Source organism: Nannobrachium achirus (assembly GCF_963921795.1).
Source record: "Nannobrachium achirus genome assembly, chromosome: 22".
NCBI classification, from domain to species: Eukaryota; Metazoa; Chordata; class Actinopteri; order Myctophiformes; family Myctophidae; genus Nannobrachium; species Nannobrachium achirus.
Window position 1 is genome coordinate 13,801,897 of NC_137829.1, and position 72,089 is coordinate 13,873,985.

Genomic DNA, 72,089 nt, shown 5'->3' on the forward strand with positions numbered 1-72,089 from the left:
ATTACGTTTATAATGGTTGCAATATGTTAAAAAGAAAACTATAACTATAATCGAAATGAAATAAATATTATTTTTTATTTTGATTTTTATTATTATTATTATTACCCTTATTATTATTATTTTTAAGACTTTTCGTGTAGTGTTTGGTTGGGGTGCATATCTGCACACACAACGGGCAGAACAGCGGGGGGTGGCGCAGTTCAGGCCAAAGGTGGTACTGCAGCTGGAAATGTTCTGAGAGCCATTCAAAAATGAGAGAGGCTCTCTATTCAGGAGTGGTAATTTAGCCTCAAACCTTTTGAAAAACGTTTTTGGGACATAAACAATATGACATAAATACTTTTTAAATGCATGGTATATCACCTTTAAGATACATACAGTACATTAACTACAAAAAGTAGTTAATGTGTCTCTGCCAGGTCAGGTATGTTATTGTGGTGGGAATGTGCAAGATTTCACAAAAATGTGGAAGCTAATCTTAGCCAATCAGGATGGAATATATAATCTTTTCTATCTTGATTACATAACTATAGAGATACTGTGTACCGATTTGCATGATGTTTGGACAAAATGGGGACCGCTCTCCATTTCAACATGCTGCCATTCGGACATTGACTTCTAATTGTCTGAATGGCGACACTTCCATAGAAGCACTTCGCAGGCACGCATGGACACGGACACGGACAGACAGGGTGCAAAACATAGTCTCGGCCTGTTGGAGGCAATAATTATAATTATTTTCCACCACTGTGTGTAATCTGCAGGCACCCACAAATTCTGTCCAAAACAATAATCACTTTAGTTTAAAATGTATATCTTTTTGGGCCCTGGGTGCAGCATGTTGGAGTTGAAATGACTGCAATTGAAATCAAGTGTCCAAAGTCCCTTTTATGTAGCCTGGCGGGGCCCGACGTTATATCTGTGTTCATTCCTTCCACAGTATAACTGGAAGAATGAACACAGATATAATGTCGGGCCCCGCCAGGCTACCTTTTATGGCCATGAAGCTACTGTCAACAAACGGTGAAAGAAGAAAATGCTGTTTGTCCAAATGATTATGCATATGAGGGAGACAGGGAGTAAGGGTAATTATCAGGAGGGGGGAAAGAAATATGTGTTGTGTACATACTGTATATAAACAGAATTTGTGCTTTTGACGTACTGTATATGCAGTGATGGAAGACGTACTAACTTTGTACGCACACTAGTAAAAAACACCCCCAAAAACACTCTCACGCTAACAATTGGTGCAAAATGCAGCCGCCAGGCTTTTAACAAACACCAGAAAGCATGATCATATCACCCCTGTCTTGATGTCACTTCACTGACTCCCGGTTGTTTTTAGAATAGATTTTAAAATTATTTTAATTTCATTTAAGGCCCAAAGAGGTCTTGCCCCGGGCTACATCACTGAGCTCTTGCCCCCGTATGACCCTCCTCGTGACCTTAGGTCCGCAGGCAAGGGGCTCCTTAAAGTTCGTAAAGCGAATCTCGTTACAAAGGGTGATCGGCCTTTGCTGTCCGAGCTCCTAAACTGTGGAATGCTTTACCCGAGAACATTCGCCTTGCAGATTCCCTTGGGCTATTTAAATCACTTTTAAAAACCTATTTGTTCCAAAAAGCATTCCTGTAAACAACCTTTTGTTCTTTTTAGCTTTTTGCTTATGTTTATTTTTATTTTATTTGCCTGTATATGGTTACTTCTTGTTGTAATTATGTTAGATCATCTTATGTCTTTTTGCTTCTCTTTTGAATTTGTTTTTATTATCATGTTTTATTATCTTGCTTGTGCAGCACTTTGTGGCTCATGTCTAGAAAGGTGCTATGTAAATAAAGTTATAAGTGGCCAAGGCCACGAAGTGGCAAATGGCCACTCATTGATATTGGACTTCATCATCATTACTATTATTAGTGGCCAAGGCCACGAAGTGGCAAATGGCCACTTATTGATATTGGACTTCAGCACTATTATTATTAGTATTATTCTTCCGCCACTTTTGCTCTAGCGGCTAGACCGTGCAGTAGCTTTTTACGAAACTCGGCAGTATGGCAGAGGACTATGCCAAACGGCTAAAACACGAAGCTCGCAACAATCGGCCAAAGGGTGGTGCTGTAGGAAGCCTTTGAAAAATGCCAACTTTGAACAGGTGTAGCTCATGCCCCGTTTAAGGTACTCATGCCGAACAACTTTTACGCTCTGACTTTTGACCTCTGACCTTTACTTCTCCCACAATTTTGAATTATATGAAAAACAGTAAAAATGTATCTCCTCCTGGGATTTTCGCGTAACGTGCGCGAAACTTTTTGGACATGAACTTTGGACCAATACGGTCTGAAAAGTTAGGCGGATTTTCTTTAAAGTGAAACATTATTTTTTAATAATTCACTGTATATTGCAGTTTCATGCAAATTATTCTTCTGCCTCTAAATCATACATGCAAAGTGACACGTTCATGGCATCTGGCAAATACGTAGAGGGTTAGTCCAAATATCACTGAAAGCAATCTTACTCCAATTGGCCAAAGGGGGGCGCTATACGAAGCGTTTAAAAACTCAAACTTTAAAGGGGCATAAGTCATGCCTCGTTTCGTTTAAAGACATGCAACTTGGTTACACGCGTGCCTTGACTCAAGCGGAAGCCATCCGTGTCTTTGTTAAGTAAGCTCCGTCCTTAGATTTTCCGCCATTTTGAGCAGTTTGTAAAACACTTAAACCCGCTTTTATTCCGGAACTTTCGCGTCACGTGCACGGAACTTTTTTTACATGAACTTTGGACCAACATCTAAAGATCTGTCAGATCGGATTTTTTAAAAATTGAAACATGCATTTTTAATAATTCAATCAATATTGCAAGTTGTATGCAAATTATTCTTCTGCCTCTAAAACATACATGCAAAGTAAAATTTTCATGATGAACTACTGTAGAGGGTTAGTCCAAACATCGCTGAAACCAATCTTACCCCAATTGGCCAAAGGGGGGCACTATATCATTTTGAAAGAAGGCGTCAAGTACATTACATGAAACTTTTTATTTTTTCTTTTATTTTTAAAAAAAATGACAGGTCCATTATGTGTGACTGCTGTAGTGTAGTGGTCAGTGCCTGTGCCTGGTATACGGATGGTTGTCAGTTCAAATCCCACCTCGGGTTGAGTTGATGTTAACACCCTGGATGCCCATGGCATGTGCATATGTCAAACTCTTTAATGTTGACACGTCTGATCTAACTCCAGATCACGTTCATGTTTAAAATGAGCCCTTCTCTACCGGCTGTTTTTTCTGTTTTGAGTAAAAGAAAATATGATCACTCGAAAATGTCAGAAATACTCAGATTACATTTACTCAGATTGATTTCACCCCAAGCCTCCAAAATATAAAAAATAAATCAATAAAATCAAGGCACTCAGCCTACATAGAACTTTTTTTTTAAACAAACATGGTTAACAGATCCTGTGGCTGCCTAGTGTAGTGGTCAGGGCATATGCCTTTCATGCTGAAGGTCGTTGGATCGAATCCCGCTTGGGGTTTATATAAGCATAATACCATGACATTTGGTAGACTTTACAGTTTGGTTCCTTGAACAATGTCTGATATGGAGCCTTCCTATAAATGTCCCCCAACCCCCCTTGATGCGTATTTTAATATCCGCCATTACTAAATAATGTATTTTGCATCATAAATCCTGAAACAAGCATTATAATACAAGCTGTCATGTCTACACCTATGTTGTGATTTTCAAGGATTGCAATGATATCATGTACCAGCTCCAGTGGCCTAGTGGTTTGAGTGTCTGCCCCTGAGACTAGGAGATCGCGTCATACCAAAGATTCTAAAAAATGGGACCCAGTGCCTCCCTGCTTGAAACTCAGCATCAAGGGTTGGATTGGGGGTAACTCCCTGCGACATACTAGCGTCATGTCCAGGGAGTGTACTTGTACATCAAGCTGCCTTACGCTACAGAAACAGGAGATATGCTCCTGCCCTATGAGATTCATAGCCTGGCCCATTCATATGGTCTTCATAGCTCAGCAAGGCTTACTATGTACATCATCAAACTGTCCAGGTGCATAGTATCACAGTTTTTTTTATGTCTGTTGCATATAGGCCTACAGTCTTTTGCATACATGTTGTGTAGAGGCCAATTTGTGCTTTTACCTATAACCACCGATTAGTGTAAAACTTTGTATGCACACTTCCCAGAGGCCAAGGAAAAACCTGTGCCCTGCATTTTTCACATCTGCCATTTATAGCGCCACCAGAAGGCCGACTTACAGTATGTAAAACACATTCTTCGATATTACTCCTTCAGATTTTATCCGAAAATCACACAAATCAGTACACAGTATCTCTACAGTGATGTAATCATGACAGATTTGTCAGATATCATATTCTATCTAATTGGCTAACATTGAATTCCAAGGTTTGCAGGATTGCTCCTTTTTGAACAAAATGTCTCAAATCATGAACGTAGCCTGCTATGTGTGTGAGATTTTGCACACACATTCCCACTAGGCCAAGGAACAGATGCCACCCTTCTCACATTGGCCTGTTATAGCTCCACCAGCGGGTCAACTTTAGCAAAACACATTTTTGGAACAAAATGCCTCAAATCCCGCATGCAGCGTCCGATTGCCGTGAAAGGCCCAAGAACGCGTGGCACCCTTTTCACTTTGGCCTATTATAGAGTCACCACTAGGCCAAAAAAAAAACTGCCTGACCTGCCGGAGTCCTGTTCGGAAGAACACTGCTTCTAGTTTTTCTTTGATGTCTTCTTTGCTTTCCCTTGATGCCTTTTTGCTTTCCTGCTTTTTATGCCTTGGCCACTTTATCGCTGCTTGCAGCTATATTTATTATTATTATTACTAGAAGCTGTCGGGCGGCGCAGCGTCTAGTCGGCGACCTGGCCAACTCGGGAACGATGTAAATAGGGAATGAATGCCCCGCCCTTTAATGCAAACCCCATTATACCTGTTGTCATAGGACCCGTTTTGACCATCTGTTTGCCTGTGTCCATTTATGCCCATATATGGAGATATCTGTTATCTGTCTGTCTGTCTGTCAGCATCCATTTTATGCCCATATATGGAGATCACTGCAGATATAGTTCTGGGTCCATTTTATGCCCATATATGCCCATATATGGAGATATCTGTCTATTTGCGTCCATTTCATGCCCATATATGGAGATCTCTGTATCTGTCTGTCTGTGCATCTGTTTGCCTGTGTCCATTTATGCCCATATATAGAGATATCTGTTATCTGTCTGTCTGTCTGTCAGCGTCCATTTTATGTCCATATATGGAGATCACTGCAGATATAGTTCTGGGTCCATTTTATGCCCATATATGCCCATATATGTAGATATCTGTCTATTTGCGTCTATTTCATGCCCATATATGGAGATCTCTGTATCTGTCTGTCTGTGTCCCTTTATGCCCGTGTCCCTTTATGCCCGTATATGGAGATCTTTGTGATTCTGCGTCTATTTTATGCCCATATATGCTATATATGGAGATATTCAGAGATTTTTTGTTGACTCATGTGGCGTACGTGATGTCAGAGCCTTTTATAAGTGATGTCACAATGAGTCAGCGCTTGCGCCGATTTCCTCCGGAACAGCCTGATGTCAACAATCAGCTCCGCATAAGGATATTCCGAACGTTTCGGGCCGGTTTCGGAAAACCGCGCGTCGGGTCTGTGCCGCGACGGGGAACGCGCGTGCCGAATCTGAAGCCGGTGGGACGAACGGTTCTCGAGATACGCGGATTACAGACAGACAGACAGACACACACGCAGAGACTTCTCGCATTTATAGATAGATTACCCTTAGTAAAAGTATACCACAATGTAGAAATATGCCAGTAAGGCAATCTTTTCATAATATACTGTAGTCAGTTACATACAGTAATGCTGTGCCATTATACAATAGTTACTGCCCAACACTGGCTAAATATTACAGGTATTATTTCAAGTAACTTTTAGTTATTGAATTACAATGATGTGATTTGTTTTTTATCTGAGATAGACAACATTAAGCCTATACATTATTCTCTATGTAGGATGCTGTCACATGTGAAAAAGAACAGATCTATAAAGCTACCAACTACAGTACAGTGCAATGTGACAATCTGTTCTTTTTTAGCACTCACCCATTGTGAAACGGTGACGTGATGTAAAGGTATAGTGATATACAGTACGCAACATGTAACATAACTACTTACCCTTGAAGTAATAATAAGTAATGCAATTTTAATACGTTTTAGGAGTATTAAGTGTCTAGTACCTTATAACTTATGGAGTAAATTGCACAACACCGGGTGGTTCTCTTTAAGATGCTATGAAGAGAGACTTGGGTGTGGCAGATTTAATATTTGTTTAACAGCAGAATAATAGCCTACTGGTCTCTCATAGAAAAAAAGGAGGGGCGTGGGACAGGATGTCACAAGTCATAACCTATTCATCCTTTTAAACATACAAATATATAGTCATAGTAAACAAATACTACAAGTCACAACTCCTCAGGTGTATTCTGACTGTATTGTAACAGCAGCATCAAGAATAAGGTAACTGTTTCTGGGTAATCTTGACATTCACAGCTAAACATGTCTGTCTTCCAAATCCATGTCGGTCTGGTCACAACCTTATGACTAAAAAATGTTCCTTATGACTTCCCATTCTTTAGCAGCAAATATAATGATTATAAAAGGGAATGAAAAAAAGAAAAGCAAAAAAATAGTTTTATCCTAATATTATAATAACAGTCATATAGTGTACTGTATATGGGCTGCATATTATTGCGACCGTAAGTCGCAGTTTACTATACCGTCAAACTTGTCATGGGCATATCTAACAGGACTTCATATGGGAATGCCCATACATGGAGGAAGACAGCCCATATCTGTGTGGCTGGTTCAGACAGGGATCTCCATGTATGAGCATAAAAGTATGATGTCAGATGTCATAGACATCATAGGACTTTCACATAACGAATAACTGAGTAAGCATGTTTGGATATACATCACTGAGCCAGAGGCAACAACCGGGGGGCGAACCCAAGCTGCTACTATAACAGGGCGCGTACGTTACCAGTCAGCAAAAGAGCCAGGCTCGTTGGCGAGCAGCAACGCAACACCCTAGGAGCCTACAGGTTCAGGTTCGGTTTATTAGTCAAATGCGTATCCATACAAGTACAGACAAACAATGAAATGCTTGTGCCAAGAGCACTCTCAGCATTTATCAGTAGCTGCCACAGTACCTTATATCGGTGGTTTTCAAAGTGGGATCCATGAGGAGTTTGTGGGGGGTCCCCAGCAAAATGTATTGATATCAAAAAACACTTTAACACTATTTTCCCTACTAATTTATATACATGGGCTATTTGAAAATGAACTACCGGTATCTACAAGCTCACAACGTTGCAAATAAAAATCTGCTATTTACTGTATATCTTAAAGAAAAAATAATAATAATGTGGAATATATAACACATCTTGCATGGGGGTCTGCCAGGGGCAAGATGAAGAACCGAAAGGCACGGCCGAGACTATTTGCACCCTGTCTGTCCGTCCGTCCGTCCGTCTGTGTGTCTGTCCTTGTGTTCGTCTGTGGCCAGCTAATCTCAGCAAAATAAATTGTTTTTGTAGATATAGATTATTATTAAGATAACAAATTAACTAGAAAAAGGTCTCCGCCTGGTCAGGTAGGTTATTGTGGCCTCCTGGTGGCGCTATAACAGGCCAATGTGAAAAGGGTAGCTTTTCCTCGGATTAGTGGGAATGTGCATGCCAAGTTTCACGGAAATTGCATGCTCCGTTCATGATTTATTTGAGGCATGATTTTGCCCAATTCTGCAAACTTTGGAACTTAATCTTAGCCAAACAGGATGGAATATGAAAAATCTGACAGATCCACCTTGATTACATGACTATAGAGACACTATGGCATCCAGGAAGTGTGTCTGCACAGTGCAACAGTGCCGGAGATTAGCTGTGCAAGCACCCACAAAAGTTGTAATTTAAGTTTAAAGATGAGTCAGCAGTGTTAGGAGAGTAGAGTTAGGGACCTATAAATATAGTTAGCAGGTAACATTAATCTTTTGCTCATGACCGCCTAAGTCACCTACAGTAGATGACTTAGTTACATTTTTATTTTGTATTTCTTCTTTCCTGAAAACCTTAAACATGTGACCTCGTCTTCGGCAATTATGCTATGAGGCTTATGATATGCTTTATTGGCATGACAACTGTAATATAGAGCCAAAAAGAATAGCTGTTGCTAGGTGTGGCAACAGCTTCCTTATACCGGTATGTATCGGTTATTGCTAGGTGTGGACTTTCAGCTTCCTCATATGTATCCTTATCGGACAAGAGAGCAGGACAGTGTAGTTGCCATACTGTAGGCTACAAACACTACTCATTAATCAAACTGAATGTTGTTGTTTTTTTTCCATTATACTTTAGTCAGTTACATACTGCTGTACTTAAGTAACTTTGAGTTACTGAGTTAGAATGAATGTGATTTGTTTTTGTCTGAGATAGACAACATTAAGCCTATACTTTATTCTCCATGTAAGATGTTGTCACATGTGAAAAAGAATAGATCTACAGTAAATGCTATCACTACATTTGTATGGGACACATTTGGATATCTGTTATTTTTAGCACTCATGCATTGCAAAATGATGACGTAATGTGTACATGTAAAAGTAATATATGTAACATATAATGTAACCAGTTACCCTTGATAACAAGTATAATAAGTAATGCAATATATGAATAATGAGTATCTAGTTATTACTGTTCTGGAGTAGATTGCACAATACTGGGTGTCTCCTTAAAATATGAACAGAGATTTTGGGTGTGACAGATTTAATTGCGACCGAAGGTCGCAATTAAGTATAATAAACCGCCACATCCTGTCAGTAGGTCCGTCAGCGATTCCGTAACACCTCAATGTCTATAGCTGACCTCAATGCCTATGGCTGACCTGCCCATACTGTATGAGATACCTGTGTCATTCTGCCCATATATGGAGGCTGACCTGCATATATGGAGGCTGACCTGCCCAGACTATGTCAACCTGCCCATACTGTATGGAGGCTGACCTGCCCATATATGGAGATCCATTTATGGAGCTGACCAACACTGACATCATCAACTCTACATCACCCAGATCTCCATATATGGCTATGGCTGACTCATTCTGACATCACCAGGATGACTCCCATATCTGGTCCGATATAATATATATTAATGATCAAATAAAATAAAAGTCCATATATGGGTATTCCCAGATGATGCCCTGTTAGGGGAACCACACTAACAGAATCCATATATGGCCAAGACAGATGGCCAGACAGGTGGTGCTCTTTTCGCCCTTAGGTGTCTTACTGGTAGTGTTAAGCAACATAACAATACTTACTGTTCTTGTTCTGATGTTAGTCTCATAGAAAAAGAAAAATCACACCCGTGTGAACTGAGCGGTGGTTCTCCCCCCCCCCCCCCCCCCCCCCCCGTGTGTGCCCCCCCCCCCCCGTGTGTGTGTGTGTGTGTGTGTGTGTGTGTGTGTGTGTGTGTGTGTGTGTGTGTGTGTGTGGCCTGGACAACAGCGCCCCTCCCTTAACATGTGTGGTCAGGTCAGAAAAGGTACTACACAGGCTTGAGGCTACATACAGACCCACCCACATACAAACAAACTAACACACAAACATACATACCTACACACACGGCCACGCTATGGAGACGGTGTGACCACCGCTCAAAAAGGAGGGGCGGGGACTGGATTTCACAAGTCATAACCTATTCATCCTTTGAAACATTTTTGCAAAAATATGGTCATAGCAATACTACAAGTCACAGGTGTATTCCGACTCTATTGTAACAACAGCATTAAGTGGTAAATTAAACTTACAGTTTCTTGGTATAATCTTGACATTCACAGTTAAACACGTCTGTCTTCCAAATCCACGTCACACCTGCCAGTCTGGTCACAGCCTTATGACTATATTCCTTGGCTTGGGACTTCCCATTCTCTCTCTCTCTCTCTCTCTCTCTCTCTCTCTCGGTGGGTAGGGCATGTAAATAAGGTCATCCTACGGCATGCAATAATACCGGTCCATACACTCCTTCTCTCTCTCTCTCTCTCTCTCTCTCTCTGTTCTACTGGTATATGAACAACAGTCCAAAAGTCACCATGAAAACCCCATAAAATTGACTCGATTGTAATACTATAGGACTCTGTAATCACCTGTGTGTGTTTAGGTTCTTCACACAGTGTAGCAGCAAATATAATAATAATAAAAATAAATAACTTTGTATGCACAGTGCATAATATATGCTGCATATTACACCATCAGCATTTATCAGAAGCTACCCCACTGTAGGCCTACCTTATATCAGCTATTTGAAACAATCTACAAGCTTACAATGTCACAAATAAAAATCTGCTATATTCACAAAATCCTGGTTTCTTTTCTAATATTTTACCTTGTGTTTTTTCTTAAAATAATATTATAGCCAAAAAGAATAGCTGTTGCAATAGGTGTGGCAACAGCTTCCTTATATGTATCCTTATCGGTTATTGCTAGGTGTGGACTTTCAGCTTCCTCATATGTATCCTTATCGGACAAGAGAGCAGGACAGTGTAGTTGCCATACTGCTACAAACAGTAGGCCTACTCATTAATCAAACTGAATGTTGTACTACCTTGTTGTATGAATATATTGTTCTTCGTTTTATAATATGCCATGGGGTATTTTCCATTATACTTTAGTCAGTTACATATGCTGTACTTAAGTAACTTTGAGTTACTGAGTTAGTGATTGATTGATTGATTGAAGGCTTTATTAGAAGTTTGCATAGGAAAATGTACAGATTCATGACGGTACAGTTCACTGGTACAAGGTCTACTAAAAGGAGATCCATGAAAAGACTAAGCTTATTTCAACAGGAAACCATTAAAGTATCTCATATAACATTGAATGACAGACAAATAGAACACAGTACTATGCAGTAGATATGTAAAGAAAAAAAAGAAAACAGTAGGTCTATACAATCAGTAAGTACAGTATATACAATATATACAGGGAAGGGGCAGGTAACAGTAAGTCTAAACAATCAGTATGTACAGTATATACAAGGAAGGGGCAGGGAGGGTAGGGTGATTTGTTTTTGTCTGAGATAGACAACATTAAGCCTATACTTTATTCTCCATGTAAGATGTTGTCACATGTGAAAAAGAATAGATCTAAAAGCTATCACTACATTTGTATGGGACACATTTGTATATCTGTTATTTTTAGCACTCATGCATTGCAAAATGATGACATAATGTGTACATGTAAAAGTAAAGTGATATAGGCCTATATGTAACATATAATGTAACCAGTTACTCTTGATAAGAAGTATAATAAGTAATGCAATATAGGAATAATAAGTATCTAGTTATTACTGTTCTGGAGTAGATTGCACAATTTATTTGCAAATAAACAATCTACAAGCTTACAATGTCACAAATAAAAATCTGCTATATTCACAAAATCCTGAACATTTTTTATTATTTTTTGTTTTTTGTTAATATTTTACCTTATCTTTTTTTTGGAGCTGTGTGAAGCACAGGCTCCCTATACGTGGCTGTGTGGGTCTGTGTGTCTGTCTGTCTGTGTGTCTGTGTGTCTGTGTGTATGTAGCCTGAACTTCGGCACGCTACTAGTCCCACAGTTTTGCCACCACACACTCGCGCCATATGTCAAATCGACCGGCTTACTCGGGAATCGTGGGCTAGTAACTTGCTAAGAGAAAGGTTCAATAGTTTAATTGATATTAATTTATTAGTGAATTAATTTTCCCCATTGACTTATAATGGGAATCGCAAAAACTCACATTCAATTATTTGTCTCTCGCAAACCATAGGGGCTAGAGTTTCAAGACTTGGAGAGGAGGTTCATAATGATTTCAAGGATTAAATAAAAAATAATTGTGTCATTTGGCCGCATGGTGGCGCCATAACACCCCACTTTACGTTTTGGCCTGTAACTCTTGAACCGTAGGTCGGAAAATTAAAAATATTTTTTCCCTGGATTCCTTGGGTCATGACACATCTCCCCATATAGGCCACGCCCATTTGCGCCATGATAGATTTTCCGCCATCTTGAATTTTCTCCAAAACACACTTTTTGCTCCTTTTCCTACATATTTTCTTCAAATGTCACAAAAATCGGTACACATGATCCACACACACACACACACACACACACACACACACACACACACACACACACACACACACACACACACACACAGCTCCACTTCACACGGGTGTGATTTTTTATTTTATTTTTTATATATATAATATTATTTTAAAGGAGCTATAGTCAACTTTTTCATTGTAGGGCCGACACTTTGTTTACATCCTAGTCTATAGACTAGAATGTAAACAAAGTGTCGGTCTGACAATGGCCAAAATTATTATTTTATCATTATTTTACGCTTTTTGGAGCTGTGTGAAGCACAGGCTCCCTATACGTGGCCGTGTGGGTCTGTCTGTCTGTCTGTCTGTGTGTGTGTATGTAGCCTGAACTTCCTAAACTTCGGCACGCTACTAGTCCCACAGTTTTGCCACCACACACTCGCGCCATATGTCAAATCGACCGGCTTACTCGGGAATAGTGGGCTAGTAACTTGCTAAGAGAAAGGTTCAATAGTTTAATTGATATTAATTTATTAGTGAATTAATTTTCCCCATTGACTTATAATGGGAATTGCAAAAACTCACATTCAATTATTTGTCTCTCGCAAACCATAGGGGCTAGAGTTTCAAGACTTGGAGAGGAGGTTCATAATGATTTCAAGGATTAAATAAAAAATAATTGTGTCATTTGGCCGCATGGTGGCGCCATAACACCCCACTTTACGTTTTGGCCTGTAACTCTTGAACCGTAGGTCGGAAAATTAAAAATATTTTTTCCCTGGATTCCTTGGGTCATGACGCATCTCCCCATATAGGCCACGCCCATTTGCGCCATGATAGATTTTCCGCCATCTTGAATTTTCTCCAAAACACACTTTTTGCTCCTTTTCCTACATATTTTCTTCAAATGTCACAAAGATCGGTACACATGATCCACACACACACACACACACACACACACACACACACACACACACACACACACACACACAGCTCCACTTCACACAGGTGTGATTTTTGTGGTTATTTTTGAATAGAAACACATGTATGAAGCTTATTTTTTTATAAAATATTTTCGAAACATTATTTTTATTTTAGCATCAATTTTTCAAGAAAAAGTTGACTTATAGCTCCTTTAAAACACCACATCTTGCATGGGGGTCTGCCCGGGGATACCTGATGAAGACTGCAGTCTTTTGTAAACTATAGATAGATAGATAGATAGATAGATAGATAGATAGATAGATAGATAGATAGATACCTTTATTATCCTGTTGTGGAAATTGAACATTTCCTCGGTGAGAGAATGAAGAGTTAGACACTGATATGTCTATAACATATTTATTCAATAAAACAGATGACAATAATATCACAATGATTGATTCCTATGTAATATAATAATGAGAAGAGTAAAGGATAGAAAGAAGAGAGGAGAAAGGAAAAAGAGATGAAAGAAGGATAGGTGGACAGGGTCCAGTTGTCTCGAAAGGCAACGGGAGTCTGACACCGATCTGGATGTTGAGGCAGCTTAAATACAGATACTGCAAGGATACATACACATTGTTAAGATAATTCTGAGGACTGACATTCCTTCTGTCTGACCAAAAGATTTGTTCTCTCAACACTTGAGTATGGAAGGTCACTTCTGCCGGTAACACTTTACTATAAAATGTGCTGCTCAATGCTCAGCATCTAAGAGTGGCGACACTACCCTGACCAACTACTGCATGCAACATGTGTTTCATTCTTATCGACTGAGAATGGAAGGCCCACTGCTATAAGCAGAGGCCGTAGTCACTGCCCTAGCCAGAATACTGACGCCTGATATAAGAAACATTCTCCTTGCGTTCATAACACCTTAACTTGTCGTCTTGCTGTCTGGGTCTGCCGCTTGCCTACAGGGGAATACTGTAGCTAGTGTACTTGACCTTACTGTATGAGCCTGCTGCTGCATAACTATGTGTAGACAGTACACTGAGGCCTAAACTCATAAGACATATTATCATACTCATTTACTTCCCTTGCTTACATATTACATTCATAACATCAGCAAACAGCCATATATTAACATCATGAATATATATCATATATTAATTATAACCGAAGTAAGATGAATATTAAATATATAATCTATATCAATAATCGATAACTCAATAATCGATAGATCAATAGCCTGAAAGGGAATATAAATTGTATTTCCATAACATATCCCAAGGGGGAAATTCAGTTGTCCAGTTGTAGCATAGCAGTATACAGTATTTACAAAGTTACAGAGAAGTAAGACAAAAGATAGATAAGAGTAAAAGAAAAAAAAAATCACACCCGTGTGAACTGAGCGGTGGTTTACCCCCCCCCCCTCCCCCTGTGTGTGTGCGTGTGTGTGTGTGCCTGGCCTGGCCTGGCCTGAGAACAGCGCCCCTCCCTTAACATGTGTGGTCATAAAAGGTACTACACCACAGGCTTGAGGCTACATACAGACCCACCCACATACATACATACAAACAAACAAACATACATACCTACACACACGGCCACGCTATGGAGACGGTGTGACCACCGCTCAAAAAGAGCAGTACAGTAGGCCTACCAATAAAGAAAAGGTGCATCTGATGTGATGTCATGCCCACTCACTCTTTTGTTACGGGCTGGCTATCATAGATATATATAAAGGCTAGATAGCTCACGCCCGCTGTTGGCCAATGGGGACTGACGACGCTACAGGTCGGCCATCTTGGGACAGGACCGATCGCCCAGTTTAACATTCATTTCTATAGTGCATGAACTATTTAAATGACCAGAGCTTGCTCAATTTTCAACCTATTTTGAAACGGATTGGTTTGTTATAAACCTAAGAAACGTAGCTACGTTACTGTATACTTAGAATAATTATAACCATGGATTTCCATATGAAATAACATTAAGTATATAGGTAAAGTAAAGCAATTAGCTATACACACTGTATTTATATTGTAAATATAACATGTAATAGTTCCATTATTAGTAATATTTATATTATTTAATACATTATGTATTAAATGTATCAATGTATTTATTTAATATAAAAAACTGTCCCATTTGGCTTATATTTATTTCATATAAAATAGTCTCATGTTGCCATTCTGTAAAATATGAGATTAGAGATGGGGCTTCAAGGTTATTTTATTAAGGACATAACAAAACCAAATAAACCTCTTTTTTAACTAAAATAATACATTTTATTTCAGCACTGCAACTGCAAGTCATTTCCCAATCAGTAACATGACCAATCCTCCCCTCCCTCTGAAATCAGACCACTAACAGCTAGACGAGTACATACATAATATATACCAACTATAGTCATAACAGCAATAATCATGATATATAATAATCTTTTTTTTTTTGTGTTAAACCCCATGCTGCACAGGTAGCTTTTGGTGGCCCTTGATATTGAAGTAGGCTACATGCAGTACACCTGTTTGAAGGTTCAATGGACCAATATTGTATTGAACAGCTCAACAATGATCAATGAGGTTGGGGGTTAGACTGGAACTGTTGGGGGCTGTTGAGAGGGCGGTGGTGTGGCAGTGTAGAGAGACAGACAGGATTTACCATCATCAAGTATACCTGTAGCATTAACTGAATAGCAAAATCACAGTGGGTTCCTTTTCTCAGATGGCATTCAGTGCACTACTCATGGGCTCATACGTTCTTGCTTGGAGTCAACTTTAAATGTAAAGCCTAAAAAGGAGGTAAACCAGACTCAAATACATTCATTGGGGGAAAAATGACCCATTATTTAACATCTGCATTACTTACAAGAAGACTACACAATTATAGAATGTAGAAGAATGTTTTATTTGATCATTGTTTGCCTGTTATCTCTCCTATGGTACCAGATCAATACAGCATGGAATTGTGGATGAAATGTTTCCATACATATATATATATATATATATATATATATATATATATATATATATATATATATATATATATATATATATATATATACACACACACACACACACACACACACATATATATATATATATATATATATATATATATATATATATATATATATATACAGTATAAACCACTGAGGAACATTGGCTCGAAGCCAAAATTAGGCTTCCGTATGTGCACACAGAGTTTGAGCGAATGGCCTTTAAAAAGGACTGTTTTGGGTAGTCATTTTAGCAATATGGTGCAGCCTCAGCTTAAAAAACAGGGACATAACTAACTTCATCAGTGTATGGTGGTGACTGTCAATGCCTGAGCAAAAACACATCCTCTGAACCTATCCTCCTATCCTATGGGCTGTTTTCATCTGGATTCTGCAGATGCCTGGCGAACGACCCACTCTGCTGCCTTCACCATGCCTTCAGAACAGATGGTATCACCAGACCTCCGTTGCTTTTCAGGGTCAGCAGGTGGTAGCTCTTGTCCTTACAGGCAGATTCAGCATCGGTCACAAGGCTGGCCCGGCAGACATCACAGTACAGCTTCTTCAAAGAGCGTCGCACAACAAATCCTGAAATTAGCAGTAGACAGATTATTATAATATTATTAATATTATTATTACCCCAATAAATGTACCCCCATTGATTCCGGAAGGGGACCCAAATGCATTCGTCCCCATCCGGAATCAATGGAGGTAAATTTACTATAATAATTTTTTTGTGAAGAATGTGACAAACACAAAAAGAAATTATTGAACTCAAGTCTCCATGGTGTGAATAATCTATATAAAAAAAGTCGTTTTGGGGGTGAACTACTCCTTTAAGGATTTATGTAGGATGTATGTAGGCCTATGTACACTATGTATGTATGCATGTATGCATTAGCCTATGCAAACTTTGAGAATAAGACAACCACAATAAAAGAGTTAAAAAGTGTGTAAACAGGTGGTAGAAATATTTCTAAAAGCCAGGATCAACAACACTCTTGCAATGTTATTATCTCACAGCCCTGTTGTTCCTGTGAAGCAGAACATGTATTGTACATAATGATTATCCTAATTATAATATAATATTGTCATATTTGTGGCAGGTGATCCCACAGGTTCCATTTGGATAGGCCTACTCCTTTCATTGGAGCAGCCATATAGGCATTAGGCAGCAAAACAATCAGGCATCTTCACAACAGACTTAAGTTCACATACAGTAGCCTAGGCCTATTTCTGTAAACAAAAAGCCAGCAATTCCCTGTATCAATGTATCTAAATGTAAGATATTTTTAACAAACCAAACCGCTTGGAAATCATGTAATTCTGCCTCTCCCACCATTGTAACTTTGCTGTCAACTTTGTAATAAGATATAGGTCTAGCTCACACTCACAGCCTCTTTCTTGTCTCTTAGCCTGCAGCTAAAAAATACAACAATATCCACACAAAGAAATGTAATTTAGACAAAAGATTAGTTGTCATGAAATCGTTATTGGTCTCAGGAAAACCTGATATTTGAAAATCTCGATTGTTGTTGTCTTGATGAACTTGTGCAAGCAGCCATGTCACTTAACTATGCTGCATGCTCTTTTTTCGAAATGAAAAGCTTCAATTTCAACATGTCAACCAGCCTGAGCTCATAGCCACGCTAATAATGTTTGTAATAATCCAAACCGTTAGTAAATCGGTCAAGATTTCAGAGAGTAAAGAGTATTTAAGTGTGCAGATCACTCACCTTACAGGCACAATACAACGGCAGGACGCGGGGGATGGTCCTGTCCTAAGATGGCCGCCAGTGAACGACGCCGCCGACTCCGCCTTGCGCCATCTAGCCTTCTTATATATATCTATGCTGGCTATGCCCCTAGACTCTGGTGCATATAGCCCAACTTTGAAACCATTTGAGAAAAGGTATCAAAGTTCAATGATGTTTCACAGTATTTACAATAATAAATATTAATGACATCCGGCGCCATAGGAAGGACCGAGAAAGCCTGCCCTGGTGACGCGAGGTTAGGAAGGAACGCTTCACTGTTGACAGTGGTCTTTGTTTCTACACGGACTTTTCTTCCTACCGTACCGTACGCACGTCGATGGAGGAGGAGGAGGAAGGGAGGGAACCGAGGGAATAGTAAACACAGAAGTGTTGTTAGTTAAATGCTCTTCATATTTGTTATGAGATGTTGCTTCGTTAAATGTTGTTTATATTCGGTTTAACATGTCGGGACTGACAGAAACAGAGCGTTGCGGGTGTGAGAAACTCCTGAAAGGATTGTCAACATGTGACTTAATGTCCCTGAGCGACACAGTCACCAATAAAATGATCACAGTGGAGAATACCAAAGGTGGTTTCTATCTATCTATCTATCTATCTATCTGTCTGTCTGTCTGTCTGCCTGCCTGCCTGCCTGTCTGTCTGTCTGTCTGTCTGTCTGTCTGTCTGTCTGTCTGTCTGTCTGTCTGTCTCTGTCTGTCTGTCTGTCTGTCTGTCTGTCTGTCTGTCTCTGTCTGTCTGTCTGTCTGTCTGTCTGTCTGTCTGTATGTCTGTCTGGTAAGTAGCCGCGAATTGCAACACTAGATTCTGTTGGTGAATGAAATTAAAAGTCCTTAACAGTCATTATTTAACTGAGATATGCTTGTGGTCCAGAGCTCAAAAACGATTTAGAACCACTGATCTATGGTTGCCCTTATTCTGTTCTTTTAACCGTCCATATTAAAGTCATGTGTTAACTGATTAATTGCAACTTACTGTATGTGAGTGAGCAGACACATGCCATTGATAATATGGGCACCTTTCACTAATAATGTGAGTGGTGACTCAGCCAGGCAATCCGTTTCACTTTCCTTTCCTCACTCCCATTTGGGTTTCGACTTCTGGGTTTCAACTTCTCAGTAACTGACAACATTGAGTCATCATACGTCAACAGGTGATTATTATATATATATATATATATATATATATATATATATATATATATATATATATATATATATATATAGGGACTGGTCTGATGTGGCAGATTTAATACAGTTCTGCAGATTTAAACAGCAGAAAAACAGTGGTCCTGTTCTGATGATACTCTCATAGAAACAAAAAAAAAGGAAGGGGTCAGGCAGGATTTCACAAGTCATAACCTATTCATTATTTAAAACATTTTTACAAAAATATGGTCATAGTAATTCGAATACTACAAGTCACGCTCCTCAGGTGTATTCCAACTGCCTGTTGTGTCACTGGATATCTTCTGTATGCGTAATGTTTCCCCTGCAGAGGCCATGACAGCCATCCTGTCGTACACCAACACTGCTGAGGAGCTGCTGAAGCGTAAGAAGGTTCATCGTGACGCCATCTTCAGGTTCCTGGCCAGCGAGGGCGTTGTGATGTCACCACACAGCGAGAAATACCAGCTGGTCCGCAGGACACTGGAGTTCTGGTCAGCAGGACAGGTGAGACCAATTGAATACAAATTTTATAAGAGGACAAGTAGGATTAACTTATACAAATATTGTAAGAGGAAAGGGAGGACTTCTGAGCTGGGTGGAATGTGTCATTCTGTCTACTTGTTCTCTGCCCTTAACCTGTGGGGTTAAGGGTAGATGCTCACCTCTGTAGACCAACGGTTAACAATATTTTACACTGATATTTTTTCCAAAAGCTCTAAATTGTATACTTCAGAACAACGTAAATTAGATTAAAGTTTTATTTGAGATTATTTAACTCTTTTACCGCTTTGGACGTTCCCGTTCGCCCCATTTTTCACGGCGGCGCAACCTTATACCTTGTACCTTGTTTTGATGTCTGTAAACTGATGAGGGGTCGTGCGGGTGTGTACAGTTAAAACATCTCCCGTAATAGTGCTCTCAAATATCCACTGGACGTTAGCATCAATGGAGTAACAAAACACTTCCTTGTTATTTTCTCTGGGTCTATTGCTCTGTAGCGATTCAGTGGTCTGGATGGATGGCAGCCGACTGCGGCCATTTCACATTAATTCTTGCATGAGGCTGCCCTCTACTGCCAGTATAGCCAAAGTACATCTATGTTATGAGAAAAAAAAAGAAAAATGAATAGATCTTTGTCTATAACGTCGCAAAGGTAAGCTGCTTTTGCTGGCACCAGACCCAATAAATAATAATAACATCTGGCAGTAAAACTGTTAAGTTAACATATGCAAGAAACAAATTCAAACTACTTTACTTTATTTAACCTTAAACCTAAAGTTAACCCTTATTTAACCTTACTTAACCTTCAATCTATAATAGAAATAATTAGGGCTGTAACGATACACTTTAATAGCGATACGATACGCATCACGATACATGGTTGATGATACGATACATGGGATATTGGTTCATTCATGACGATACGATTCGATTCAATGATTTAAAATCTATATAGTAACTATTTAGCAAAGAAATTTAATCTGTGTGAAACGTGTCAATAATCTATTATTATGGATATAAATAAGTAAACACTATGGGCCGATTGCACCAAGAGGGATTAAATAAATCTTAGTTTAGGGTTAATCAAGGTTTTGTTGATCTAGGATTTATTTTAAATCGAGTTGTGTTGCACCACTTAAATTTAAGCATTGCTTAACAAATCTATGATTAAACCCTTAACCTGTGATTAAAACTATAACCTGCGATTAATACATGGATTAAATGTCCTCCATCTTGGATTTGCGATGTAAACTGAGTCACCACTCACCATTGGCATTATTAGTGAAAGGCGCCCATATAATCAATGGCATGTGTCTGCTCTGCTCACTCACATACAGTAAGTTGCAATGAATCAGTTAACATGACTTTAATATGGACGGCTATATCATTAACATTACTTTTTTATTTAGGCCTACTTCTGGGAGAATGTGGGCAGGCCTATGTTAAGAAGAGCGCCTGCAGCCATAAAATATATAATTTTTTAACCCTCCGTCATACGACGGTGACACTCGCTAAAACAACAGATATACAAGCTCACAACGCATCACTCCGTGGTGCGTAGTGAGCAGAGTGGTGGGTTTACAAAGGAGCGGAGAGGCGGGGGAAAGGGTCGATCTACTAGAAGCGACGTGTGAACTGTGGAAGATTGTAGGCAAACGCGACACTCTGTGGTGCGTAGTGGGGCAGTGTGGTGGGTTTATAGATATGCCCCCTCGCAGCTGGCACTACGGCGCTCTTTCCTGGTTTCCCAAACAAACAGAGAACATGTCGCGGCGGCAACGTGCGGTGCACACCACGGGTTCAAAGTTCTTCAAACAGACTTTTCAAGCCACGAAAAACAGAGCTTTAGCTGGACGAGTTCTGTGGTAATCAATGATAAACGAAATGTCCGCAGTGTGCAGTTGCACACAGCCTGCTGGGTGCCGCGCTGCCAGCTGGGGATAAGAGGGAGACTTCTCACAGGAGGCAGGACCCCCATTCATGTCAATGGCATGTTTACATTTAAACCACTCCTGCAGGTTTAAAATTAATCCCTTACTGATGTTTAAATCGAAGTTTAAAGTAGTGGTGCAACAGGATTAAGATTAATCCAGGTTTACAGTAAAATTTCAATCCAAGATTAAAAGGATGGTTTAAAACTAACACTGATTAATTAAAACTAGGTTTAAAGTTTGGTGCAACTGGATTAAAAAATAAACCTTGATTTAAACCAGGTTAGCGCTTAATCTATGCAAGCCGCCCTAAAACACATACAAATTATGGACAAACCCGCACATGAACACAGAGATTACACACATTTATCGATAGACCAAGAGTAGCTTTATGGAATGGAAAGGTAATTAGACCCCTCTTTTTCATTTTCCCTCTTAAAATTGCTAAATACAAGGCACAAATACTTAGTTTTCATACAATCTATTATTTGCAATGCAAAACGATACGATACCGATTATCTGCATTTTAAAACGATACGATACGATACAAAGCCAAAACGGTACGATATTTAGCTTTTGCAAACGATATAGTAGCAAATCGATTTTTCGATTCAGTTTGTTAGACCCCTAGAAATAATCTGTTTTGATAGGGCCAAAAGAGAGACGATAGTTTGAAACGGGTAAACAAATCGGGACACATTGTCGGTTGCAAAATTGCTGATACCGATGTCGTCAAATATGGTTTTAATCTTAGTTTCATCCTTACTGCAGTGCTGTATCTATGGGTCCGTGGGCTAATATGCGTCATATTGACATGAAAACATATGAGAACCACTGGGCTATTTAAATCAAGACCAATCTTTTTTCCTCACATTACGTTTGCATAGTTACATGGTAGAGTGATTAATTATACAAAGCGTTATGCTCAGACTGTCACAAAAAAAAAAACGATTTAGAAACAGTGATGATGATACTAGTTTATGAAACAGTTCACTCTATTGTGCTATATTCATTGCATCAAACTGAAACATGTCTATGGTTTAGCATAAATAAAAAGAACATTTGCGTATTAAGTATGATTTTTTAAGTATGATTTTGTTCCACCTCCTCAATACACTACACTCACACGTAGTTATTCAATTGTCACATTGGTGATTTATATATGTGTTTCAACAATACTCAACTTCTTACCGGGTGCACAGTTGGGAAACGTAACTATTATTCTCAAAGAGAACACTAGCACTCATGGAACTACTGGGCTATATAATGTCCAGAAAGAGAATGTACCCCCACCTGAAGAATGCTTTTTATCAATGTTGAGAGTGAATGACAGGCAGCTGTTTAACAGCGTTTCTCTCCATATAAATATACCTGTAGGCCTATTTAAGAAGAGACTTTGAGCTCTTGTTCCAATGAAATAACTTGTTTATCTCTGGTGATTATGACTGTCTGTCTCCAGATAAAATGTTCTTTCAAAAAAGGGTTTAATGAACTAAAGTGCAACATTCAAGGATGTAGCCTGCCCAAAATGATTACTCAAGCATTTCTACCTACACCTGTGACATTTGATTACACACACTCAGTTCTATCAGTGTGCAGTTACCACAATTGATATAATTATAATTATGTAGATACCGGTATAAGACCTGGTCTGTTGCAAGTTCCAGTTCTTAAAAGAGTAGTTCACCCCCCAAAATAGTTTTGTTTGTTTTTGTCGTATTCCTAAGACAATAATTTGATTACAATACATGTACCTCTGTTGATTCCGGATGGGACCCGAAGGCATTAGGGTCCCCATCAGGAATCAATGGGGGTAAATATACTATAATCACATTTTTGTCTTAAGAATGCGACAAATACAAAATGCAACTTTAAGAAGTGCTCTTCCGAGCACAGGTCTCCACCAGCCACACGTCCTGGTGGAGCTATAATAGGCCAATGTAAAAAGGGTGGCATGTGTTCTTCACCAATCTTAGACCTTTCATGGCGCCACCATGAGGCTGATTTGAACATTTTGTAGTGTAATTTCTTCCTTGGCCTTTTGCGATTGTGCGTGCACAATTTCATTACAATTGCACGCTGTGTTTGATTTGAGGCATTTTATTCGAAACGGATCAATCCTGCAAAGTTTGTAGGCCAATCTTAGCCAATCAGGATTGAATATTTAATACGGGACAGATCCGTCTTGATCATATGACTGTAGAGATACTGTGTACTGATTTGTGTTACTTTTGGGTAAAATCTGAAGGAGTAATATCCAAAAATGTGTCTTACATAAGTCGGCCTCCTGGTGGCGCTATAAAAGGCTGATGTGAAAAATACAAGGAAAGGGTTTTTCCTTGGCCTATAGGGAGTGCGCTTACAAAGTTTGAAACTGATCAGTGGAGTTATAGGTAAAACCACAAATAGTTATAGTGCCACCATGAGGCTGATTTCAAAAATTTGAAGTGGCATTTCTTCCTCGGCCTAGTTGGAACGTGTGTGCGCGATTTCATGTTAATTGCACTCTACGTTTGTGATTTGAGGCATTTCGTCCAAAACGGACCAATCTTACAAACTTTGAAAGCCAATCTCAGCCAATCAGGATGGAATATGGACAATCAGACAGATCTGTGTCGATCACATGACTGTAGAGACACTGTCTACCGATTTGCAGGATTTTTGGACCAAATCTGTAGGAGTAGTGTACAGAAATGTGTTTTGCAAACATCGGCCTCATGGTGGCGCTAGAACAGGGCCATTTGAAAAATGTGGGGCAGAGGTTCTGAATTGGCATCCAGGGAGTGCGCTTACAAAGTTTGAAACTGATCGGTGTAGTTATAGGTAAAACCACGAATCGGCCTGTTATAGTGCCACCATGAGGCTGATTTAAAAAAAATTGAAGTGGCATTTCTTCCTCTGCCTAGTGGGAACGTGTGTGCACGATTTCATGTTAATTGCACTCTGCATTTGTGATTTGAGACATTTTGTCCAAAATGGACCAATCTTACAAACTTTGAAAGCCAATATCAGCCAATCAGGATGGAATATGGACAATCAGATCCGTGTCGATCACATGACTGTAGAGACATTGTCTACCGCATTGCGTGATTTTTGGTCAAAATCTGTAGGAGTAGTGTACAGAAATGTGTTTTGCAAACATCGGCCTCAAGGTGGCGCTAGAACAGGGTCATTTGAAAAATGTGGGGCAGAGGTTCTGAATTGGCATCCAGGGAGTGTGTGTGCTCATCTTGGCAGCGACCGGGCCAATGGCGCCGGAGATTAGCTGTACACAAACTCGGAGGACGGACGGACGGACGGACGCACGGACGGACAAGGGCGAAAACATACTCTCCCCCTGCCTTCGGCTGGTGGGAAGACAACAAATACAAAAAATTGAACTCAAGTCTCCATGGCGTGAGTAATCAATAGGAAAAAAAAGTAATTTTGGGGGTGAACTACTCCTTTAAATTAGCAGTTGAATATTTTCTGGACCACTTTCTAATGACACAGCAGAGTAGCAGCAAAACAGAAATGTCGACTATGCCTTTGGAATGTTTTGTACACACCCATTTAGTGCAAAAACACTGTGAAGCATGAGTTTGGTGGTTCCAACTGTCAAAGGTATTGTGATCATGTGGAGGGGAAGGTTTAGTGCACCATCTAGTGGCTGACATTTGGCCACTGCAGCTTTAAATAAATATGAATTTTGGAGGTCAAAACCTTTATTGTTTCAAGGAAAGTACATTTCCCCACACAAGATAATGTCTGCTTTGGTTTGTGTAGGTTGACAAGGATGTGATAAACTACCTTGTATTCCTTATTGCTCTCTTACCCTTAACTCTGTGTTATCAGCCTTGAATACCCTGCTGAGGTTAAAACACCTGTCCTCTATTCTATTGGATAAGCCTATGTGAATCTATCTCTATTAAACAACTTAACTAACACTAAACTGAATACAAACCAAATCAAATCTTAATGTATATATGTATAATATTATATCTAAGAATCGATTAACCACTTCAGTGTTATTTTATTCTTAGTGTCATGCAAATAGTCTTGCGATGTGACGCATTGTGAGCTTGTACGTAGATCGGCTTACACTATTTATGCATTTTCGGAATTTAAGAAATACACTTTTAACCTATAGCAATAGGCATCACAAAACAGGGATCGTTATTAAACAACATTTCGTTATGTTGTTTTTTAAAATGATTGAATTAAATGATTAGTTTCCCCTATTCTCTTGTCTTCCAGGTAGCAGTGGACCAAACCACGGTGGAGCCGTGCAGCAGCAACACCTGCAGGGAGGTGCAGGTGCAGCCCACTGAACGCAGCCTGTGTCCTGCCTCGCAGCCGGCTGGCTTCGACCCGCTGGCCCTGGGCCAGCAGTTCTGCCAGTGGTTCTTCCAGCTGCTGAACAGCCACAACCCATCGCTGGGACAGCAGCCTCAGGACTGGGGACCACAGCACTTCTGGCCAGATGTGAAAATGTGCCTCCTTTCTAGGTAATGCTGCCTGTCTTGATACAGTGTGAGAGGTGCAGTACACTGCACAAGTACTTCAACCACTTGGCAGCAGTACGTTAAAATAGCACTATTTTATGATATGAATCTTTTCTATTTTGTGTTTGTTCAGTAGATATTTAGTAAACAGAAAATGCATTTTCAGGTCAGGAATCACTTATTTTCCCTATCAGGAGAGCACGTACAGTATAATGTATAAACAATTGAAATTGGAATTGACGACACAAAGGAAATATTGCGTAGACCGAATTGAACTGGAAGACCATTAATGGGTATTCTCTCCTGTTTGGTGAATTTTGCAACCCATCTGAAAAACTGTTACTTTTCAGCATTCAAATTCAAAAGTAGCAGATCCACAAGTTCAAAATGTGTCGCTTTATGCCACGATTCGGCCTTGTGGTTCTGCTACTTTTGATGCTTTTGTGTGACACTGTAGTTAGTGTAGTATGATCAAGTAGGGCATTAATTTACAAGAACTTAAAATAGGTTTCTGTCCGATGGCAATGTTATATAGCAACATGGATTTTTCTGAAAACATCTAAATCTGAACTGATTTTAGAAGACATTTGTAGAATAAGCCTCAGTACAGGTCTTAATATGTTAACTATATATTTGGAATTTGTACATTTATAGTGAAGTATGAGCATTATGTCCGGGTAGCTCAGTCGGTAGAGCTCTTGCCTTTTGGACCACAAGGTCTTTGTTGCGGCAAGTCGTGCGGTAAGTACTGGGAGCTGATGGTACAGTAGGTGTGGCGCTCCACCTCAGCACTCCATCTGCCAGGGGTCTAGTGCATTGTGAAACAGCGACAGACACCCATTCTTCGCTGATACCTCCTCAGACTGACATAATTACTTACTGGCATTAAACACAAAATTCCAGTGGCTGTCTTGGGAAGTGTCCAAGACTGTCAGAGATACAGTACACTAATGTCAGAATGGATAAAAATTGTCCACGGCTATATGATCATAGTTATGAGCCAATTGTGAACATGGGTGTTCCTCCTTGTGTTTGTAATTATTTTACTGTGAGAAAAACGCCAATGCAGGTTTGGAATGATTCACACTGTGAGTGTATTGCCAATTCAAACTGGGCTTGAAATTACTTAATCAGCACTGGGCACACACACCAATGTAAACAGATCTCACAATGAACCCAGCACAGACTTTCTCCTGTGGTGGATTGATTTCACATCTCTGAATTTGACAAGATCACATTGTTGCTACTGAAAATATCAGATATAACTGGTGAGAAATGAAAAAGAGATGATGAAGGAGTGGAAAAGCCAAGACCTTCAACTGAATGTCCTAATTTTCAGTGTTCATTTCATTAATACAGGCAGTTGACAAGCTCAGGACTAATAAGTGATAGCTATGCAAATAAATTGAGGTTTGGTCCGTATTCACATATTCAGAACTTTTCAGACAGATGTAGAAATGTGTTGGCCGGGTTGTCTAGTGGTTATAATGCCTTCCCGATAAACTGGGAGGCCCTACAGTACATTCCATCCCAGCGACAGACAACAGGGGAACAGCAACAGGTGATTTGTTTGAACATTGCAGGTGTCAATAAACTTTCTGTGTGTTTAGTAAAAAGCATAATAGCCATAATGAAGATCATATGCAGTAGATAAAACTTACAAAAAGTTCATCAAAGGTTAGATACCAATGTGTGAATTTTTAACCACTTTCATCCTGGTTTCCTTATTTTGGGCATGTCATTGGAGGCAAGAATGTTAAGCTCACAGCATGTTGGATTGTGACGTGTTTTGAGCTTGTAGATCAGCTATTTTTGAGAAGTTTTTCTAATTGATTGAAATGGATGATTAGTATTTCTTGACAAAATAATGGGTCCAAATATGGGTGGGTCCTTTAGTATGGCAAACTGCAAACAGGTGCTCTTTGGAGACGCTATAGTTACTTAGAAGACAAAAAGTTCCAAGTTCACTTCCGTTAAGGTATCAAGAAAAGTGCACAGATGATATGGAGAACTTAGAAAGGATCCAAGGCAGCTCTGTTCAGTTCAAAGTACAAAATAGTTTAGCAAGGGAAATATTAAAAAACACATATGACCGACACGTTTCGGCCTAAGGCCTTCATCAGGGTCCACCGCGCTAGTTCTAGTTGAAAGTGGTGATGACATAAACAGAGAGACCTTGCCTTTACGTTTTCCCTCTTGATGTTTTCCTTAACGGAGAGACGTTGCCTTTACGTTTTCCCTCGTGGTGGTGTTTTCCTTTTCCAGCACCGGCGGCCAGCAGACAGAGGAGTTCCACGGAGCGGAGATGGTCAGCCTGCGTCTCTTGGCCCTGACCAAGGAGGAGCAGCTCCTCCTCAGCCCCAACATGGAGCCCCACGGCCTGCGCGCCATGGCCTCCGCCCACGGCCCCGTGCTGGTGGCCGTGGCCGGGACCATCCACCGGGGGCCATCCTGCCTGGGGGTCTACGAGCAGGTGTTCGGCCTCATCCGCTCACCGCTGGACGACACCTGGAAGATCAAGTTCGTCAACATGAAGATCAGAGGCCAGAGCGTTCTCGGGGGAGCGGACGACGTGACGTCGCCGGCCCTCACCTGTGACTCCAGTGAACTACAGCTCCTCTGTAGATGAGGACCATGTACATTTTAGCTACTTAACCACTTGAACCCTAGCATCCAAATCCTGGAGGGGACATTTATAGAATAGGTATAGAAAGGGGGAAAGGCGTCAGGGGTATTTCACGTTAACACACTTAATCGCGGATCATTTTAACGTCTCGCACCCCAGTTTTAAAATGGCTTCATTCAATATTTAGATATTTTATATACATTTTTATCAGACATCCTATATCCTATATATAGTATATAACATCCTATATTATCCCATTGCACCTTCAAACTCATTGCAAACACATCTAAATCTGTTGACTAATTCTGGTGACTGATATTGTCAGTCACCAGTAACTTAGAAACTGTCTGGAGGTGCACAAAAAAGCCTGAATAGACGTTACAATGACTCCTGAAGTGTTTTACAGTGAAATACCCTTTTACGTGGTTCTTAAAGGGTCGCTCTTATCCACAGCAACTTACATAATAATCACCTACATGCATACTGAATGAGGATTGTGACACTGCCTGGTTCTCAATATCAGGTCGTGGGACCACCAAGGAGTCCCAAGTGGACCCAATACTCCACAAGGAGAACCGAAACATTTTCGCTTTGGCTCGTTCCAGACCACAATATGACGTCATTCGGAGGTTCGGGTGGGCAGGACCCAAACAAAATGTGTCTGTTCGGTGCCTCCATAACATTGTTTATGCTCAGTGTTCACTGCAGTGTAGATTAGTTTGTTTATCCCAGAGATTAAAACAAAGCAATAGGATCAAACGGGTGGTCTGTGACCTAATGCATATAAAACTGGGGGTCCTTATTAAAACGGTTGAGAACTACTGAGCGAAACCATACTGGAACCCCAATCTACTCTGTAAAATCACCACATTAGTTGAGACCCAGTGGATTGATGGAAGATCTACACATGGACAGAGACTTTGGGGTCAAAATGCATCTAACTGCATTGTGGATGCAACGTAGGAGGATTGTTTACACGAGAGACAGAATATCTACTATATCAATCCCTATGTTTGCCTGTCTGTGTCTGGTGGGTGGATTGATTATGCCCACAAAGGGACATGGTTGATGTCAGTGCAAATACGCTGATTGATGCTTTGCAACATCACAATTACCCCATTGACGGGCAAACTGCTAATGCAACATAAAGCGCCATGTTTTCTGCTTATGTAAATATGTATTATAGCGAATAAAATATATTGATATTTGTGTGTGTTCCACATGCATAAAGCATAAAATGGTTGTGTGTGCGTGCACAATACTGTAGTGTGTGTGTCTGTGTGTGGGGGTCCTTGACATGAAAATGTTTTGAGAACCACTGGTGTAGACATGACCAATGACACGATAAATGCAAAGATGTTAACATCCCAAAAACCTAATGATTGGAGCAATCCATCATCATCATCATTACACCAGATAATAATTAAAGTTGGGTCCACAACCCTTTGGGTATTAGCATAGTTGTATATAGGTGGTTTCTGAATTTAACCCATTTAGACCGGGAACCCCTATTTGTAACTATAAATGTCAATCCTGGAACTCCTTTTGTTGTTGTTGCTAGTGTAGCCCCATAGTTAGTACAGCCAACCCACAACAGCCCTGCCAATTGTGCTCAGCTCTATTGGCACTACGGTTTGTGCGTTGGTCTGGCGAGAAGGAGCCCCGGGTTCAATCCCCACTTCCGCGCATCACTACACTAGCAGGGGTCATCAATATGTCCGTACACTAACAAATGTGGCAAATTCTAGATTTTGATGAAAACTCAAAAAACGGGACATTCTGGGTACTTTTACTTTTGGTACTGTATGTACATTTTGATGACAATGCTTTTGTACTTTTACTCAAGCACATTGTGAATTCAAATGCTTTGAGTAAGCACTTACTGAAAGAAGTTAGTCATTTAATAGAGCTCAGTTTTCTGTCAATCCTAATTAGCAGTGCCCATTATGATGTCCATTAAAGAAGGTGTGACCTCCGCTTTCCAATGATTCACCAGCCATTTATTTAACTGATGATGACTGTCTCTCGTTCCGCCCTGCCCTCCTCAACTGAATGGGAATCACATCTGACTGTGTTGTGCAGCCTATACTCAGGGGCGACACAAGGGGGGGAAAAGTGGGACTGAGTTACTAGGGCCCAAGGTGGAGTGGCCTTAATTATTTTATACTTTAGCTATTGAAGAAATAGCAAATATACAAGCTTCACAGTGCGGCACCGAGTGCCACGCTGCGAGCTTGTAGATCTACTATTTTTGAAAAGTCATAAAAATATTTGAATCTTTAAGCGAATATTTGGAACAAAAATGTTGCCTTTGGGGGGTCCCTGGAACTAAATATTTTGAGATGGGGTCCGTGGCCAAATACATATCATTTTGGGGGGTCCTTCGCATGAAGAAGTTTGAGCCCTGCACTGACATAGAAACATAGGTTTTTCAAAAAACCTTAGAAGGATTTGAAATATTCAAAGACTTTCCAGATTTTTCAAAAATAGCAGATCTACAAGCTCGCAACGCGGCACTCGGTGCAGCGCTGTGAGCTTGTATATCTGCTATTTTTCAATAGTTAAAACACAAAATAATGCGTAATAGTGCGTTCCCAGTCTAAATGGGTTAAACCCCCTCCCCCTATAAAGAACATTTATGGGGGGCCCGCAGTGAATCCTTGTACCCAGGGCCCAGAATTTGGTGCGACACCCCTGATCGTTACATAAACTCAGAGGAGAAACACACTCATCACTGCACATACGCACGCTCATCATTCCACAGTCCACACACATGCATACTCATACAAGTCAGGATGCTTGTTCTTTTAATTCCCCTGCTCATCTTCACAGGTAAGACACACTTACGGATAATGTAATGCATGAACCGACATGTGAATGTGTTCTGTGTTTTGTTTATTTTATCCTAAAACGATTTCCACAAAACAATGCGATAAGTGATGTCTAGCTTTGTCAAATGAGTTTGTATTTCTTGTGTCTACATTATGTTAGTGAGAGACTAAGGAAAGATTTCATTCTGAATGTAGCCAGGGCTGGATTAACCATTGGGCCGGTGGGGCCGTTTCCAGGGGCCCTTGGCTCTCAGGGGCCCTTCAGGGAACTGGGCTGCGTAGTAATTAAAAATTAAATGTGGGCCCCTCCTCTGTTGTCTGCAGGTGCTTTCTTGGCGTTCTTGGTGTGTGTGTGGGTGTGTGTGAAATAGAATACATTTTAAGTTACAGCTCTGTTTCTCGCTTCAAATGTTTTCAAAGGCATTCTTGAGAGCAACGTTTAGTTGTAAATGACACATGTTTACATGGCTGTCATGTTGGATACAGCATAAAATCAAGCAGTTATGTTATAGAGCGGAGCGGTCATTATCCAGAGATGGTCAATTGCTGAATTCAGCGATTGACCGTGCAGGATCAAGCATTCAACCCAAGCCGTGTAATAAAGATATTTAAATCACAGCTGGATAGAAATGTATTGCATGCTTAGCTATTGGAAACTTTGAAACATCTCACAGTAGTAGCTACTCAGTCAGTCCTCCATATACTATAGCTACAGTGAGCATTCATGTGTAGCTCTTTTAGTCAAAATACTGTATAATCAAATCAGGCTTAATTGTAGCCAGCCAGCCATCCATACTAAACCACATGTGCCAGGCTCAGCAGATGCATTGACTGCAGCACCCATGATGCCCACGATGCCAACCCAGACCTCACCCAGTGACCTGGATCCAACTGCAGGAGGTGAAGGTGAGTAGAATTGTATTGAGTGTCATTTCTCCAGGAACAAAAAATATGTATTTTCAAACTGTCCGTCCCTTTCAAATATTAAATGTAACGATGGGAGCAATGCCATCAGCCATCAAGCAAGTGTTCCCACTTGAGCAAACATCTTGTTTTAAAATGTTTGTGGGCCACAGATCAATTTTTATGGGTCATGACTCGAAGAAATATCCCATTTTCTTTTCCTACATCTAAAAAACAATACAATAACAAGAACAACCTTATTTTTATATACAGTACATTTTGAAATAAACCAGTAAGACTCCCTAATCGGGAGATAAGCGACCGTTGGTCGCTTATCTCCTGTCACACTGCTGACATCAGTATGACATCACACCGTACACAAATGACCCTTATATAAGACTGGCATTATCTACCGACAGATTAGTAACAAGATGTCAAAATCATTGAAGGTTTACCCTACTAACCAACTGTTTACCATAGCAACCATGTTTTTTACCTTAGCAACCAACTGTTTACCCTAGCAACCAACTGTTTACCACAGCAACCATGTTTTTTTTACCCTAGCAACCAACTGTTTACCCTAGCAACCAATTGTTTACCATAGCAACCATGTTTTCTTACCCTAGCAACCAACTGTTTACCCTAGCAACCAACTGTTTACCATAGCAACCATGTTTTTACAGGGCCTGGGATTGATGACATCAGAAATCTCCATATATGGGCATGAAAGGGATTTTGTTTCTGGAAATATGTCTGTGGGGTGCCACATTTGGAATAAAACACTTACATCACACATCTGGATATCCATACAGCCCATCTAGTTTGCCTGTGTCCATTTATGCCCATATATCTGATGACATTGGGACAATGATCTCCATATATGGGCATAAAACTTATGTTAATTAGTAAAGCCTGGGGATCTCCATATATGGGCATGAGGGGTACCCTAAAAGGGCATCATCTGGGAATAGCAAATATAGTTATCCTAGAAAGTGAAAATCTTACATCAAAGGCCATAACTACCTACCTACCACCATACTGCATTCCTCATTAAACTACCTACCAGTAAGATGCCTAAGGGAGAAAAGCAAAGGGCGAGGTTGCACCATTTCTTGGTCTTCTGGCCAGTGATGTATATCGGACCATTTAACCATATATGGAGACATCTGGTACCCATAGATATTCACAGATATGGGCTTAATATTGATGACATAAGGGATCTCCATATATGGGCGTAAAAGGGATTTGGTTCCCCTGGCATCACAGGGATCTCCATATATGGGCATAAAATGGATTTGGTTACCCTGGCAACACAGGGATCTCCATATCTCCATATATGGGCATAAAAGGGATTTGGTTCCCCTGGCATCACAGGGATCTCCATATATGGGCATAAAAGGGATTTGGTTCCCCTGACATTACAGTGATGTCAGTGGCTGGTTCTACAGAGGGGATCTCCATTTATGGGCATAAAAGGGAATGTGTATGATGATGTCAGATATCATAGACGTCATAGGACTTTCACATAACGAATAACTGAGTAAGCATGTAAACCCGTAAAATCTATATTTGGGCATGGCTGATTTATGACCTCATCATGATGACACGAGCAAACACAGCTGAATTGTATAAATGATCAGTGCAGAAACGTATTTGACCAAGACTCTTGATCTTCAAGAACCCTGAGAACCTGTATTGTTTGGTATTTTACCATTTTTGGTGTTTGAAATGTTGAACTGGACTTTACATCGTGAAAGTGGATTCAATATATTGAGACCAGCATGACTCACACCATCCTTCCTAGACGATTTTGACATATTGTTACTAATCTGTCGGTAGATAATGCCGGTCTTATATAAGGGTCATTTGTGTACGGTGTGATGTCATACTGATGTCAGCAGTGTGATGTCATACTGATGCGGAGATATGAGCAGGGCAAAGGTGTGACGTGTGACCGACCGACCGACCGACCGACGGACGGCCGGTGGAGGTTTTGATACTAAACTGCGACCTACGGCCGCAATTATACATTGGTATTACCAGTAAGACTCCCTAATCGGGAGATAAGCGACCGTTGGTCGCTTATCTCCACAAATATCACAACCTCCACCTCTCACGTCATACGGGTAGCCATAGTTACACCTGGAATGTTGAATCTCCATAAATGGAGATAACCTACGCATCACACAAAGTCTGACCTCACCAGCCCATACTTGGGCATGGACGACTTATATCTCCATATACGGAGATGGCCATATATGGAGATACGATGACATCACAGAGTCCACAGCTGATGATGTGGCGTGATGTCATACAATACACAAACAAGCCCTATATAAAGGGGCAATTCTCACCAGGGAAGAGAGCATTGCCTGGAATGTTGAATCTCCATATATGGAGATAACCTACGCATCACACAAAGTCTGACCTCACCAGCCCATACTTGGGCATGGACGACTTATATCTCCATGTACGGAGATGGCCATATATGGAGATACGATGACATCACAGAGTCCACAGCTGATGATGTGGCGTGATGTCATACAATAAACAAACAAGCCCTATATACTGATGCGATACGATGACATCACAGAGTCCACAGCTGATGATGTGGCGTGATGTCATACAATAAACAAACAAGCCCTATATACTGATGCGGAGATATGAGCAGGGCAAAGGTGTGACGTGTGACGTGTGACCGACCGACCGACCAACCGACCGACCGACCGACCGACGGACGGCCGGTGGAGGTTTTCATAGTAAACTGCTCCCTGACGGTCGCAACCAGTAAGACTCCCTAATCGGGAGATAAGCGACCGTTGGTCGCTTATCTCCACAAATAGGCCAAAAGTTTGTTTTACCAATTATTACACTCTATGTGAACATTTACATCAACAAATCCCAAGTACTATGCAGAACGACCCATTTCAAGTTTTTAATGTACAACAATATTTAGAAAATAGGTCTACAAGCTCACAATGCTACGCATTGTCCTCGTCCCTTATATTCCCATAGGTTATATGGAGATCTCAGTGTTTGTCAGTCCTTGTTCATTTATGCCCATATATGGACATCTCTATATCTACTGTAACAGTCCTTGTCCCTTTATGCCCGGAGATCTCTTAACTGTAAGTCCTTGTCCCTTTTATGCCCATATATGGATATTCCTGATGTCATCAGTATATGAACATATATGGGCTTTCTGATATGCCCATATATGGAGATCTCTTAACTGTAAGCCCTTGTCCCTTTTATGCCCATATATGGATATCCCTGATGTCATCCGTATATGCCCATATATGGGCTTTCTAATATGCCCATATATGGAGATCTCTGTATCTCCATATATGGGTATAAAAGGATACTTCAGGTCTGACATCAGGTTTGTTTATATTGGGTTGCTAGGTTTGACATCACAAACTCCATGGGCCATCTGACCTAGAAATCTATATTTGGGCATAGATGACTCATCGTGACCTCATCATGATTTCAATCGCTATAAAAGGACTCTCAGTGACATACACTCTCCACAGATAAAGCAGTCAACCAGCCTACCAGTCAACCCATTCTTTGATTACTTTGTACAACTAGATTAACTTTTCAATGGCATCCCCACTGGAATTGACCGAAATGTACGACAGACAATGCCTAGCAGCTGTCGGTAGATAATGCCGGTCTTATATAAGGGTCATTTGTGTACGGTGTGATTTGCCATGGTTACTCATTGAAGTTGAATCTCCATATATGGAGATAACCTACGCATCACACTAAGTCTGACCTCACCAGCCCATATTTGGGCATGAGCAACTTATGTCTCCATATATGGAGATATGATGACATCACACAGTCCTCAGCCGATGATGTGGCGTGATGTCATACAATACACAAACGAGCCCAGATATGAGCAGGGCAAAGGTGTGACGTGTGACGTGTGACCGACCGACCGACCGACCGACCGACGGACGGACGGACGGCCGGTGGAGGTTTTGATACTAAACTGCGACCTTACGGTCGCAATAAAGTCATGCAGAGTGTGATCTGATTTCTTTCCTAGTGCTTCTCAAACTTGTTCTCGCAAAGGACCCCCAAATAAATATACATTTGGTGGTTAAAATGATTATGACACTATATTAACACATCTTGCCGAGGACCCCCTGGTACCTCCCAAGGAAGGACCCCTGGGGGTCCCCGGACACCACTTTGAGAACCTCTGCTCTATAGTATGGAATTCAAACGTGGAAAGTGAAAGATGAGAAAGAAGATTAGGAACACAGACAGAACCTCCACTCGGATGAACCATTAGCGCTCCAACTAAAGCGCGGGAGAAAGGCTCAAGTTGTACTGTCCTGAGAGAGCAGCGGGGTTCATCATTAGCAGTGTTCTCTGGGGAGTGTGAGAGTGAGGAAATGCAGAGACTGGAGGGAGGCATGTGGGCTGAAATCAAATCAGGTCTCTTGATTACATCTGAGGCATTTTAGATCTGTAGCTGCATGACCAGAGAGTGCTTTGGTCTGGTTAAATCAGCCAGACCAAAGCGTCGCGACAAGTTGTGAGCTTGTATACGTAATTTGTTGCTTGCTGTTTGAAAATTATGAAATTGCTTGAAATTAGGGAGCTAACGTGTAGGCCTAGCTTGCAAGTTACTATGAAAAGCTCCACCGGCTGTCTGTCCGTCTCTCCCTCCGTCTGACTCTGTCCGTCACGTTACGTCACACTTTTGCCCTACTCTTATCTCCGGCACCGTTGCCCCTGTCCATTCCAAACTTTGCACACATACTCCTTGGCTGGCAAACCACAACCTCCGCCCCTGATTTCTCACATGCCCCTCTTCTAGCGCCACCATGAGGTTGCTTTTTGCAGACAACATACATGCGACCTGGCGGTCGCTTATCTCCCGAATATGTAGTCTTACTGGTTTCATTTGTTTACCTGGCATCCTATTTACTATATTGTTTATTTGTTTTTTTATAGTTTCAAGGTACAGATTACAGATTGTAAATCACTCGGGGTTATTAGTGTCTGCTAAATTGTAAATTGTTTTGCAGCGAGCTGTTCATACTTGAATGACATGTCTCTGGTGCTACAGGCTCAGCGGATGCATCGACTGCAGCACCCATGCCCCCCATGATGGCCAACTTCACCCCAGACATGGCAGGGGGCCAAGAGGCAGACCCGGGTGAAGACACAGGTGAGCCCAGTTGAGCCCCCCCCAAAAAAGTTCAGATTGTTGGTTCCCGTTGGCGTTGCATTGTTTTTGTTCCCCTTCGTAATGTGAATAAATTAGTTTATTCTCTCTAGTTGCGCTATGAGTTAGAATAAAAGATGAACATACCAAATCATTATTATACGAAAAGAAACAAAACAATTATACCAATTTAAACTAGTTTTAAAAGCCATTTAGACCTGAAAAAAAGTCTTCTAGATCTTAACAGTTTTCTGAAAAACCTATGTTTGTCTGTCAGTGGTTCTCAAACGTTTTCATGTCAAGGACCCCCTAGAATTATATGTATTTGACCACGGACCCCCATCTGAAAATATTTAGTTCCAGGGACAGAGAGAAAGAAGGATCTGCGTTACAAATATATACATTAAAAGATTTGCCCACATTTAACGCATTAAATAATGGTTAAAGTGGTGACACAGATATGCATTCCTGGTCTAAATGGGTTTAACCAGTGTCATATAAATAGAGAGAGTTATGACACTTACATTGACTCCCATTGTAAGCGTGGAAAGCGGACGTGACGTCACTATTTAGCTTACTGGAGTCTGGTGATATTCCTGCTGCTCTTTAGCCTCGTACAACTCCATTGTAACCAAGGCATTTTCACTCACTGGTAAGTAGACTAAATCACGTCTTTTCCCCCTTTTAACGCATTCACGGGCCTCCAAGTTACGGTAATTTAAGTCCATTTTAAAGTCAATAAAATAAATAATTAAAAAAATTAAAATTCTTACATTAAACATTAACTAGAGCCGATTATGTGAAATAATAATGTTGCCTACCTTGGAGAGGCCCGTGAATGCGTTAAAAGGGTGAAAAAGACGTGATTTAGTGTACTCAGCGAGTGAAATACAATGGAGGTGAACAGGGCTGAAGAGCAGCAGAGGTTTGTTAAGAATTAAACCAGGCCCCGGTGACGCGACTTCCAGATCAAAGCCTGGTGCTACTCTCCTCCCCTGTACTACTCTGGGTTTAACTAGGGGAATAATTTTGGAGGTGTATGTCACCGGTGGTTTCCAACTTGTGATTCAGTGCGGCGGGGTCAGGGTACTAAAGTATCGTTCGATTTTCAATAGGAATTCAATTTTAAAAAATCATTTTTCTCTCAATTTTCTAATTTTCCAGCTCCCCATAAAATCAAATATTGGTTCATTTTTCCAATTTTCTAGCTTGCAAAAAAATCAGGAAAATGCTTCAATTTTGCTTCAATTTTTTAAATGTGTGATTCGTCTTTGTCATTATTTGATTTGGAACCGACAAAGGAAAAACATCTTTAAAAAAGGTATTTTTCATTTTTTACCACATTACGAATATCAAAAAATTGACCAATTTTTTAAATTTTCTAGCTTGCAAAAAAATCAGGAAAATGCTTCAATTTTTTAAATGTGTGATTCATATTTGTCATTATTTGATTTGGAACCGACAAAGGAAAAACATCTTTAAAAAAGGTATTTTTCATTTTTTTACCACATTACGAATATCAAAAAATGGACCAATTTTTCCAATTTTCTAGCTTGCAAAAACATCAGGAAAATGCTTAAATTTTTTAAATGTGTGATTCGTCTTTGTCATTATTTGATTTGGAACCGACAAAGGAAAAACATCTTGAAAAAGGTATTTCTTAATTTCTTACCCCATTACAACAATCAAAAAATGGGCCCATTTTTCCAATTTTCTAGCCCACAAAAAAATCAGGAAAATGCTTAAAATTTGCTCAATTTTTTGAATGTGTGATTCATATTTTGGCATTATTTGATTTGGAACCGACAAACAAAAAATAGGCCCATTATTCAATTTTCAAGTCCAGGAAAGAAATCGTCATCATGAATGTCACGTGACCACGTGTCAAGTCACATGGTACACAACTTCAAAATAAAAGCTGTAGGCTAGTCTAACATCCAAGTAATAGGATCAACATGCAGGCAGGCAGGGGGTCCATGAGGGGTTTACAAGGGGGTCCATGGCTGGTTCCCAAAGTGTGGTTTGCGGACCCCCAGGGTTTCTATGGCTGGTTCACAACAGCCTGGTACACGTACAGCCATGGCTGGTTCCCAAAGTGTGGTTCGGGGACCTCTTGAGGTCCATGACGGATTTCCAAGGGGGTCCATGGCTGGTTAGCAATAAATGTGGTTCGGGGACCTCTGGGGGTCCCTGAGGGGTTTCCAAAGGGGTCCATGGCTGGTTAGCAATAAGTGTAATTGCGACCGTAGGTCGCTACTTACTATCACAGCCTGCACAAACTGTCCGTCTGTCTGTCTGTCTGTCTGTCTGTCCCTCTGTCTGTCACACCTCACACGTCACACTATTGCCCTGCTCATATCTCCGCAACCGTTGGCCCGATCCATGCCAAATTTTGCACACACGCTCCTTGCCTGCCAAACTACAACCTCCATGGACCCCCGACCTCCAGGGACCCCCAGGTCCCTGGGGGACCCCCAGATGTAAAAAATGACCAAATATGCAAAAATGACCAAATGACCACCCCAACGGGGCTGCTCACGGGGAATTCCCGGGGACCACCGACTCCTGCTGCTCCAGAACGGATGCCAAAGTGGTGGCGCCCCCAGTGGAGGACCCCCTCCACTGCAGCTCACATAAAATGCCGTAACTCGGGCTAGGAGCGTCCGGGAGAGCCGGGGCCGGTACCTATTCGTCCGCCAAGGCAACGCGGAGACCCCACCCCTCATTTCTCACATGGCCCTCTTCTAGCGCCACCATGAGGCCGATTCTTGCTAAACACATTTTTGGACACTGCTCCTACAGATTTTGCCCTAAAATCACGCACATCGGTACACAGTATGTCTACACATTGCCCACACAACTAGGAACCAATGGCAGTTACAGCCCTCTTTGTGTATACATGTGACCTACGGTCGCTTATCTCCCGATTAGGGAGTCTTACTGGTAGTGTAATAGGTGAAATAGTGTAATAGTGCATTACTTGTAATATTGAAATAGCATAAATGTTATTGCGACCGTTATGTCGCAGTTACTATCAAAACCTCGACCAGCTGTGAGTCCGTCCGTCCGTCCGTCCGTCCGTCCGTCCGTCCGTCAGTCAGTCAGTCAGTCTGTCTGTCTGTCTGTCACACGTCACACTTTTGCCCTGCTCATATCTCCGCAACCGTTGCCCAGATCCATGCCAAATTTTGCACACATACTCCTTGCCTGCCAAACCACAACCTCCACCCATCAATTCACACATGACCCTCTTCTAGCGCCACCATGAGGCCGATTCTTGCAAAACAAATTTTTGAACACAGCTCCTAAATTTTTTGTCCTAAAATCACGCAAATCGGTACACAGTATGTCTACACTCGTGTCATCAACATGGATCTGTCCCATATAGCGCCACCTTCAGGCCGATTTTTGAAAACACATTTTTGGACACTGCCCTAAAATCACCCTATTAGGGAGTCTTACTGGTAGTGTAATAGCGCAATAAGGGTAATAGTGTAATATTGTAATAAGTGTAATAATATAATAGTGTCATTGCGACCGTCAGGTTGCAGTTACTATCAAAACCTCCACCAGCTGTCAGTCTGTCAGTCAGTCTGTCAGTCAGACTTTCAGTCACACTTTTTCCCTTCTCATAGTGATTTTGGCTGCCAAACCACTACCCCCATTTCTCCCTCTTCTAGCGCCACCATGAGGCCGCTTCTTGCAAAACACATTTTTGGACACTGCTCCTACAAATTTTGCCCTAAAATCACGCAAAGCGGTACACAGTATGTCTACACTGGGTTGACACTGTCCAAGATAGCGCCACCATCAGGGCGATTTTTCAAAGACATTTTTGGACTCTGCTTTTACAGATTTTGCCGTAAAATCACGCAAAGCGTAAAATCACAGCAAAGCGTGATTTTAGGATGCCCTGATGGTGGCGCTATCTCGGACAGATCCATGCTGATGACATGAGTGTAGACATAATGTGTACCGCTTTACGTGATTTTAGGGCAGAATTTGTAGGAGCAGTGTCCAAAAAAGTATGTGTTTTGCAAGAAGCGGCCTCATGGTGGCGCTAGAAGAGGGAGAAATGGGGTAGTGGTTTGGCAGCCAAAACCACTATGAGAAGGGCAAAAGTGTGACTGAAAGTCTGACTGACAGACTGACTGACAGACTGACAGCTGGTGGAGGTTTTGATAAGAATGCACTATTACACTATTTCACCTATTACACTACCAGTAAGACTCCCTAATCGGGAGAACGGTCGCTTATCTCCACAAAAAGGCCAAAAGTTTGTTTTACCAAAATCGTCCTGATGGTGGCGCTGGATGGGACAGATGCGTTTTGATTACATGACTGTAGAGATACTGTGCGATTTGTGTGATTTTAGGGCAAAATCTGTAGGAGCAGTGTCCAAAAATGTGTTTAAAAAAATCGGCCTGAAGGTGGCGCTAAATGGGACAGATCCATGTTGATGAGATGAGTGTAGACATACTGTGTAGCGATTTGCGTGATTTTAGGGCAAAGATTGTAGGAGCAGTGTCCAAAAATGTGTTTTAAAAAATCGGCCTGAAGGTGGCGCTATATGGGACAGATCCAAGTTGATGACATGAGTGTAGACATACTGTGTACCGATTTGTGTGATTTTAGGGCAAAAATTTTAGGAGCAGTGTCCAAAAATGTGTTTTGCAGAATCGGCCTCATGGTGGCGCTAGAAGAGGGCCATATGAGAAATGAGAGGTGGGGTCTCCGCGCTGCCGAGGCGGACGAATAGGTACCGGCCCCGGCTCTCCCGGTCGCTCCTAGCCCGAGTTAAGGCATTTTATGTGAGCTGCAGTGGAGGGGGTCCTCCACTGGGGGCGCCACCACTTTTGCATCCGTTCTGGAGCACCAGGAGTCGGTGGTCCCCGGGAATTCCCCGTGAGCAGCCCCTTTGGGGTGGTCTTTTTTGCACATTTGGTCATTTTTTACACCTGGGGGTCCCCCAGGGACCTGGGGGTCCCTGGAGCTCCGGGGGTCCTTCGAGGTTGTAGTTTGGCAGGCAAGGAGTTTGTATGGAAATTTTGGCATGGATCGGGGCAACGGTGGCGGAGATATGAGTAGGGGGAAAGTGTGACGTGTGACGAGTGACGTGACGGAGGGAAGGACAGGCTGACGGCTGGTGGAGGTTTGGATAGTAGAGAGTGTAAAAGTAACTGCGACCTACTACGGTCGCAATTAAACACACTTATTGCTAACCAGCCATGGACCCCCTTGGAAACCCCTCAGGGACCCCCAGAGGTCCCCGAACCACACTTTGAGAACCAGCCATGGACCCCCTTGGAAATCCGTCATGGACCTCCAGAGGTCCCCGAACCACACTTTGGGAACCAGCCATGGCTGTACGTGTACCAGGCTGTTGTGAACCAGCCATAGAAACCCTGGGGGTCCCCAAACCACACTTTGGGAACCAGCCATGGACCCCCTTGTAAACCCCTCATGGACCCCCTGCCTGCCTGCATGTTGATCCTATTACTTGTTGGATGTTAGACTAGCCTACAGATTTTATTTTGAAGTTGTGTACCATGTGACTTGACACGTGGTCACGTGACATTCATGATGACGATTTCTTTCCTGGACTTGAAAATTGAATAATGGGCCTATTTTTTGTTTGTCGGTTCCAAATCAAATAATGCCAAAATATGAATCACACATTCAAAAAATTGAGCAAATTTTAAGCATTTTCCTGACTTTTTTGTGGGCTAGAAAATTGGAAAAATGGGCCCATTTTTTGATTGTTGTAATGGGGTAAGAAATTAAGAAATACCTTTTTCAAGATGTTTTTCCTTTGTTGGTTCCAAATCAAATAATGACAAAGACGAATCACACATTTAAAAAATTGAAGCATTTTCCTGATTTCTTTGCAAGCTAGAACATTTGAAAAATTGGTCCATTTTTTGATATTCGTAATGTGGTAAAAAAATGAAAAATACCTTTTTTAAAGATGTTTTTCCTTTGTCGGTTCCAAATCAAATAATGACAAATATGAATCACACATTTAAAAAATTGAAGCATTTTCCTGATTTTTTTGCAAGCTAGAAAATTGAAAAAATTGGTCAATTTTTTGATATTCGTAATGTGGTAAAAAATGAAAAATACCTTTTTTAAAGATGTTTTTCCTTTGTCGGTTCCAAATCAAATAATGACAAAGACGAATCACACATTTAAAAAATTGAAGCAAAATTGAAGCATTTTCCTGATTTTTTTGCAAGCTAGAAAATTGGAAAAATGAACCAATATTTGATTTTATGGGGAGCTGGAAAATTAAAAAATTGAGAGAAAAATGATTTTTTAAAATTGAATTCCTATTGAAAATCAAACGATACTTTAGTACCCTGACCCGGCGGTACCTGCCGTGGCTGTTGTCAGCTGTTACCGGCAACGCTGCGTCTGATTCCGGTGCCGAAGAATGCACTCGCTCCTTCTCTAGGCTGATAGGGCCCAATGTGATTAAAACATTATACAAGACTCACTCCAAATCTCTTACAGGGTCCCTGTCTAATATTAATTATGTCTACCAATGCCAAAAGCTCTTAGAAGGTATAATGGCCTCTCCATGGCCACAGCTAATGGATATTTTCACTTTCGAGTTTATTGGATCGATTTTCAGACTTCTCGTTTCAGTCGCTTTTAACAATAACTTCCTCCCATTCTGTGGTGCTTTGGTATTTTCTTTTAAGGGTGGACGGTCATTTATTGATGCGATGCCACATGCACGTGCACACGCGCCTCTAGAGGCTATTTAGAAAGAACGGATGTCAGCAGATCTAATGTGAAAACAAAATTGAATGCAATAGCACTCAATAGAAAATTGCTAACTTTCATTACATACTGTATATGAATGAAACTTCATTACTGTATATGAATGAAACTTCATTACATACTGTATATGAGTGAAACTTCCTTACATACTGTATATGAATGAAACTTAATTATATTTTGTATATGAGTGAAACTTCCTTACATAATGTATGAATGAAACTACTACTGTATATGAGTCTCCTCATGACCACCCTGGCCACAATATGACTTCAGGTTGGTTCTAGCGGAAGTCATGCGTTGTCTACCAGTGAAATTCTCGCGGCGGAAGTTGAACAGTCTCTGCCTGATATTGTCACCAGGCTTTTCTCTTGGCAGATGAGTAAGCCTGGCTACGCGAGGCTACCTCATGACTAACAACTTTGTCACTTTGACCTATGACCTTACCCTTACATCTTCCGCCATTTGAATCTAGTGGTTAAGATATTGGACTTTCGCTTGAATCTAGTGGTTAAGATATTGGACTTTCGCGTGGGAGACCCGGGTTCAAAGCCGAGTGGGGAGGTTCGGATCACCTCCATTACACATGCACAGTGCATAAACTACTGCAGGCCTTGTTAATGGCTTGGATAAAGGTGCTATATAAATGCACCATTAACCATTTAAGGGTCCATTCATTGCTTGGCATTATTGTTCTCAAGTTCAGTCCATTATGGTTCTATATGGCTTGTTGTGCATATTGCATATTGCTGTTTCTATATTGCAAATAGCTTTTCTTGGCCCCCGTATTGCTGCTTGCAGCTATAGCTTTACTCTGGTTTCTACAGCAGGTGTTTCTCCCAACAAGGTGTGCAGTTACCACGCCCTCCTAACCCACCTGAACATGAGGAAAGACAACGAGCTGTTCACGGCAACCCGACCCGTTCTGAACTACACCACACCCACCGAGGTGTGGTTGGATGTCGCGCTCAACGCCATTTTAAACATGGTAGGTAGACCACGAGTCTTCAAGGCATTTCTGCTATTTCTGCATATTACACAAGAGGGTGTGTGTTATCGTGAATATTGGCACGCCTGCGTCACTGCAGGAACGAGCCGAAGGCGGGTTCCGTAGGCAGGGCTGAAGTGTGATATTGAGATTAGACAACAGTTACCCTTAAAGAAACACGTCAACTTTATTTCATTGTAATTAGGATATTCTATAGAAATGTTATATTTTTTAATGCCAACTGAAACTGCTAGCGTAGCCACTTACACGGCATTGAACAATGATGACAATAACAATATCGCATGCATTTCAATTTGCTGCTTATGTTCATCAGGAATGATTTGTGTTTGTTTGCTGGAAAATTCTCATATACTGTATTATGTTTATTCATAGGCTGATAAAGAGCAGCAATTAACATCATACCTCGATATTGAAATGGTGAGTTCTCATATAATACTGTATATACAGTCATTTACGGAATCTGTGTGTGTGTGTGTGTGTGTGTGTGTGTGTGTGTGTGTGTGTGTGTGTGTGTGTGTGTGCGTGCGTGCCTGCCTGCCTGCCTGCCTGCCTGCCTGCCTGCCTGCCTGCCTGCCTGCCAGTCAGTCAGTCAGTCAGTCAGTCAGTCAGTCAGTCAGTCAGTCAGTCAGTCAGTCAGTCAGTCAGCCAGCCAGCCAGCCAGCCAGCCAGCCAGTCAGTCAGTCAGTCAGTCAGTCAGTCAGTCACACAAAACTTTCCTGGCATAACTCGGACAGGGTCAGAGGCAAAAATTGTGTTCGGGAGGCTGTATAGGCCTACATTGGCTTCCCTGATTGGCCAACTAAATGGTATACGACCCGCGCCATTCCCGACACGCATGACCCCAAGTAGGCCGGCGTCCAAAGAGTGCTTGTCGGATTTCGCATAAAGGGCTCTCCATACTGTCTCCGACCACCATTTTGTCTGAGAGTTCCGACTTTCCGACGTGCAGCTTTCCTAACTCTAATTATGGGTAATGCTTTTCAGAAGTTGCGAGTGACATTGCATTTTGTAGTTTAAACAGGTATAACTCATACCCCATTTAACGTTCAGCCATGAAACTTCATTAAATACTGTATATGAATGAAACGTCATTATATACTGTATATGAATGAAAATGTATTACATACTGTATATGAATGAAACATCCTTACATACTGTATATGAATGAAAATGTATTACACTGTATATGAATGAAATGTCATTATATACTGTATATGAGTGAAACTTCATTACATAGAGCCTGTACTATTGTAACGTTTTTCACATTTCAATATTTTACTCAGAGATTCTTTTACCTACATATGTAATATTTTCAGGCAAAGGACCTATACATGTCTGCTATCATAAACCACTTAAGGTTTTTCAATTGATAAAATAGGTCATGAGATATTAAACCGAAAGTAGACCCTGTTCCGATGTTACATTTGAAGCCCACATGGGATTAATTGTAACAGCATGATTTACAAATGTAACACGGCTAAAGAACCGCATTAAACAAATCGTTTTTAGTTTAAATCAATTATATTTCATTCAATCAACTCTTTTACATTGTTTTCATACCAAGGATATGATAAGATACTATATCATACTTTAGGAAAATATTAAATATTACCAGATGTACCAGTTCGAGCGTTTGAGTGAATTCCATGGGAAAATATATTGATTACGTAAATAAATAGCAAGTTTGATTAATGCAACACGTTATACATCCCTAATCTGACTTAAAATACACTGTATTGAATGTCAGCTGACTGAACACAATATTGGCCAATATGTCAAATATGTCAATATGATATTATCATGTTAAATTGTGTTACAATTGAACCGTTTTGGCAACCCTGATTTGACATTGCCTACAGAACAGAACTAACACGCATAGCAAGTTAAAATGATGTAAACTAATGAAGAACAGATACATGCAGACAACCATGTAGATTTTATCTCAGCAACATTAAAGAAAAGATTTGCTGACCAAAGATACTCAAGGTGATTTTTTTTTTACGCATTTTGAGAAATACCAGTTTTTCTGCAATAACTCGGTCTAGGCTGGATACAAATAATTCTTACTTCCTGGACACGTTCATTACGGCCCTGGGCACATACTGATGCGATGACGTCATGATGACATTGACCAATCAAGAGATAATGTGCTTGTTACAATTATGAAGCGTTAAAAATGAGGCGGCTCTCCCCCTGTATATGAATGAAGCTTCATTACATACTGTATATGAATGAAACTTCATTACTGTATGACTTCATATATACCGACTGTTCGTCGGAAAGGTGGTCGGAGACAGTGTGGACAGCCCTTGTGCTGCATAGCCATTGTCTCAATCTCACCACATCAATATCCCAGCCAGGGCAAGTTTCAGAAAATGCACCTCTCTATTTAAAATGATAACTGATTTGTTGGCGATTTCCCTCCTACTGCAGTCATGGTTAAATGAGCACATATCCTGGGAACCTGCTAAGTTCTGTGGGATTCGTGATGTTTCTGTGCCCAGTGATTGGCTGTGGAAGCCTGACATCTTCATCGATGAGAGGTGGGGATACACATGCAGACATGCTGTAGTTTAGTTTACTTTATTGACACAATTGTATAAAACATTGGGTCCAAACAATAATCGAAAACCCATTAATAAAAACTTTCAAAAAGTACAAATTACAACACACAACACAAAATCCCTTGACTCATACAACCGAATCTTTCTGTTGCTCCAAAAGTGACAGGCAGGCATGCAGCATACACAAAGTTTCTCGGTTAGTGCCCACTAAGAGTGAGCTCAGATCATCAAACTTTCTTTCTTTATTTTTCCTTTATTTATTCAGGGGAGCCCATTGAGAGCAAGCTCTCTTTTTCAAGGACACCCTGATCACGGCATAGAAACATAATACGGCAATGAAAAAACAACAACAAATAATCATAATACAACATCAGAGTTCATATTCAAGTTCATACCTCTGATGTCCTGTGTGAGGGGACGCACCAGTATACATGCTGTTCGTTTTGTATACCAGTCTGACATTGACATGTACAGTATGCTGCTCAGGTGGTATTAAGGCTGGGCGATATTAGGAAAAACCTTCAATATTCAATAATGTTGTTGAATACCTTGATATTGCATTATATATTTTTTAATGTTTGTTCTGCTATAGGTCCACTGACTGCCTAACCCAAATAATGAATAGCATATCCATGCATGCACACTGCACAGTATAGAAGGGTAGGTAGGTTTTATTGAAATAACCACACCCGGTTACAGATGGACTACGTTTTTGCATGTGCCCTTTGTATGCATAACAGCCGAGACACACACATGCACGCATGCACGCATGCACATACGCGCGCGCACACACACACACACACACACACACACACACACACACACACACACACACACACACACACACACACACACACACACACACACACACACACACACACACACACACACAGCATGTGCCCAATTACCTACGGTAATTCCACTCTGTTTATGTGTATGTGTGCGTGCCTGTCTCACAGGTTACAGAAGGATAAGGCTGGTCTAAACCCCTATGTCAGAGTTAACGCTTATGGGATGGTCACTGTTTTGAACGACGAAGTGGTCGTCAGCACCTGTAAGATGAGGATCTACAAGTTCCCCTTCGACACTCAATCCTGCAAGCTGACGTTTGCCTCTGGGATTTACAGATGTGAGGGAGTCAACTATTTGCTTTTAAATGTATATTATGTGTAGCAGAGTGACTCAATGCCTCGGCCTGATGGCCTCAAAAGTCTAATATTTTCCCCAGTCCATATAGATGTCCATTTAGTCTTGTGGTTAAGATATTGGACATCCAAGTATGAGACCAGGGTTTGAATCCCGGTGTGTGTGTGTGTGTGTGTGTGTGTGTGTGTGTGTGTGTGTGTGTGTGTGTGTGTGTGTGTGTGTGTGTGTGTGTGTGTGTGTGTGTGTGTGTGTGTGTGTGTGTGTGTGTGTGTGTGTGTGTGTGTGTGTGTGTGTGTGTGCGTGTGGTCAAATCACACATAGTTAATTCTCAAATGATTCATTTGACTGCTTGGAGTCCCAGACGCACAACTGGCCGCCAGGTTTGGTGCCTTGGGCAGCGTTGTGACACATGCACAGTGCGTGTCATGGTAGCGGCGGCACTGGCTTGGAGAACGATTACCTAAGTGTTTTCTTCTATTCCTTTACCAGCCAAAGATCTGAAGCTACTAGCAATCCTTGACAGCAACGACACCAGGTTCTGGACCGATATGATGATGCGGGCCGAGTACGAGTGGAAGTTGGAAAACATTATAGCCACCGAACTCAACGAGACTGACTACATACCTCAGCGGATTATCTACACTGTAGGTATTCATTAACACAGGCTATGGCTGTTTTCTATATTTTAATGTTAAACTACAGCTAGTTGCATTTTTAAAACTTGAACCATCTCTAGACTGAGCTTCTGACATCTCCTCCTAGATCACTATGAAGAGGAAGGCCGTCCTCTACATTGTCAACTTCCTGCTGCCCGTCTTGTTCTTCCTGGGTCTGGACATGGCGTCTTTCCTGATCTCTGACAGAAGTGGAGAAAAGCTGAGCTTCAAGGTCACTGTGTTGCTGGCCGTCACAGTTTTACAACTCATTCTCAACGACATCCTGCCTGCCACGTCCAACAGGATGCCCATCATAGGTATAACGCTCATGCATGGGAGACCTTTGTGTCTGTTGGATTATCATTTATATCAGGAGTCTTCAACGTTTTCAGGCCAAGGACCCCTTGAGAGAGAGATGAAGCAGGGACCCTTACAACCTTTTCATAGATTCCATATTGTTTCATCATTTGACAGCACAATCATCAGTGTATTTTGGATTCATGTCAATTTGTGTTTTCAGATATTTAACCACTTGAACCGTAAATACTTAATAAACTTGACCTTTCACTCTGTACTTAGTCTGCTCTTTTCCCCCTCTACACCAAACCCCTTTGCCTAAAATAGACGATCTATAAGCTCACAACGCCTCGCAGCGCGAGGCATTGTGAGCTTGTAGATCTGCTATTTTTGATTAAAGTTCTCAGGAAAAAAGGTTTCTATCACACAAAGATTTGGAGGACCCCCTGTAGCAACTCTGAGGACCCCCTAGGGGTCCCGGACCCCCCGTTGAAGACCCCTGACTTATATCATAAATAGTATGAATAGATGATAATGTAATGCTGTGCTCACAGCAATGTACTGCATGGGGACTTTTTCTCTGATGCTGCTGAGTCTGTTGGAGACGGTCCTGGTGACGTATCTGCTGGAAAAAGACTCCCAGAAGAAAGAGACGGACAAAGACCTCGAGAAGGAGGACAAGACCAAGTGCCGTAGCTGTGACAGAGGTGAGACATGTCAACACTGCAATAGCAATGTTATTTGGGTGTATGACAAGGTTAGCAGTGTTCCCTGAGGATATAGGCATTGGGCAAGGGGTAGCCATGTTCTTCTAGGTTATGCCATGGGGTAGGAGTGTTCTTTGGGGTCATCCAAATCTCACTCAAGAGACTGGAGGGAGGCATGGACTGAAATTAATTTGCTTTCTTGATTGCATTTTGTGATGAGAAAAGAACGGAGATAGTGATGAAATGCATTGTACCAAGATAGAGATGCAAATGCTACTGTAGGTGACAGTAGTCACACACTGTCTTCAGAAATAACAATATACCAGAAACCATGTCAATTGCTATCTCCATTTGCCAGTGCTCATTAATATAAGAAAAAGTTTTAGATGGTCAATTTGTGCCGAAACACAATGTCTTGTTCGCCTTATTCCCTAATCTTTGGAATGTACCGGTATAATTCAGAATTCATGTCATCATGAATATTGTGAATCATATTTGATTCACATTCATCACGTGGTATAATCATCAGTTCTCTGTGTGTGTCATTTCAGAGAAGAGATGCAAGTGGTGTCCTCCATGCTTTTACAATGTCCCTGATGATGATGATGATGATGATGATGATGATAATGATAACACAGACACAACCCATCAGAGTGTGGCTGAAAAGGTTATCAGGATTTCACCATTCTACATGAAGTGTCTATACTATTACTCTCTATCGCAGGGGTCACCGCCATGCTGGCTTGTGGTGGACATTTTGTCACAGACATACAAAATGAGCGGACAATAATATTACCAGAGATAATAATATTACACTCTCAGAGTTATGGGGGTCCTTGCAAATAAAAAAATTGAGAACCACTGGTGGACTGCTAAGTAATATGCCAACATGCCATACGTAGTAAATCAGTGTCATACATCAATATTAGATTATAATGGTGTGTAAGAACGTCTATATTGATGACCCCTGCTCTAGATGAATATATGCACGATAATTAATGCATTTATTAATACTTAATCATTAATGATAATTCATCCATGACTTCCAAACTGTGTCTCCCTCTAATCATTGTCCCTAAAATGTATTCTATCTCGTCATCTAATCTAATCTTTCAGGACAGTGATCTCAAAGGGGAATCTCATGGATTCCAGGTGATCCTGGATGAGTTGAGGGATCTGGAGAAGAACCTGGATGTGTTATTTAAGAGCAACAAGGAAGATGGAGACAGGCCTGGTTACTGGACCAGAATGGCCACAAGAATCAACAACGCTTTCTTCATGTTCTATGTGGCAACTGTCATCGTGTTTCTAGGCATCATCTTTAATGAATGGAGTCCTGAATACTAAAATGAGACAAATTGCTGCAGATGTTGTTGATTTGCTTCTCTGTTGTTCAATGTGGAACACCGTTAAATAGTAGGCTATATTGTGGAGCATTCGAACAGTGGTCTTATTCTGGCGCCAGGGCAGGAATTTCATGGAGGCCATGGGCATGGCTGTTGCCCCCTCAGTTTGGCCACAGTGGCCTTAATGCCCAAGCTGATTGTACCACTTTCTCCTTTCTTGTCAATATGTAGACAGTAGACACCGATGTCTCTTTCTTGTCATATAGACGCCAGTGTCTTTTGTTGAGATTCTGAAATCTTACCTCCCCTAAACCAATCCAGTGACTTTGATTGGTGCAGGGCTGAGCATGGATTCATCAGATTGTAACACCATCATTTATCTATTTCACCGCAGATTAGGTTATCATCCCTAACCCTTAGATTCAACAAATTCTTTCAATGGACTAAAATCTTGTTTTATTTAATGGCCTTCCTGCCCTGGCATTTGGCCTTTGTGCCCTAAAAAAACCCACTAAATGCCAAGTGGCCTTGCTCCTAAAATGACGAAATTCCAGGCCTGTCTGGCGCCATCTGAAGGGCTGGTGATTTGCATCCCTGTTGAATGTTGTCGGTTGAATACTTTAAAAGGTTGAACACAGGCCTGCAGCCTGCATCTGTTGTAGCATGCTGGTGATGTAAATGCAGTTAGATGTTTTTTCTATCACTGTGTCCTGATAACTAGGGATGTAACGATACATTATATATTTTAACAACGATACGATACGCATCGTGATACATGGTTGACGATATGGGTTCATTCATGGTGATACGATACGATTCGATTCAATGATTTAAAATTGATATAGTAACTATTTAGCAAAGAAATTAAATATGTGTGAAGTGTGTCAATAGTGCATGTTTTTAAGGGAAAATCTATTATTATGGATAAGTAAACACTGTGATTCTCTAGCAAATACATGGACATCATATCATACAGACAAACCCTCACCTTGACATGAACACAGAGATTACACACTTTTATCGATAGACCAAGAGTCGCTATATGGAATGGAAAAGTAATTAAACCCCTCTTTTTAATTTTCCTTCTTAAAATTGCTAAATACAAGGCACAAATACTTAGTTTCCATACAATCAATTATTTGCACTGCAAACCGATTCGATACCGATTATCTCCATTGCAAAACGATACCGATACGAAACAAAGCCAAAACGGTAAAATACATGCTTTTGCATATCGATATAGTAAATCATTGCAAATTAAAATCGTTTTTTTTTATTCAGTTTCTATATATCGTTACACCCCTATACTGATAACCCTTCTCCTTGTCGAGTTATGATGATTTGTAACTCCGGTGCTGGCTTTATTCACTTCACTGACTGCTGCCTAATGCCTATTGCTTGTGGAATTGGTTTTACACTTATTGTAACTACTTTTAAAGCATTAAATCTCCAGGTTGGCCCCAATTTACGTACGTAACTTAGAAATGTGAAATCTCTGGCATTCTGGTTGTCCACCAAAGACCAGGCTTAAGTTAAAACTAATGGTGACTGCACCTTTGCCATGGTTGCTCCCACTCTATGGAATGCTATACCTTTAGCCTTATAAAAAACAATGCAGAGTCAGTTGACTGTTTAAAAGATATTTTAACTATAGGATGTACAGAAGTCATCTCATCTGTAATAGTCTCCCAGTCCCACAGTCTTTCCTTGTGTTTTTCCCAGGTTCCACTAGAGGTCCCCAGTGTGTTTATACCAGATGTGTGTCATTACCTCCTCATCATACACTGCTTTTATTTAAAACCTTAGTCTGGTGCTGTTCATTCATTTCTGCTAACCTTCTCATGCAGTAAGTTATTTTCTGTGAGTAGTTTAGTCTGTGTAGTTTATTGTCTATTCTGTATAGGTAAGGTATAGAGTACATGTAGTGCAGTCAGACATTCTTCCTCACCTGTGGACGCCTGCATCTTCTGTCTCCCTGTTAAGCTAAAATAAAACACATTTTTATTGCATAGATATTTTTTGCCTTCAGCCTGGTTTCTGCAATGGAGTCCTGTACTCACTTATATGGTGCTTGTGTTTTTGGTTTAGGGTTAGTACCGCAGGTAACTGCGTTCGGTGTATCTGTTGTGTATCTGTCTGCCCAGTGTTATATACAGGTATATCAGGTCGCACTTGTTGATGGTGATGTCACGAGAATGCTGGTCCCTGATTGGCTACGGGCGTAAACACAAACAGAGGACGCGACAGAGCTCGGACTTGACAGAAACGCAGTACTTGCACACTCTGCTGGCACAAGTGGTATCCTGGTCCAAGTAATTAAGAATAAACATATGCTTTTGTAACATGGTCTGAAATAATATGTAATATACATGATAAGAACATTTGACATTTAAGGCCGATAATGCTTCAATATTTGCTACAAATTGCTACAAAACCAGTCAAAAATCTAGTCATTGCGGGCATAAACAAAAGGGTACATTTAGGTCTGATAATGATGTATCAAGCATGTTCAAATCATTTATACTTTACATGACTCCAGACCATTTTCAAAAGCATACTTTTTATTCTTTACTTTTTTCACATTTTATGGAGGGAAAAAAAACTGACAATTTCACACTGAGGTGACAAAACACCTCAGGTCTACTCTTCCTGTACCCCTTGAGACCTACACAGATCCCTGAGTGTACAAATGCAACCAAACGGACCCTTAAGGGCGCATTTGCAAACTCCAGTAGTTATATACATACACCCATGCCACGTGTGTATATTATATACCTCTTAATAAAAGCTGGTATTATGCTCTGAACTGAATTACTGAAGTCATTATGTATAGCTCTGAGAAATGACTCTTTCTTAGTAGGGGAAAAACTGCCTTAAAGAACATACTGTAAAAGGTGTTGTAAGTGACATTGTCTTGTTAAAAAAAAAGGTTATAAATGTAAACTATATGGGAATATCAGTCGGATGCAAGCAATTCGGATGCAAGCAATTCTTGTGACAGTGCCACTTAAACCCTACGCTTGATTGACCACCCTCCTTTTTCCCTTTACATCAATTCTCTTGGACAAAAGTAGCCGATCTATAAGCTCACAATGCTTCGCAATGTGACACATTGTGAACTTGTAGATCAGCTATCTTTACAGAACTAGAGGTTTGGATCTTCAACTTTGGTTCTGTTCGCGGGTCATTTTGCCCGCGGGATATTTGGTTTAAAAACATCCCTGATATAAATTTTAACTTAACAAATCATCGCCATACATTGACTTTGTCTCAATTTCAAACAATTCATGTGATATATATGGTAAATGTTTGCATTTATACTTTGCTATATCACATTAAACACTGAAAGAGCTAGGCGTTTTCACTGATAGCTGAAATTAATTTAAAATAAGAGCTGAACACACACATGAACGTCACAATGAACGTCACTAGGTATACACTAGGTATACACTAGGAAGCACATGCTTCACAAACATGCTGCATTTGAGGCACATGAGCTTCTTGCACCTCCTGCAAGCAGTCTGTCTTCCTGTCTGCTGTTGTAGGACACACTGAACAGCGCTTTCTCTTGCCAGATGCTTGAACTCTAAGTTCACTGTTTATTTTACCATTTATATCATTTGGATTGTTTGGAATTGTGACAAAGTCAATGTATGATGATGATTTGTTAAGTTAAAATTTATATTAGTATTGTTTTTTAAACCAAATATCCCCCGGGTCAAAATGACCTGTGAACAGAATTAGAGGGTAGCATGGGTGTAGTGCAAAAATATTTTTTTACATGTTAAACATGAAGAATCTTTAAGGCCAGTGTGTTTCAGGCGGAAAAAATGCAAACTTTTACCTTTTTCTTTCAAATGAAAATGTAAAACGGGTCACAATGACCCGAACAGAACTTCTAGGGATCACCACGTGGACCTTCCTTACAGGCGGATGTGGATTGGTCCCAGAGATTCTTTATTAGTGTGGTTGCCATAGGGAACACACTATTGTATTCGGCCCTAGAACTTTTTCCCAGCAAAGTGAACCTGTGTTTTGTAAACTTTCTGATTAATGTTAATCCAGTTTGGGAGGCTGCATAACAGAAATGTGAAGCTTTTGGTCATGTTCACTTGACATCACAATGTCTAATATAAATGGTAAGACGGAATTCATTTCCCCTCGGACTCCCCGTGACTCACGTCACGGCAACCACACTTGCAATTTCCCAGAATTGCAACTTTCTGGGTTATTAAATTGCGTTCCATGGCCTAATGCATATCATGCCTTTTTTTCACATCCTTGAAATTACAGACGGCCTGGCTCCGGAGACAAGGCTAGCAGAAGATGCAGGCACTTTGGCAAGACTTGCTTGCTAGTCGATAATGAAGTTACAGTAGACTCAAACAGGTCAGCTGTGCCCAAAACAAATTTGGACTATATGATGCCCTGCATTGACTTCCATAGTAAGTGATGAAAAAAAGAAGTAGAATGTAGGAAACAAATGACTGGATTAGCTCCGGACAGACACACAGACTAGCCTCTCCCAGAACCGAAAAATTATGAGCAGAAGCCATTGCATCTTTCTGTCTTCAAAATTTTGTATTATGTATTTGCACCAGTGATGGAGTTGTTGGATCTGTGCCGAGAGGACAAAGACATTTAGTCTTTCCTCTGCTTTGTCTATCAAGCTAGAACTTTAGTCAGTAACAGGTTATTCGTCCCTAAGATTCGTAATATGACGCCTTTCCTCACGTGGTACTTCCCTCATTGTGCCATCTGTCAACAAGACTTTAATGCATTGGTTCGGGGTACCAGCAGGGGCCCAAATTGCCTTGGAAATTAAAAAAGATTGAGAATCACTGCTTTGAGGCAGATGTTCTCAATGTGGTTTCCTATCCGGGAGGGGTGCTACACGCATTACTCTGACGTTGCGTTCGTTCGTCTCTCCCCATTACTAACCCTATCTCTAAACCTAACCCATAACCACATGCGTAGCTAAGTAGGAGTAATGAGACGTCAGACTTACGTATTCCTCCCATCTGGAACCCCCAAGGATCCTTCATGCAGGGGTTCCAGGGGGCTAAATTATGGATATTTAGGTCTGTAACTCAAAGAGAGTGTACAAATGGAACCATATGGTTCCATATTTACACTATCAGAGTTGTGGGCGGTCCATGGTCCCATGGACACTAAACCCTGTGGGGGGGGGGGGGGGGGGGGGTCCTTGAAATGACAAAAGGTTGAGAATCACAGCTTTTAAGGTGTGCTGTTCTCAAGATGGGTTCCCACCGAAAGATAAAATATTTGTTCTAGCAGTGCAATTGAATAGTCCAGTGTTTCTCAAAGTGAATTCCAGGGACTCTGTGGGTTCCTTTAGGTCTAAATGGACCATATAAGTCTGTAACTCCAGAGTTAAGGGGAGACCTTGAAATGTGAAAGTTTGAGAAACTCTGGAATAATCAATGCAAAGGGGCCAGTGGGAGTCCTCAGTTCCCACATTTGTCAGTCCTCATCGTAGCCGCAGTCCTCGTCCTCATCCTCATCCAGTTCGTCGTAATTGTCGTAGTAGTCGTCGTAGTAGTCGTCGTCGTGCATGGCGCTGCTCTGTATGCAGTACTCCGCCAGTGTAGTGGGCACCTTGACGCCATCCCTCTCCGCCTCCGCCTTGGTGGCCTGCACCTGCTTGCGGATGACCTCGGTGTACTCCTTGTTCTTGCCCTTGCTGTCGCGCCACTTGCGGTACATGACCGAGGCGTCCACGTTGGCCGCCGAGAAGGTGTTGGGCTCGTTGAGCAGTGATATGACGCTCAGCAGCACGGTGCGCACGTTCTGCGTGGGGTTCCAACGCTCCGAAGGCAGCTCGCCGCTCATGGGGTCGTCCACCGGCGGGTGAAGGATGGAGATGCACACGTCTCCGTTCTCGTAGATATTGGGGTGCCACATCTTGGTGAGGAAGTTGAAGGCGGGTGGCGAGTACGGGTAGTCGCTGGGGAACTTCATGCGAGCCTTGAAGTAGCCTCCTTCGTAGTGCGTGTTCGGGGGCCCGAATATCGCCACGTCCCAGTTGTAAATGTTCGACTCGTCCACCAAACTCACTTTGAAGCCTTCAACCGGCTCATCTTGAAGGTTTTTCATCTCTAGCATCAGTGCTTTCTGGGAGCCAGTTACTTGAGCCATGTTCCACTTATGAATCACCAATCCGTCGGTAAAGGACTAGCTTCTGTGTTTTCAAATGATATTATATATATCCAAGAAGCCTTTTGGTTCGAACTCGACAATGATTCCTTCCAGAAACACTTTTGAATTATTGACTTTATGGAGTTTCTCTGCTTCCTTCACCTGATAACGTTACTGCTACTCAGACACCCGATGAGCATGCCTTCTAAATACTCAATGTTCCTCCTTTAATGGTGTTGTGACATCATTATGAGTTTCATGCTCGTCCACCATTGGCTCTTTTTTTAGGAATAACCTCTATGCAATGGTCCTTGTGATTGTGAGGATACGCTGACTCTCTCGTTGATCCGGCTGTGGGCTGACATCACACAACAGTGGGAAAACTCATTTTCCATACATTCTGTATATGTATGGGTATAAAACCATTGCCCAACATTGTAAACATAAGGCACGTGATGTGCCGATTTACGATGATGATGATCTATTTGTCTGCCTTGGCTTGTGCAAGTAGGGTGATGAGCTCTGTCAGTGGGTAGGTGGGTATGTGCTGTATGTGGCCACAGCCGATGAGTCCCAGCTTCATTGGCTGAGCCTTTAGCCAATGAGGTAGCGGCGTTCTCAGTTCTCCATATATGGGCATAAAAGGGATAAGGACTGACACGCACAGACTTTCACATAAATGGTCGTTTATGGTCAAATCTACAATCATTATGTTGGACATCACGGACACAAGTCAGGTTTTACTGCTGTATTACCCAGGGGGCAAACCAGCCTTTTTTTAGGAAACCTGCATTTGCCCCGACATACAAAGTTGTCCACCAGAAATATTATCTATGACCCAGTAGGATCACAACCTATATGGACAACCCGGTCAATTTGTACAACAAAGTCCAATATGGCCGCCTTTAGTTTTAATGGGGAGGTGAATAGGGCAAAATCTTAAACTGAGGGATATTTCCACGAAACTTCACAGGTTGATCAATGGTATACATATGAACATTTTTTGTATTGCAAGTTTCCATGAAATCCAATATGGCCGCCACAATATGGCCGCCATAATGTAAGGACCCAGAAAATAGGTTTTGCCTCTAACTTCTGAACCAGATGAGCTAGAAACGCAAACTTGGTGTCTATTTCATGGTGTCTGACCATGGGAGACTCAATGGAATAGCTCATTTTATTATTGGGTGTGTCTGGACCTTTATTGTGCATATTTGCAAGATGGTGGACTCCCAAAATAGAGCTTTAACATAATTTCTACCATGATTGTTGACTGCTTTTGCAAATACAAGCAATATGAATCCTTTTGCTAAGATGTATGGCACAGAAGGGACTTATACCTGTATTATTCTTGAGTTTGCATGTTGTCAAAATGGCTGTAAACGAGATATTATATTTCCTGTCCGATTCTACTGTATGTAGTTGTAGCAATGACTTCAGATAAAATCAGAGACCAAAACAATGTATCTTAGAAATTATTTTTTAATTAAAAAAAATAAGTGAACACATGATTAAAACAGGCTGCATTATAATGCAAATAATTGCTAGTCACTATCACTGTCATGTGTACCTATCCTGCTGCATCTTGTCTCCAGTCCTTGGCAACGACACCCCAAGTAGCATGCAATTCCCTTCTTCGCACATGAACAGTTTTTCTGTCAGCCTTTGATACAGCTACATGATATTGCCTTGTCCATTGATATAGGCCAGGCTGGCTCTGTAGATGGACAGGGGACTGCCTTCCCATCACTGAGAGACCATCCATATTCAGTGAAGCAAGGGATGTCTGGCTTCGCGATGTGTGCAGTTTTATGTATTATGGTCTTTTCAGGTCCAAAGGCATTTTCTGTAGGTGGCAGCAGTTTCAACAGGGTTGATCGGTTATTTAGGAACTTGTACACTCTCAGCTTTGCCAGGTCAAAGTCCTCCGAATGGTCAGCTTTTGATGCATATACAGCTATTGTGAGGTCTCTAGCCTGATTCTTGACATCCTCTGAGAGGGAATAAGAGGAATTTTCACCAAACTCCTGAAGTGCAGGGAGATGTAGACCCATGCTGGTCTTGAACCATGCCTTCTTTCCAGTGAAAAAGGGATAGCTGGTGGTGTCTCTGCCACTCAGGCTGTGAATAAAGGGCAGGGCACGACACTGTGCGAGTCCAAGGGCTGAGACCATGTGATGGATAGGAAGATATGCATCCTGCTCTGTTCTCACCCACAGCTCTGGAAGGTCTAGGAGGTGGGTGGCAGCATGATATAGGCACATGATGATGATGTCTGTGTCATTCGCATGGATGACAACTCGTCAACTTTGTGAGCCTGGACACTGTAGATGGTGTGTAGAATTACTCTTGTGTCGGCCTCCTGTTGTGTTGACTCTAGTGCAGGGACATCAACAACACACCCCTCCTTGATCACCACACTCCTTGTCTCTTCTTTAAATCCTCCACTCAGGTAAAGATGGGTTGTACCAAGAGCAGACTTAAGTGTCTCATTTTGACACCATTCTTCACAGAGGAATCTTAGAAGGTTTGCTTTGTTTTCAGAGACAGCAAAAAACTCTTGAGGATCAGGAGCTGTATATTGTGCAGAGACCTCATATTCTTTTGCAGGTTTTGAATGGACATACCTGTGTTCCTGCTCAGCTGTCTTAAGACTGGGTCCACTGCCCTGCCCTTTATTCACAGCCTGAGTGGCAGAGATACCACCAGCTATCCCTTTTTCACTGGAAAGAAGGCATGGTTCAAGACCAGCATGGGTCTAGATCTCCCTGCACTTCAGGAGTTTGGTGAAAATTCCTCTTATTCCCTCTCAGAGGATGTCAAGAATCAGGCTAGAGACCTCACAATAGCTGTATATGCATCAAAAGCTGACCATTCGGAGGACTTTGACCTGGCAAAGCTGAGAGTGTACAAGTTCCTAAATAACCGATCAACCCTGTTGAAGCTGCTGCCACCTACAGAAAATGCCTTTGGCCTGCACCTGAAAAGAGCTGCTCTAGCAGCCATAATACATAAAACTGCACACATCGCGAAGCCAGACATCCCTTGCTTCACTGAATATGGATGGTCTCTCAGTGATGGGAAGGCAGTCCCCTGTCCATCTACAGAGCCAGCCTGGCCTATATCAATGGACAAGGCAATATCATGTAGCTGTATCAAAGGCTGACAGAAAAACTGTTCATGTGCGAAGAAGGGAATTGCATGCTACTTGGGGTGTTGTTGCCAAGGACTGGAGACAAGATGCAGCAGGATAGGTACACATGACAGTGATAGTGACTAGCAATTATTTGCATTATAATGCAGCCTGTTTTAATCATGTGTTCATTATAATTTCCCTGAAGCTGAAGTTGTTGGAAAGCATGTGCATGTCTATGTGTGAAAGACCCAAAAAGGCAGTTGCATTCATTTCATTGAGATAATCTCTCTCTTTTTTTCTTTTTTTTTTAAATTAAAAAATAATTTCTAAGATACATTGTTTTGGTCTCTGATTTTATCTGAAGTCATTGCTACAACTACATACAGTAGAATCTGACAGGAAATATAATATCTCGTAGTGATGCGCGGGCCGACCCGGTGCCCCCACCCGCCCGCCAACCCGCCCGCGTGCGGGTGGGTGGGTCAAGGTTTGAGACTCAATATTGGCGGGCGGCGGGCGGGCGGGTTATCACCACTCTCATGTGCAAAAAATAAATAAGAATAATCACCTGTTCTTATTTGCCTTTTATTCTTAATAAGAGTAGTCCTATAAGAATAAGAATATAATGTTTGAATACGAGCATGAGCGAGCAAGCATGTTTTAAAATGCGCCAGAGAGGAGCGAGGTTTCTCCTCCGCTCCTTGGTGCGAGGACCGTCCCAATTCCGCTCCTGTTGGGCCCGCGAACCGCATTTTGCCAACATTTGACACAACGTGAGCACAGCAGAAGAATGCACAAACAATTCAGCAGGATTTCACTTACCGTATGTGTCTCTGTCATCCACACAAGTCCGTTTATAGCTAAATACTTTGTGTCGGGTAAGTTATAGACTATAACCAGCCAGTCAACGGATACGATTTGAAACACAACTTTCGCAAGTGAGACGGATTTTTTGACTGAATGAACCAACCACGCTCGCCTCGAGAATTAAAAAAAGTATAAAAGCTATTTGAGATGTTTATAGATTAGAATCTTTACACACCTGCTCCCAAATAATTAATTATATAATTCCAGTTCACTGCGCATATATTATGTAGGTCATTTCAATTAAGCTCTCGCACTCAATTGTGTCAGCGCTCGTCTGAAAAGAGTCGAGCAGCTCCCGCCTCCCTTAGTTTAAACTAGGTTATAAAATGACATATAGGCTATATAGAATAGATTTTCAGCCAAGAAGTGAATGAAAACGTAGGCCAGTGCTTTCTTATTGTCCATGCTGGATTATTATTTCTTCAAATTGACTGCATCCATCCTGGATCACACAATAAGAGGTAACATCCAGGTCTTTATTATCCATCATGCTTTCAAATCAAACAAAGTAATCACTCATAGGCCTATGTGTGATGTGTGAGACCAAGTTTAACATCTTAAACATCACATGCTGCGCATCCAAAGTCAGCCGCCTCTCCTCCTCTTTCTCTCCTCCTCCTGTGTGTCTCCGCTCTCATATAGGCTACTAAATTGAACAGCCTTTCGGACTTTAAGTCACTCGGACTTTAAGGCCATCGGAAAATCACCATGCGCCCACCTCGAGTCGCTCCCATGATCCCATCTCTCCAATCTGGTGAATCAATAACCAACAGAATGTAATATTGTCCGTCTTTTGCTGTCTGCGCTGTATAAATATGATTGACATAAAACCTGAAACGCCATTCTTCCCCGACGATGCCCCAGAGAGAATGAACGTCTTTGAATGAATGTCTTTTAGGCTAAACCCCAATTTGAACAACACGTTTGTTTATTTAGCCCATGACAATATTGTGCTACTGTAAACCTTTCTGTAAAGCGACGTTGGGTAGCCTACTTAGAAGAGCCGTATACAGATGAGCTATTCTGGAGATGATATACCATCTTTTTTTTAAATGCGGGTTGCGGGGCGGGCGGATTCGTTGATTTGTATATTGTTCTGCGGGGCGGGCGCGGGCGGGTTACGTTTCGTGCGGGCTGTGGGTCGTGCGGGTTATGAAAAAAACCTGACCCGCACATCACTAATATCTCGTTTACAGCCATTTTGACAACATGCAAACTCAAGAATAATACAGGTATAAGTCCCTTCTGTGCCATAAATCTGGATTCATATTGCTTGTATTTGCAAAAGCAGTCAAAAATCATGGTAGAAATTATGTTAAAGCTCTATTTTGGGAGTCCACCATCTTGCAAATATGCACAATAAAGGTCCAGACACACCCAATAATAACATTTGCTATTCCATTGAGTCTCCCATGGTCAGACACCATGAAATACACACCAAGTTTGCGTTTCTAGCTCATCTGGTTCAGAAGTTAGAGGCAAAACCTATTGTCTGGGTCCTTACATTATGGCGGCCATATTGGATTTCATGGAAACTTGCACTTCATATGTATACCATTGATCAACCTGTGAAGTTTCGTGGAAATATCCCTCAGTTTAAAAGTTTGCCCTATTCACCCCCCATTAAAACTAAAGGCGGCCATATTGGACTTTGTTGTACAAATTGACCGGGTTGTCCATATAGGTTGTGATCCTACTGGGTCATAGATAATATTTCTGGTGGACAACTTTGTATGTCGGGGCAAATGCAGCACACCTTCCTTTGCCCCCTGGGTATATGTTAAGAGACCGCACAAAACATCGCTGAGCATTAGGACACGCAATGTCAAAACAACACAAAAGACTCCAACTTTTGCACATGGATAGCTCAGATTTTCTTAGCTGCTTCCCCTGTCGCTACTGTACTTGCATGATGTACAGTTGTATCCAACCAATATGCCCATAAAAGGGACAAGGACTGACAGATACTAATTCTCCATATATGGGCACATATGCGATTTACGTTACACTGACATGCACAGACTTAGGGCTTGTTTACTGCGTTTTTTCAACGAGAATTCTGCGAAATGAAATGTCAGATATATGCCTTCCGTTCAGACGGCATTTTCGGGGGTTAAAAACGGAAGATAGTAAATCCGGATTTCTTTGTGAAATTCTGTGAAACGATCCTCCTTGCGTTTCCATCTAAACGGGTGAGTTACAGGGAAACAGCAAAAAGAAACAGCAAAATGTGTGACGTAATGACTGACGCTGCAAAGCCGACAGCAGCGAAGCGCAGCGAAGCGCAGCGAAGCCTGTGCGCTGCCATGGTGATTATGTAAACAAATGCTGTGACAAGGAAGTAGAACGGACATGATGTCACACACTGCCAGATAGGCTGACACTGCCACCTAGCGACCTCTATGGACATGGCATGCACACTACCTCTTTTCATGCCTTGGAGCTGCTTCATATGAACGCTGGATAAAATTGACAACGCAACGTTTTCTCCATGCACAGAGCGTTGAAAGTAGGCACACCATGCTGATTAGAAACCTGCAAGCAGGTCCCGACCGCACACTCAAGAATGGCACCAGAATGGTGGTAATGCAAATAATGGACAAAGTCATTGAGTGTGAGATTGCAGTGGGCACAAAGAGGGGTAAAACAATTGTCCTCCCAAGAATACCTCATGACAGACGTGATGAGCTTCCCTTCACCTTCATTAGACGCTTAGGCTTATGGCTTTCTCTGTTACCATTAATAAGGGTCAAGGCCAAGGGTCAAGGCCAAGAGAATGAACAAGTTGGCATGTACTTGCCTCAACCTGTGTTCGCTCATGGCCAACTCTAGTCTAGTCTAGCCTTCTCCAGGGGAAAGAGAGCCTGTGCCATCATTGTGGATAATGACTATAAGGCATTATGCATTGTTTATAGCGAACTCCTTTAATTAGCCAAAGATAATCTTTTAAACAGCCTTTTTACATTAAAAATGTTACTTTGCTGTTACTACTGCTATAGAGACACTTCACAGACTATCATTCTATTTTGCCTACCTCACACACTTTGCATTCGCTACTATCTGGATGCATACTGACAAATGACCTTCATTCTTCAACAGATCTTTGCCATTTCCCCCCTGAAACAACACCTGTTTCACTGTTAATGTTCATAATACATACTGACATACTGTCATTCTGCATATCATTTCATTTTAGTATACTATTTGCTTTCTTACTGGCAACAAACACTTTCCTATATTACAGCATGACAATAAACCATGACATCTAACAACAAATGCTATCTCATTTCCATCAACAACTGCCCATATGCATTTATACCCAATTGTCCACATCTCAATGCTCAAACCAACACCTTCCTTACTCACTATACATGTACACAACTACGCAGTACAACGTAACTGTGAGGTCACATCCGTATCTCCACTTTCTCTTTTTGAAATATCTAACCGTAATTGTATTTATCGTGAAATTATTTCCACAAATGTGTTCAAATATGCAAATTATGAAATGAAATATGCACAATACCAAACCTTCCCCAGCAGAAATGGATTCTAATGGTAAAATTGCCACAGGTTAAACTGTTTATAAGACCATTGATTTCCAAAAAGTAGTCATATAAATTATTCAGACATATGGGGTTTCATATGGGGACAGATTTGTTTAGAGAGTGATAACTGCCATTAAGCTGTGCAGATTGGCAGGGTTATCATACCAAAATATAAACTATAGAGATATGTAGGAATACAACAATACAGACATTTTACGGTCACGGTACCAATTTTTGAAAACATCAGTATACTTTTTGACACATCGACTTACTGTATTTGTGTATCCCAATGGTCAAATTAGCCTTTGTGATTTTTGGGAATAAGCAATTAAGATATCAAGCTGTGCTCTTCCGAGCGCAGGTCTCCGCCAGGTCAGGTAGGTTATTGTAGCCTCCTGGTGGCGCTACAAGGTTGCCATGTCTTCTTCTGCGTTTCCCGGCAATGGGACATCTCATTCATGATTTGCGGCATTTTGTTAGAAAAATGTACCTTCTGGTGGCGCTATAACAGGCTAATGTGAAAAGGGTGGATTTTGTTCCTCGACCTAGTGGGAAGTGGGATGTGCATGCAACATTTCACAGAAATGGCACGCTGCATTCATGATTTCAGGCATTTTGTTCAAAACGCACCAATCCTGCAAACTTTGGAAGCCAATCTTAGCCAATCAGGATGGAATATGAAAAGGCAAAGATATCCGTCTTGATGTACCGAGTTCCATGACATTTTGATGAAATCTGAAGGAATAATACAAAGATATGTGTTTTACTTAAGTTGGCCTCCTGGTGGCGCTATAAAAGGCAGATTTGAAAAATGCAGGGGCAAGGGCCAGGGCAAAGGTTTTTCCTTGGCCTCTAGGGAGTGTGCATACAACATTTTACACTGATCGGTGGAGTTAGAGGTAAAAACACAAATCAGCCTGTTATAGCGCCACCATGAGGCTGATTTGAAAACCTTGGTCTATTCTCACTCTGTGTTCATGGGTCACCAGCACTTTCGCCTATAACATATTCGCCTACACGCATTTGGTCCTTTCACCTGGCATTTTCACCTTGGAGGAGAGTCTTTTCACCTACCTGTCTGAGCCATTTCACCTACCCTCAATTCTGCTGTCAGACTGTCCATGTTTGCAAATTATCTCTTTGTCATTTAAATATTATAGTGACTGTGACAGTGGTGTCAAGTGAATCTAACAGTTTACTTGACATTTATTATTTACATCACATTTTATTCCTAAAAAATGGCAAAATAGTTTTTTATGCCTGTTGACAGGCAAGGTTGATTCTATAGGCCTACTTAGGTGTAGCATATCTTATATAGACCTACATATATATATTTTGTATAGCCTAATGTTAAAACAATATAGGCCTACAATACTGTTCATTTTACAATACTGTTCAATACTGCACCAAAGAATGTATAGTATCGGGACATGGATTAATTAATTATTTGGGCGCACCTGATTCCAATAGCTCTGTATTTATGTGATTACTATGGAGTGCATAGGATCGCCGTGTGTAGGTTTGACATGTAACACCACTGTCACAGTCACTATAGGCCTAATATTTAAATGACAAAGAGATAATATGAAAACATGGACAGTCTGAGGGTAGGCGAAATGGCTCAGACAGGTAGGTGAAAAGACTCTCCTCCACGGCAAAAGTGCCCCGCGAAAAGACCTGGCGAAAATGTTATAGGCGATTATGCCTGACACCTGTTCATGATTTGAGGAATTTTGTTAAAAGGAGCAGTCTTGCAAACTTTGGAAGCCAATAGCCAATAAGGATGGAATATGAAAAATATGAATGACCCATTTCGTATAATGAAAATCAGAGATACTGTGTACCGATTTGCGTGATTTTTGAACAAAATCTGTAGGAATACTGTCCAAAAATATGTTTTGCACAAATCTGCCTCCTGGTGGCGCTGTAACAGGCCCATGTGACTCCATAAACTCCATAAAGTCATAGCTGTTTAGAGACAGAAGGACGGACGGACGGACGGACGGACAGACAGACAGGGTCTCCCCATGCCGTTCTCATTTGACTGACCAGTTGAAACACTTTTATTTATCGTTAAAGATTTCTGTACTTTGACTTTGTAGTCAAGGACTCCCTAAGTAGCTAATAAGTATTATATATTTGCCCACAGACCCCCACCTGAAAATAATGTCCCCATAAAAGATTTGTGTATTTAAAAAATATTTACAATACTAATAATTTTGCTTGTACTGTAGATGACATCATTGACATGACATTTGGCTATAGGTTCAAAGTGGGTTTGTTTCCATAGAGACCTGCTTATTTCACTCGCAAGATCTGGCAACATTAAACACAACATAGCCTTGATTAGTATCATTGGTAACACCTGTGAAGATGTTCCACTTCCATCGTACTGCGGTCTGTTTTTCAATATGGCAGCATGAAAATGTCTAACTCTAAACTGTCAGTAGCAGGTACAACTATAATATCTATAGCAGGCATAACATGGCAAAGAGAAATATCTGACAATTTATAGGATACATACATGTTACACAGACACAGAAGGTTTTCGCAACTGTTGAGAAACAACCAAAAAAGTGTAGCCAACAGGACATGAGATATGATATCTGACATAACAGACACTGTACAATCATAAAGTGCGAGAATATACAGTATGGCTTTTATAAACAACACTCCCCTGGCTATAGCCTATGCTCTACTAACTGTCGAGTCAATGTATTTAGTTGCTCGGTATTCAGCCTTAGGATGGAGCAACATCATTTGGAGTCTTCAAACAGGTAAGACGTGCTTATCATTATTGGTTAAATTGCTGCTGCCGCTGCGCAGAACGTTTGTCATGTTTGTGGTACAGTAGCTTGGTAGGTATCCATGAATTGACATATGAACATTTGTTACCACTACACTCTACATGTAGGCCTAATGTAACTAGGCTACTTGGTTGTAACCCCGTGTCACCAGGCGCTGCATAGGCTACTTAGGTTCACCGTTCAAGTGGTTAAAATGGTATTTACTTTATAATAATGGTTTTTCACCTGATGTGTGCAGCATAAGTTGCCTGTAGGCTATTCCCGTGTGGGTGGTGTTGTGAAAAAGGCTCAACAGAACTGTGCATAACATAACTCTCGCTCTCTCTCTCTCTCTCTCTCTCTCTCTCTCTCTCTCTCTCTCTGTGTGTGTGTGTGTGTGTGTGTGTGTGTGTGTGTGTGTGTGTGTGTGTGTGTGTGTGTGAGAGAGAGAGACTTATGTTTACATCAAGACAGCAGTCGGCTTGGATGTGCAGTGTTGTTTAGCTGGGGGTTGGAAAAATAATGAACACCCTTTCCTTTATTGTGGCGAGAGAGAGAGAGATTGTATGGCACAGCCATAGTTTCTGCATTTCAAAACAAAACTGTACACATGCTTGAATGGAACTTAAACAAGCCATTAATTGATTGATTGATTGATTGATTGATTGATTGAAACCTTTAATCTCGAAAAGGGCATTGAGGGTCACCCTCATTTGCAACCCTCATAATTATTTCACAATGTGACACTGTTTGAACACCTCTGTCTGTCTGTCTGTCTGTCTGTCTGTCTGTCTGTCTGTCTGTCTGTCTGTCTGTCTGGTTCTCTCTCTCTCTCTCTCTCTCTCTCTCTCTCTCTCTCTCTCTCTCTCTCTTCTACCCACCCATCAGTTAGTGCTGTCTGTTTTCCTTTTCAATTTCACTTCAGTGCATTACACTGTATGCGCGCACGTGTGTGCGTGCGTGCACCAACTTTGCCACAGCAATCAAGAGTTTCACAACTTCAGAATAATGTGACTACAGTACTTATGAATGCTGTTGGTCTCTATTATATTATATATTATATTATTTCCACAGGCTGTGCTGAGGCCCTTGTTATCCGGGTTCAGAGAGGGAGAGAGGGAGGGAGGGAGGGACTGTATGGTGGCTCTCTGTGGCTTCGAAGGGAAATGTTACATGTGGTAAATTATTCTTGGCAGGCCTTTTCAAAGAGACCCTGCTGGAACAGTTAATATTTCTGACTGTACTGAACGGGTCGGGGCGGCGCAGCCCTTTGTGCCGCACTGGGCCCATAGTTGTGGTTCTTAAAGGGAAAGTACCCCTGCCATTGATCCGGGCCCGTTCACCTCTCTCACAGAGAGTCATAACGGCCCGCTCGCCTTCTGTCTTTATGGCGCTTGCTTGGCTTCCCTACGTTTTTTAATAAGCGGTTTGGCCCGGTACGGGCGGGCGGGCGACGCGCACACACCAGCCTCTGGCGCACGCATTTCCAAAATACCGCGGCGTCTGATGATGGTTGTGACTATATAGACTAGAGAGACCCCCGCCCTGGAAGTCTCTCATAAAGAAACATGCTAAACCTCACATCCCTAGACCTTTGAAATGGCTTATGGGTGATGAACCATAACCCTCATTCCTTTGTCTCAGTATAACCTTATTACTTTCGGACATAAACCTTGTATCTCCATATTTCAACTTTTTATGTTTTGCCCTACTCATGTCGTACAAGAGCGTTGCCTAGCACAAATAGCAGATATGCAATCTTGCGACGCGTCGCATCACAGCGCGTTGTGCACATGGAGTTTGGTTTCAACTGGGTCAGTTTGTCAGGGTATCACAATATTGAATCGTCTGTTGTTATACCAACAGTGGTTCACAACCTTTTTGTGAAAGCATTCTCAGCTCGACGCTTGTATTCTCAACCAATCGCATAGTCAAGAGGAAAAAAGTAAACCTTAAGGGCATAAAAAAATCCAGGTCCAGGAAAAATAAATCTTCCAGGGCCGAAGCGGTTCAGAAACATGCAATTAAACACATCCAACCAAGTATGTGTGTTTTCACTGAGTCTGACATGTATACATGGATTTCTATAGGAAGCCTGTCTGATAAAATAACAAACATCTAAAAACTGAATCAAGCAACTTGAACTGTCCGGGGTGCTCACAAAAGCCATAGTCCTATAATGACCCCAAACATGTTTGAAAGTGAAATATCCCTTAACAGTCATGATTATTACACAAAGACACCAGCAGAGGGCAGCCTTAACCGCAGAAAAGGTGAGGCATTTTGATTGCAGGCCAAAAAGCAAAGCTTTTAATGCTATTACTGTTAAGAAACTTCATCAAAGGCTAACTACAGCCAGAGTGACTTTAGTGCTTTAGTGGTAGCATCAGCTTCCTGTAGCCGTGGCTCACAAGCACAACAGTAAATTTAAAGAGTTTATTGTGAATTAAATTAATAGCGTTCTAAACAAAAGGCACATTAAAAGTATTGCCTTTCAGCGGAACCCAAAGCCCATATTTCAGACATCATTGAAGCGTCGGTAATTCATCCATCGCCCCATGAAGGTGTCAGAGTCGGCTTGAAGGCATTAACGCTCCCCCACACCGGATATAAGACAATGAAAAGAGGATTTATTAACGGAGGGAGAATCAATCAATAGGACGATGATATTTCTACCCAGGGCTGCTGCTGAATGACAAATGATGTTGGCTCAAAGTTTGGGCCTGAGTTGTTGTGGTTCGCAGTGGAGGCCGTACTCAATCACACACCGCCCTCTGACCTCGCCGGTGTTTCATAAAGCAGACGTGTGTACGCGCTGAAAACCGCACGAATACAAGCTCGTAACCAGACAAAAAGAATGAGGTCATCTTGTTTAGCATCCACCACGGATCAGTGGTGGAAAGTAACTAAGTACATTTGCTCAAGTGTGCTTATTATGTAGTCGCTGTTGGCCAGAAACCTTTTATCTCTAAACTCCAACTTTTTAGTAATTTCATTTAGGTTAGTTAAAGCAGCAGCATGTAACTTTTCCTCTTCTACCCTGGATTTAAACCTGGTTTCCTGCTTAAGTGCTGAATTATTTACTATTGATCTAATAGAGCCGGCCTGCTTGCTTGGGGGGATGAATTGAATCTTCACCATCAGGTCAAACTTTTTCCGATCCTGTCCTGTGTCTAGGTGAGACATGACCTTTCACACAAGCTAAATTCAGGGAGACAAATACAACCACCCCAGTTGTATGTTATATTGTATTAACATACCGATTTGACATTTACATTGTTCAAGTTACATAGTGATGCTTTAATTAATGACCTACTTTGTCATACTGTGTCACACAAAAGTAGCAAAAATAGGCGATCTAAAACTCACAACGTGTCGCCAATGAACCAACACGAGCTTGTCACTACAGGGGTAGACACATTAGGGGAAATTTGCCACGGGCCATACCAAATCTCTGTCTCAAGTGCGCTTCTAGCTATTTTGAGATTTTTAGATCAGAATTTGAAATGGAGGGGCGGCAGTGGCTCAAAAGATAGAGCGGCCGCTTGGGAACCAGAAGGTTCCCAGTGCGA

At 41.4% G+C, this 72,089-nt stretch overlaps 2 protein-coding genes across 2 annotated transcripts; one reads left to right on the forward strand and one right to left on the reverse strand.

Moving 5' to 3' along the window:
* The first annotated feature begins 18,220 nt into the window (after window positions 1–18,220).
* LOC308307999 (uncharacterized protein C3orf38 homolog) lies at window positions 18,221–29,375 on the forward strand. Its single transcript, XM_080753352.1, has 4 exons — window positions 18,221–18,454; window positions 19,381–19,556; window positions 25,721–25,971; window positions 28,234–29,375. Exons 1-4 carry the CDS (start codon window positions 18,328–18,330, stop codon window positions 28,595–28,597), a joined length of 918 nt encoding a protein of 305 aa, XP_080609478.1. The 5' UTR covers window positions 18,221–18,327; the 3' UTR covers window positions 28,598–29,375.
* A 28,130-nt stretch (window positions 29,376–57,505) lies between these two features.
* Window positions 57,506–58,180, reverse strand: LOC308307728 (ubiquitin-conjugating enzyme E2 R2-like; the record flags this gene model as incomplete). Its single annotated transcript, XM_080753004.1, has 1 exon — window positions 57,506–58,180. The coding sequence occupies one exon, from the start codon at window positions 58,178–58,180 to the stop codon at window positions 57,506–57,508; it is 675 nt and encodes a 224-aa protein (XP_080609130.1).
* Window positions 58,181–72,089: the final 13,909 nt, after the last annotated feature.

Coding starts and splice junctions, on each gene's coding strand:
- LOC308307999 (XM_080753352.1), top strand. CDS start 18,328: ATGTCGGGACTGACAGAAACAGAGCGTTGCGGGTGTGAGAAACTCCTG. Junction 18,455..19,380: donor CACAGTGGAGAATACCAAAG/GTGGTTTCTATC, acceptor TTTCCCCTGCAG/AGGCCATGACAGCCATCCTG. Junction 19,557..25,720: donor AGTTCTGGTCAGCAGGACAG/GTGAGACCAATT, acceptor CTTGTCTTCCAG/GTAGCAGTGGACCAAACCAC.